At 41.0% G+C, this 50,622-nt stretch overlaps 8 protein-coding genes across 10 annotated transcripts; 3 read left to right on the top strand and 5 right to left on the bottom strand.

Annotated features, from left to right (window-relative positions):
- Positions 1–2,752: 2,752 nt before the first annotated feature.
- Positions 2,753–7,621, bottom strand: LOC127784837 (uncharacterized). 3 transcript variants are annotated; one of them, XM_052312231.1, is made up of 9 exons: positions 7,015–7,617; positions 6,725–6,931; positions 6,413–6,628; positions 4,778–4,844; positions 4,542–4,688; positions 4,313–4,408; positions 3,577–3,770; positions 3,351–3,487; positions 2,753–3,123 (listed from the first exon to the last, which is right to left on the bottom strand). In XM_052312231.1, the coding sequence occupies exons 1-9, from the start codon at positions 7,570–7,572 to the stop codon at positions 2,883–2,885; spliced, it is 1,863 nt and encodes a 620-aa protein (XP_052168191.1). In that variant the 5' UTR covers positions 7,573–7,617; the 3' UTR covers positions 2,753–2,882. The 3 variants fall into 3 exon arrangements, with proteins under 3 accessions (XP_052168191.1, XP_052168192.1, XP_052168193.1); XM_052312232.1 differs by having other exon boundaries at positions 3,577–3,762; positions 4,317–4,408; positions 7,015–7,616; XM_052312233.1 differs by lacking the exons at positions 2,753–3,123; positions 3,351–3,487 and having other exon boundaries at positions 3,610–3,762; positions 7,015–7,621.
- A 5,275-nt stretch (positions 7,622–12,896) lies between these two features.
- On the top strand, positions 12,897–15,876 carry LOC127785120 (uncharacterized). The gene is made up of 7 exons (XM_052312543.1): positions 12,897–13,072; positions 13,149–13,272; positions 13,457–13,542; positions 13,632–13,710; positions 13,794–13,903; positions 14,952–15,016; positions 15,586–15,876. The coding sequence occupies exons 1-7, from the start codon at positions 12,968–12,970 to the stop codon at positions 15,677–15,679; spliced, it is 663 nt and encodes a 220-aa protein (XP_052168503.1). The 5' UTR covers positions 12,897–12,967; the 3' UTR covers positions 15,680–15,876.
- A 144-nt stretch (positions 15,877–16,020) lies between these two features.
- On the bottom strand, positions 16,021–21,459 carry LOC127785119 (type I inositol polyphosphate 5-phosphatase 2). Its single transcript, XM_052312542.1, is given in 11 exon segments — positions 16,021–16,354; positions 16,578–16,726; positions 17,206–17,314; positions 17,907–18,091; positions 18,196–18,909; positions 18,911–18,977; positions 19,184–19,288; positions 19,373–19,457; positions 20,398–20,478; positions 20,571–20,670; positions 20,779–21,459. Coding segments are annotated over 11 exon segments (1,869 nt in total). The 5' UTR covers positions 20,878–21,459; the 3' UTR covers positions 16,021–16,179.
- Positions 21,460–25,033: 3,574 nt separating this feature from the next.
- LOC127783861 (50S ribosomal protein L2, chloroplastic) lies at positions 25,034–26,545 on the top strand (the record flags this gene model as incomplete). The annotated part of the gene is made up of 2 exons (XM_052311007.1): positions 25,034–25,442; positions 26,094–26,545. Coding segments are annotated over 2 exons (852 nt in total), but the record flags the coding sequence as incomplete, so codon positions are not given.
- Positions 26,546–38,706: 12,161 nt separating this feature from the next.
- Positions 38,707–40,979, bottom strand: LOC127783860 (pentatricopeptide repeat-containing protein At5g66520-like). The gene has a single exon (XM_052311006.1). The coding sequence runs from the start codon at positions 40,977–40,979 to the stop codon at positions 39,258–39,260; it is 1,722 nt and encodes a 573-aa protein (XP_052166966.1). The 3' UTR covers positions 38,707–39,257.
- Positions 40,691–46,576, top strand: LOC127784100 (phragmoplastin DRP1E-like). Its single transcript, XM_052311290.1, has 16 exons — positions 40,691–41,342; positions 41,439–41,659; positions 41,812–41,875; positions 41,953–42,060; positions 42,324–42,425; positions 42,900–42,950; positions 43,082–43,143; positions 43,358–43,448; positions 43,695–43,759; positions 43,942–44,136; positions 44,224–44,343; positions 44,465–44,535; positions 45,053–45,278; positions 45,562–45,612; positions 45,693–46,094; positions 46,183–46,576. Exons 2-16 carry the CDS (start codon positions 41,513–41,515, stop codon positions 46,309–46,311), a joined length of 1,884 nt encoding a protein of 627 aa, XP_052167250.1. The 5' UTR covers positions 40,691–41,342; positions 41,439–41,512; the 3' UTR covers positions 46,312–46,576.
- A 1,876-nt stretch (positions 46,577–48,452) lies between these two features.
- LOC127784103 (pollen-specific protein C13-like) lies at positions 48,453–49,160 on the bottom strand. Its single transcript, XM_052311293.1, has one exon. It carries the CDS (start codon positions 49,104–49,106, stop codon positions 48,603–48,605), a length of 504 nt encoding a protein of 167 aa, XP_052167253.1. The 5' UTR covers positions 49,107–49,160; the 3' UTR covers positions 48,453–48,602.
- Positions 49,161–49,364: 204 nt separating this feature from the next.
- LOC127784102 (basic blue protein-like) lies at positions 49,365–50,282 on the bottom strand. Its single transcript, XM_052311292.1, has 2 exons — positions 49,995–50,282; positions 49,365–49,907 (listed from the first exon to the last, which is right to left on the bottom strand). Exons 1-2 carry the CDS (start codon positions 50,164–50,166, stop codon positions 49,561–49,563), a joined length of 519 nt encoding a protein of 172 aa, XP_052167252.1. The 5' UTR covers positions 50,167–50,282; the 3' UTR covers positions 49,365–49,560.
- Positions 50,283–50,622: the final 340 nt, after the last annotated feature.

The raw sequence follows: 50,622 nt of genomic DNA, 5'->3' as shown, positions 1-50,622 counted from the left end.
CCTAAACCCTAAACCCTAAACCCTAAACCCCAAACCCCAAACCCCAAACCCGAAACCCCAAACCCCAAACCCTAAACCCATAAACCCTTAACCCTTAACCCATAAACCCTAAACCCTTAACCCATAAACCCTAAACCCTAAATTCGCTAAGGTCTTAAATTCGCCAAGGTTTAGGGTTTAGGTTTTAGGGTTTAGGACCTTGGCGAATTTAAGACCTTAGTAACTTTGCCTTCCGGGCGTTGAATCGAGCTACTTTTTTTTACGGTTGTAGAATCACGGGCCTCATCCTCGAGAGACTGGATTCGGAGAGGTGGACCACCAGAGCTTTTTCTAGAAACCACTTACCATAGGCCACGAAGCAGCGGTTGTTCCGTCCGAATGTCGAAGATCTGAGGGTCCACAATTGGTTTTCAACGAGGTGGTTAGGATAGGAACGGCACATAGGATGATAGGGTGGATAGCTTAGACGTCTTCGGTGTCAAGCACGTCGACTAACCGCGCCGTTAAGGTAGGATGGCGGGCGCGACACCATGGACTGCCGATGGAGATTTCTTGGCGAATTTAAGACCTTGATAACTTTGCCTTCCGGGCATGGAATCGAGCTAGGTTTTTTTACGGCTGCAGAATCACGGGCCTCACCCTAGGGAGACTTGATTGGGAAAGGTGGACCCCCAGAGATTTTTCTAGAAACCACTTACCATAGGTCACGAAGCAGCGGTTGTTTCGGCGGAATGTCGAAGATCTGAGGTTCCACAACTGGTTTTCATTGAGGTGGTTAGGATAGGAACGACACATAGGACGTTAGGGTGGATAGCTTAGACGACGTCGGTGTCAAGCACGTCGACTAACCACGCCGTTAAGGTAGGCTGGCGGGCGTGACACCGTGGACTGCCGATGGAGATTTCTTGGCGAATTTAAGACCTTGATAACTTTGCCTTCCGGGCATGGAATCGAGCTAGGTTTTTTTTTACGGCTGCAGAATCACGGGCCTCACCCTCGAGAGACTGGATTCGGAGAGGTGGACCCCAGAGCTTTTTCTAGAAACCACTTACCATAGGCCACGAAGCAGCGGTTGTTCCGGCGGAATGTCGAAGATCTGAGGGTCCACAACTGGTTTTCAACGAGGTGGTTAGGATAGAAACTGCACATAGAATGTTAGGGTGGATAGCTTAGACGACGTCGGTGTCAAGCACGGCAACTAACCGTGCCATTAGGGTAGGCTGGCGGGGCGACACCGTGGACTGTCGATGGAGATTTTTGGGTGAATTTAAGACCTTGATAATTTTGCCTTCCGGGCATGGAATCGAGCTAGGGTTTTTTTTACGGCTGCAGAATCACGGGCCTCACCCTAGAGAGACTGGATTGGAAAAGGTGGACGCCCAGATATTTTTCTAGAAACCACTTACCATAGGCCATGAAGCAGTGGTTGTTTCGGCGGAATGTCGAAGATCTGAGGGTCCACAACTGGTTTTCAACGAGGTGGTTAGGATAGGAACGGCACATAGGATGATAGGGTGGATAGCTTAGACGACTTCGGTGTCAAGCACGTCGACTAACCGCGCCGTTAAGGTAGGCTGGCGGGTGCGACACCATGGACTGCCGATGGAGATTTCTTGGCGAATTTAAGACCTTGATAACTTTGCCTATCCTAACCACCTCGTTGAAAACCAATTGTGGACCCTCAGATCTTCGACATTTCGCCAAAACAACCGCTGCTTCGTGGCCTATGGTAAGTGGTTTCTAGAAAAATATCTAGGGGTCCGTCTCTCCCAATCAAGTCTCTCTAGAGTGAGGCCCATGATTCTGCAGCCGTAAAAAAAAATCTAGCTCGATTCCATGCCCGAAAGGCAAAGTTATCAAGGTCTTTAATTCGCCCAGAAATCTCCATCGGTAGTACACGGTGTCGCGCCCGCCAGCCTACCTTAACGGCGCGGTTAGGCGACGTGTTTGACACCGACATCGTCTAAGCTATCCACCCTAACGTCTTATGTGCCGTTCCTATCCTAACCACCTCGTTGAAAACCAGTTGTGGACCCTCAGATCTTCGACATTTCGCCGAAACAGCCGCTGCTTCGTGGCCTATGGTAAGTGATTTCTAGAAAAATCTCTGGGGGCCCCCTCTCCCAATCCAGCCTCTCTTGGATGAGGCCCGTGATTCTGCAGCCATAAAAAAAACCTAGCTCGATTCCATGTCCGGAAGGCAAAGTTATGATCTTAAATTCTCCCAGAAATCTCGATCGGCAGTCCACAGTGTCACGCCCGCCAGCTTATATAGAAGGGCGAATGCAAACACCACAATGTTCCTCTTGTGAGGTGATCGGTTCAATTGATTGATTTGTTAGGAGATAATGTTGTATACCTTGAAGAAGAGAAGTCGGCAAAAGAAACAAACCCAGCATTGAAAATCCAATTAGAAGAGATTGAGTGGTTGAAGAAAAACAGAAAACGCTAATGGCTTCCTCACTTAATAAGCCTCAATCAGCGTCAAGTTAATTATACAGCCTAAAATTTCTCCTTGAATAGATAGTATCTTATGCTAATTATACAATAATATATTATTGTATTTCAGTATGGAAGATTGATATTTTTTTGCTTGGGTGAAGTTATTGGGAATGTGAATTATGGTATGAATTAATGTCTCCACATATTTTGTGTCCATATGTCTGTAATCTTGTTCGTCCAATGTCAAATCATTCGGTGCTCAAAGACGCTTGGCCTCGAGGGCTACAGGAGGCGGGGCCAGTAACGGAAATTTTAGCACGACGATAAATAGGGTATTGCAAATTTGGCTGTACACACATTAAGGTATTACAATGGATCTCTTCATCTTTTGATAGGTAGAAACTAAATATTGTGATGCGCAAGAGTCACAGTTGGTACCGCTAGATCGAGGGGTTGACGACAGCAGCCTCCTCAACATCAACCTCAGGCCATGTGGTTACCTCAGAAAATGAGAATTGGTTGGTGGCGCCAAAGAAAGATGCAACTCGCAACAGGCAGCATTGGGAAAGCATGCTCTCTGCATCAACCGACTCTGGCAAAGGAGGTGTGCAAGTTGGGAGGAAGTCCACCTTATGGTACGTAGGTTTGAAGATCGAATGCGCAGCTCTGCAGAATATAAACCTGCAAAAACAACCGAAATGAGCTTTAAAATGCTACACGTTGGCATATCAAGTATGCATATCAGGGAACAGCTTACATTACGCAGAATATAAGGAATATTAGCTCAACACAGTATGAGGGGAACAGCTTATAAAGTGAACATACGCTCATTATTGAGAAATTAGTAGATAAGAATCATGTTAAAGTTGATGTCCATACAGAACTCATGCAAAAGGTTGGAAGGTGACCTGAGAAGAAGCCGCCTCAAGAGTGGATCGCCTAAAACTTCAACCCAAACAGGATGAAGTGAAGATGATGCAACCAAAGTAGTGGCCCATTCATTTAAGGACAATGATAGTAACTCTTCAGCTTTGTTATAGGTATCCTAAAAAAAGTTTATGTCAAAGCTCAATATAAAAAAAACTTCTCTTGCTCTGAGAGAGAAAATTGTTAACAAAAACTAAAAGCAAGTACCCTATCAATGTCGACCCCATTATTGCCAATCAGATGGCAGAAAGCTTGCAATGGAGCTGTGAGAAACATAGTAAATTGACTGCCAATCTGCCGTACAGAATCCCCACTGAATCCTGCCGAGGAAGATCGGCAACTTGGAGAAAGTAACATGGCCGTTGTCTCCCCTTTTTCAAACCCATGAATTGACTGCAATGCTTAATTTGAAAAAATTAGAGGGGATCAACGTACTGACAGCACTAACAATAAATGGCATGATGCCAACCAGCAGCCTACAGTAAAAATATGATGTATTCCATCGTAATCTAAGAGGTGCATAGTCAAAAGTAAAATGAGGAATGCCAATAGAATGGCACTTGGATAAGTATAATGCATGATTTTACACAGAAGTAAACTGAGAAAAGCTTCAACCTAAAAAATTACAAAAACTATAAGCCTGTCTATGTGCAGATCCAAGCACATGTGCTTTCTCTCAAAAAGCATTACAGGACTCAGTAAAACTGTTCATCACTCATGGATAACCCACTAAAGAAATATTCTTCAGTCTTCAGTCCCGCACTAGCCAGAATAAATTAATATAAGTGACCCATAACAAATACTCCCTCCGTCTCAAAATATTTCTATCCATATTCGTTGTACTAGATTATGTCTAATCATGTACTAGGTTGTTATATTTTAGGACGGAGGTAGTATTGAATAATGATGGTTGCTTGGGATAAAAAAATAAGATTAAACAAACCTGCCTTGAATGAATAGCTGGCATTGCTGTCGATCACCAAAAAGAGTGGTCTTCTTGTAAATGGAATCAGATCACAAGGGTATATACAGTTTGAACCTAGATGTTTTGAACATGTGTCAGAAATAACATACTTCTTTCTAGGAAAGTTGAGTCCATGTAAGGGCAACTTCAAGGATGCCATAAACCTAACCAAGAAGATAATCTAATTAAGCCAGCATTGTGAATATACCTTCACCTTCACGGCAGCCTAGCCATAGACGAGGTCCATTGTCTTCATTTACATTGATGGTACTAGTATTAGATATATCAAACTTATTCAAGCTGCTCACAACCATCTCATTTGTATCAGGGCAAAATCCAGAAGATCCCACCTCGCCTGAAAGATAAGAGAGTGTTGATCGGAATGTGCTCCCAACAGACGATATATTACAAATAACATTTTAGTTAAATGCCTACAGCACCTACCTGCAGCTGAAAGGTATATTAACATCATACCATTTGACGGGAGCTCCTCACATTTGGTGGCAAGGACCTAGATTACAAACATAACATATAACAATTGACTGATCATGCTTTGACCAACAATAATTTCCTGGTTGTATAACTATTTTGCATCAAAGTGGTATAGGAAGATTTATAATCAAAAGTACTACAATATTCTACAATTAGAGCTATTTATTTTATATTGCCTAAAGATAAACACAAAATCAAGTCAAAATCAACAACTATTCATGAATGGAGAGGTAGCATACGATACAAGATAATATATGATTAACAAAAACATATAGCCCTCTATTATCCATGTTAAATAAAAAGGAATTATAATATACAAGGGAGTTGTGTAAAGCAGTCCAAAAATTTCAATAATCCCTATTAAATATAGGTGGACAGGATGTAGTCAATCTAGAAAGTTTTTTATTTTTATTTCATTTTTTTGTTAACTAATATAGAACCATGGTATGAAAGAAATTCCAAACAAGAAACAATACACTGAACAGATGTTATGGCTTGGAGGTGGCCCCAAGCTGCGTAACGCATACCCATGCTCGACTGGAGGACCTTGCTTGCCCAGAGCCGTCATGTCATAGAGAGAGAGAGAGAGGATAGAGTTTACAGATTAATCTCAGCTTGCTTTATTCCGTGGATTGCTTGGTCTTATAAGGCTTGCAACGATGTAACTAATTGTTAAACAAAAGGGATAACAAACATGATCTATGTGATGAATAAGAAAACCAAATGCAAGAAACAGATGAATCTTGGCTCTCCTCACCTAGCCACTTCACGCAAAACACAAAGCAGAAATCAAATAGTCGCATCCCTCTCCCTTCCAAGTATAGACAAGTGGTATGCCTATTGCTACCAGTGTGGTATGGAAGTCAAGTATATACAAGTGATACCTACTGCCAGCCAGTGGGTGTGGAAGTCAATGTCCATGTGATGGGTCAGACAGGATTCTGTTGTTACCATGTAGGTCCAAGTCATCATGTCCACAAGAAGCATGGTTCCTTGTTGTTATGCAATAACAATAGTTAGTGGTGTGGTTCTCCGAAATGGTTACCAAAAGAGTAGTTTTGTCGTCAAAAGTTTACTGGTCCATTAATACCAATATTATTGGTGTAGACATTAGACAATCAGATGTATGCCACCAAGCAGATTCATTGTGCATTTGAACCTCATGTCATGAACTCGGGAGGAATCAAGAAGATCATTGGCATGCTTTCTTGTCAGAATAATTAAATCAATTAGTTAATACTAGTAATATAGTTTTTTTCTCATGGAATTTCCTACGTTGTCAATTGTTATACTAGCCCATTACTGAAACATCCAACAAGTTAAACTAGCTCATCTTAAGGTGAACTAAATGCAGCAGAAATGTGTCAATTGCCAATATTATTTTTCAGGGGAGTAGTAACATGCAAGCACCAAAAACTTCTTCATATGGTAACTGTCTACCATAGTGATTTCCCTTTTTTTTCAATCTCTGATGATTATACTAGTAGATAACTATGGTGTATGAAATACATTTTAAGATTGCATGCGTTCACTAAATCATAGGATAAGACAGTAAGTCAAGCATCAAATGAGGAAGAAGAGACTTACTGTTAGGAAATGAGTCACCGAGGGACGATAGAGAATTGTTTTAAGTGGGTTTGGAGGCAGCGCAGCATCTCTCAGATCTTTTAAGAGATTGGGATGATTTTGTCCACTTTCATCGCGGGTACTGTAACCATTGGTTAGTGCAAAAGAACCGCATGGTTCCCATTCGAGGCATTGAAGCATTCTGAAAACATCTATGGTGAGGTCTGTAAATTTGATCTGAGTGGAACAAACATAGCGGGGCAACTCCTCATTATTTTTGTTGTGTTAAAAACAGAAAAAAGAGAAGGTGAGACAGAGGAAGCATTACCCTACCTCGTTTTGATAGTAGCTGCATAGCATGGCATCACTTAAGACCAGACCTCGCTTCTTGACAGTAGGTGGGACGGTAGGAAGAGTATCAGGGGGAGGATCAAATGCGTAGCTGTACCTGAGTGGTCTCATGTTGATAAAGGGGGAGTCAGCTCTGAGAAACCTCGCGATTTCTTGGACGACGTGCTTCCACTCCTTGTAGTCGGCTTCCTGCAAGCAAGCAAGATGAGAAGGCCGAGCAAGATTTGATGTGGGATCAAAGAAGCAGTGGAATCGAATCGAATCATAGATACTTGGAGGGTCTTCTTGGAGTCGTCGAGGAGCGTGCGGATGTGGGTGGTGAGGCGAGGGACAGTGTCGGCGCGCCTGGCGAGTAGAAGCGCAACGAGGAGGAACCTGGCGAGGAAGCGGAGGTGCTTGGTGGGGGCAAAGAGATGGTCGGCGGCGTCGGCGAGGAAGTAGCCGCGGTCGAGGACGGCGTGGTAGAAGACGAAGGCCTCGGAGAGGAGGGCGGTGTCCGAGGTGCGCTGGTACTGGGAGTAGTAGAGGTGAGCGATGCGGGCGGCGATCTCACCGACCTGCCATCGGCGGAGCCCGGCGTCGAGGAGGCGGTGACGGTGCTCCTGCTGCATGCGCCACAGCTGGGTGTAGATGCGGAAGGCCTTGCCGTATTCATCGGGCTCCCGGCGGCCGAAGAGGGGGAGGTCGCGCACGCGGGCGAAGCGCCGGTCTGCCTTGTCCAGCAGCGACCAGAACTGCTCGGCCGTCCCGCCACCGCCGCCGCCGCCGCCACCTGCTTGGGCTTGGGATTGGGGTTGGGGAGCTACAACTTGGTGCGGCGACGACGCCATGGCGAATCCAATGGGTCCTCCCCCCTCTTCCTTTTTGGTCTCCTCTCCTCTTGTGCCTTTCTCAACCGTCCAGACCCAAGCCCATAGTTCATTTCAGCCCTGTCCACGGCCCACTAAGGCACTGTTTAGATTCCAACTTTTTTCTTCAAACTTCCAACTTTTCCGTCGCATCGAACTTTCCTACACACAAACTTCCAACTTTTTCGTCACATTGTTCCAATTTCTTCAAACTTCCGACTTTTCCATCACATCGAACTTTCCTACACACAAACTTCCAACTTTTCTGTCACATCGTTCCAATTTCTTCAAACTTCCAATTTTAGTGTGGAACTAAACACAGCCTAAGTGTAGTTAATGTTAATTCTCTCTTCTCTCATAAAATCATATCACCTCAATTGTTTTTAGATTCATCTTTTTGGATGATCCATCAAGGGTGGAAATTGCATCTCTTCCCCCAAAGACACACCATACAACCCAATCATTTATAACCTTTAGATAATTGATAAAGGTACAAAAATATATATACGCATAAACACATAAAAAATCGTATAGTAGGTAATAAAGAAAATTTTACAACTCATTCTCTTATATTATCATACAATTCTCCCGCAGCAACGCACGGAGTATCGATCTAGTTTTTCTCTGTACTAGTACAAATAGTACGTTTATTAAAGTCCTCCTCCCCACCTTAGAGCATCTCCTATAGACTAAGTCCCTAAACAGATTTTTGGGTTGAAGGGAGAAAAATCGAGGTCCAGCATGGCACTTAGAGCATCACCCAGAGATTACGTATAATCTCCCTCCAAAAATTAGTTTTTGGTTTTCCTAACTGAAAATAGGTAGCTAAAAAACTGATCTCTCAAAGAGAAAACCTAAATTTTATCCCCAAAATTAAAAGTGGGCCTCTACTAAACTATCAACACATTCTCCCATGTTCCTCTCTCTCGTGCGCATGTGGAAGGAGTGGCACTACCTCCTAGCGCGAGATTGGGAATGGATGAGGGTGTCGGTTTTTACCTTTTCCCGTATATCAACATAGCATATTTTTCAGGGAAGGGACTCCAAAAAACATGCAAGGGAGTAGAGGATCTGTGAGAGTGTTTTTTCCACTAAAATCCCTTAAATTAGTTTTAGGATAAAATAGAAGTACGTTGGTAATGCTCTTATTAAAGAGCGCAAAATAGGAACGAACCCAAATCCCTTTCCCTAGCCCCCAATCATGGGTCTCTACACTAGCCCCCATCTATTTTTTTGGCACGGGTGAAAAATCTCTAGCATGCACTTCTCCTGTCGTTTTCACGCCCTCACACACCGCCACTGCCCTTCTCCTTTGTCGCACTGTCGGACATCGTCTGACCATCTTACCGTTCATGTTTGTAGAATATGTTGTTTTTAAGTTATATAATGCTTGTGAACTAGCATATGTGTGTGATGTGGAAATTGAATTTTATTATGCATTTTGCAATGTTGAAAAAATTGAATTTAAATTTAAACCGTGATCTTCAAAATTGTAAATTTGAATATGTTGAATTCTACGTGTTTGAAATATTTATATTTGAATTACTCCGGCGTTAAACTAGGTATAAATATAGTGTGTATACTAAAATAATAAAGAGAAAGATAATTGGGGCCTAAGAAATAGGAGTTATTGCTAAAATTTAAGTCATTTTTTGGGATCCTCGGAAAATGGAAGCAGCCCCAATTAGGTCTAGGGGCTTTGCAATAGGAGATTCTCTTACCAAACCACCCTATCTCTCCCACGCTATCGTCCCTTCCCAAATTAACCGACCAATAAAACCATTAAACAAAAACTAAACCGTACAAAACCATTCTATCATATTATTTTTTTACAGTAAAGAGGGAGCTTCACATGTTCTTTCTAATCCCATTACAACGCAAAGACATTAACGGCGAGTTGTCTTGGATTATTATTAATGTCATGTAGAGTAAAACAAGATGAGTTATTAATGCATGAATAATTTAATATTAGTTATTACAAACTTAAAAATGGGTCTGTTTGATTTTTTTTAACAAAAATTTTATATAAAAAGTATTTAAAAAACACACCATTTAATAGTTTAGAAAGTATGCTCACAGTAAACACGGGAATAGCAAAATTCAAGCTCACTTTCAAACTCGCGTAATGGCAATGGCATAGAAACGGATGTAAAATTCCACCAAATGGCAAATACGGAATAGAAAATTTTTAATGACATATAAGAAAACATGTGGACTTTGAGTGATAAATAAGGAATAAATTTGCTCGAAGGGATATGGAGGTATATCGACGTAGGGTTTAGAAGCATCGGGAGATCGGCAGGTAGGAGGGACGTAGTTGGCGGCATGTGTCATGGGGGCTAACCCACAGGAGTGAGAACCCCTCCCCGTGAGAATGGAGATTCGTCCAGCGGGTTTGTCAGCACCTGGACGGTGGTCGTGCCGAGATGGCATGAAGGAAGTCGCGAGGATGGAGGCGAGTGAGTACGCAAGAGAGCCCGCGGCGGGAGGATGAAGATGTTTATACAGGTTCAGGCCACCGCGAGGTGTAATACCCTACTCCTGTGTTCTGGCTTTCACTAACTCCCCTAGGTCGGCGACCGGATGGAAGTCCAGCTGACGAAGTACGAGACCGACTCTTTTCCCTAAGGGAGGAGTTACAAGTAATATAAGGCCTTGAGAAATTAACCGACCAAAGACCCCTTTAACGGGGGCTAGTCCCCTCCTTTTATAGCACAAGGAGGGGCTCACAATATTACCTAACTACCCTTGAATATGTCACATCGAATATCTTGTCTTATGCCATCTGACTCCTCGGTCGTGCTCCTCAAGAAACCCTTCAAGTCCTCAGTCAGAAGTGGTTGGACTATCCTCCACCTCACACACCACGTGGTGTGAGGTGGGCCTGGTGAGGCCCGGGCTCTATTTTGCCGGACACGGTACCCCCTCCCTTGCCTGGCGTAGGGAAGGTGTCTTCGGGCAGGCGCGACGCATGTCTCGGGCAACACTGGCCCTAGTTTTTTGGGGTGCAAGTCACGTCGAAGTTTCTCCGTCGTAAGACGGAGAGATATCTTCCATAAGCTTGGCCTCGAATGGGGTGCAGCGCCTTACAGCTATCCGTAAGACTTTACGCCTCCTGTCCAAACTTGGGGTCACATCCCTAACATCTTTGAAGGCGGTAGTTAGGATATTTCTAGCGTACCTTACTGAGGAAGGTATAACCGGACGAATATCTCTGTGTTACTTCCTTGGTAAGCCTCAGAACCCTTTTCTTCGAAGAGAAGGAGGAGGAGATCTTACCGAGGTCTTCGGCAGCCCGGGCCCCGCCATGTGAGGCCTACGGCTGCCTAGGCCACGTAACTTAACGAGAAGGTGTCCTTGTTAGACCGAGACCGAGAGAGGTGACGAGAAAGGAAGAGAGAGACAGAGAATGTTGACTCCTGCGGACGGGCAGAGCTCGTTCTTGGGCCCACAGAGAGCCCGGGACCTAAGCCCTTTACTATCCGAGCCATCATCTCGGCTCCTCCGCTGGACGCATACTTGGGGGCCAAGGCAGCCCCCGAGCGTTCGTGAGGCGGTCCCAGGCTCCTAAGGCCAGGCACTGCGACCGCATCTCGCCATTCCCATTTCTCTTTGGAATTTCTTTAGTACTTGGGGTTTGTTTGGCACAGCTCCAGCTCCAGCTCCACCCCTCCTGGAGCTGGAGCTCAGCCAAACAATTTCAGCTGCACCAAAACTGGGAGTGGAGCTGGTTGGAGCTCTCTCACAAAATGAACTAGAGTTGTGGAGCTGGGTTTAGGCAGCTCCACAACTCCACTCCAGACCTAACTCCTGGAGCTAAATTTAGGAGTTGGAGCTGTACTAAACAGGCCCTTGGTTAATTGTTTTGACGGGGAAATGGGGACCCCCATTCCCATTTCGTCGACAGTGTGGTCCATGGTATACTAGCTGGTCTCGGCCACCTAGGCCTCCGCCGCCACTACCTCTGATGCTGATTCTCCTGCCTCAACTAACACCGTCACGTTGCGCTGCTCATACATGCCAAGGTGAGTGCCCTGCAAATGCAATTCCAAATCAATGCATCTAGCCATGTAGGTGGCCATCAAGGAATATATGTATATGCATATGTACCTTGAGGGCATCGAGGTCGACCTGGACGCAGAGTGACACTACGCAGAGCTCGTCGATGACGAGATGGTCGTCGGAGGATGAACTCCTTGGAAGGATGGGGAGGAGGAAGGGTACAAAGTAGGTCCCCACGACAAGCAAGGCTGGGGCGGCGGTGGAGGTGGCGCTAGCCAAGGGGGAACCGGAGGAGGTGAGGAGAGGGTGATTGGGGAAACCGCGCTTCAGGCTGCCGTCTCCTCCCCCTCCATTGCTGCATTAATTTTTGCCACACTTTGGCTCCTCGGTCCTCACAAATATGCTCACAAATATGATGTGACAGTAATATGAATATGGACACATGTATGTCCAGATTCGTAGTACTCAGTATTAGGTTGGTTTATATGGGACGGAGAGAGTACATCGCAGAGCTATATAGAAATTATTGCCATGTCAAAAATACATCATCAACTATGGCAACAAAATAAATAAGCCATTAATAACAATATGTTAACTAGTAATATGTTCGTGCTAAATGCTACGGTGAAATTCTTTTTGTCTTTAATAACCTTTAAATTTTCTTAGGAAAAAGAATTTTTCTATGATACGTGCAATTGAGTTTTATTTCAATTCATATCATACATCAAATATGTTTCACGCAAAGTACAATAATATGATCCTGCGTGGGTATCACCGGCACACATACATCACCACACATGCAACACCATACTCACCCCACGGATGTTTCACCTAACACACGCTAGAACCAGCCATACATTCCTAATCTCACTAAATTCCTATTGAAAACTTAATTGCATAGACGTAATATTTGTGGACTTTTTTTTTCTTTAATGACTTCAAACTAGGAATTTTGCAAGAAAACACACAATTTAAATTGATATGTTTTTTCTATGTCCATCCAAGTAGGAAGCTATTTTCCACCCTGATTTATGTAGAAATTTATAGTGAAAAGATATATAATACTTCCTTGGTTTTATATTATAAGTTTAGATTTTTTTTTTCATAGCTAAACTTTTTTTATTTTGACCCGTTTATAAAGAAAATTTTAGCATCTATAATGTCAAATTAGTTTCATTAAATATGATAATGATAATGTGTCTATTTTGTATTAAAAATATTATTATATATTTTTTATAAATTTGAAAAAAAATAATTAAGAAAAAGTTAAAACGAGTTACTATAATATATATATAAGAGAGAGAGAGAGAGAGGAGATCGGCCGGAACCGGAAGGGAGAGGGGAGTAGACAGACGGGGACAGATCAGAGTCAGGCATGGCCATGGCTGCCGCCGGCGACGAGGCGGAGATGGTCGAGGTGACGCTGCGCGCCGTCGGCCCGTCCCGTCCCACCACCCTTCGCCTCCCTCCGTTTATCTCGGTAACAAACCACCCGACCCACCCCTAATTCAGAAATCCTTCCTCCTTACTGCTCCCCGGCCCCTCCCCGCCCCTAGGTTGCCGATCTGCGCCGCCACATCGCTCACGACCGACATCTCCCACAAGACCGCCTCCGCCTGGTCCTGCGAGGAAGGAATCTCCCGTGCCAAGACGACGCCCATGTCAACCTCCGCCACGGGGGTATAGTATACTAGTATTCTTTTTCTTTCTCTTCACATACATCTTATGTGGAAGACAGGGCTATTCTAGGATGGATGGTTAATTCGTTGTCTCTTCAAGACCCTACTTTTTTTCTTCTTCTTCTGCACTTGATACATCTTGTGGAATACAGTTAAATACTTCCTTCCTTCTGCAATTTCTATAGATAGTCTTATAGTGGCCGTGGCACCTAAGCCACCTGCTAATCATCTCCGTGACGGTGATGGTGACGATGATGAAGAGGAAGAGCTGGTATATTTCTATCATAGTATGTCATATAGCTTTTATATTTTGAGGATGTTTATGTTTTCCTCATAAGAATTATCTCTCCCATCCTGTAGAAGTTCAAAATACCAGAAACAACCACCTGGTGGAAGAGAAAAATTTTTATATTTCTTCGAGACAAATTGAGATTACCTGGTAATTTAGCTTTAGATTATGCACCTCTATTTTCTGATTACATGATAGCGTTGATTAATGTGGTGTGCATTTTGCTTCTCCAGATATCTTGTTGATGGTGCTATTTTCTCTGGGTATCAAAGCATGGGTTCTTATCGCTATGTGGTTCCTTTTTGCACCTATTGCTCAAATGTACGACGTTGGACCTTTATTTGTAAGTAACTTTGGGAATACAACTTCTCCAGCAATGTCCATATGAACCCACTGTTCTCTTGTCTCCACTACTCATTTTTCTCATAGAGATATGTGTGAAAAAAATGGTGTGGTTTAAAGAATTATCAAATTAATAATGTCCGATCAGCATAACTACTGTCTCATCATGTTCTCTCTTACTCTACCTAAACGAGTCCTTGACATTTTGAATTCGAATGTACCACACGCTGATACTCATCTAGTAACTTATACCACAACACTCATCTACTTGGGTTTTTCTATGACATATTCTGAGACTCGTGTATTTAGAAGGAATAACAGACTGTTTTGCATTACTACTTGCATCATGATAGCATTATTATATTGCACATCATTTTTTACCTATTTGGGTGACTAGGGTGGTGGAGAGCATCAGCTCAGAGCCTAAGAGAACTGTATTGTACTGAGGACATGTCCTTGCCCTACAAAAGGCAATGGCCTATGGCCAACTTGTCCATCCTATGAAGAAAGTGAGTGGATGGAGATAGTCGGTACAGAGAGAAGCTTTGGACAGGACAGAGTAGAACCATTTACACTTTGCATGCACTTCTTTTTTTCCTGTGATTATGTCCAATCAAGGGGAAATGAATTGAGAAGGAAACATTGCACACAACTCAAAACAAAATGAGCAGTGTGCTCATCATGACACTGAGGTACATATTGGAACTCAAAGCATACACAGAAATGGTAACTGAAGAATTGGACATATCAGTTTCTAGCTAGCTACAGCCAGGGGAATACTTTGGGCCTCGCAGGGAGCCCAGGAATCAGTAGTCTCTAGATCACTCCATGTGGTTTTATCTTACATGTATAAGTCTTCAATTTATACAACCATACAAATCTTGTATCCCTATCCCATTCTTCATTTCTTTGGTCTAGTTTATAGGTTTTTCTGGAATTGTGATGCTAATGCTAGTTTGTCTGTAGAAATTTTGATGACCAAACTAATTTTAGCTAATTGAATTTATTGCTAGATTCAGTTTACTGATAAACGCCACTATATTATCCAGATACTTGGTACAGGCTTCTTGGTCATTCTTTGTAATCTTGGAAGACGACAGCAAGGTGATGTCAGGTACGTTATCTCATCTCTTCAATCTACATTGCTTGTGTTGTCTAGAGTGAAAACTTGGTTTTGTTCCAAACAAACAAACATTGTTAACATTGTGTTCTTCTATGCCATAGTACAACTTATCTTTATTCTCTTGCTACTTTACGTCATATGAAATGGTAAGATAATTACCAACTGATTGCTTGTCTTTGATTTCAATGGTTGGTGAATGTTTCCCATCTAGAATATGCTCTGTTCTATAAGATGTATGTCTTGATTCCCTGTGTCATACAATACATAGTCCATTGTGTCGTAGGATGCTTAGTTTTACAGCACAAGTGCTCTGAGGGTGTTAGAAGTGTAGTGATTATGTAACTGATGTAATAGTTTCACGTAACTCTGTATATCATAATGTCATTTGTCAAACTTTTTTGGCTTCTAAGGGGAAGAATAACAATAATTCAATTATTATATATACTGGGATGTCATGTTGATTAACAAACTGGTGTTTATCTAGTAAGAACCTGGAGAGCAAAATTGGCATGGAAACGAAGTTGCTCACTTTTTGCTAAATTTGTTATACTTACACGCAGTGCATACTCCATATTTAATGAAGACTTCCGGGAGCTACCAGGAACGCTTAACGCGGAGCGCATCGATAGAGACATTCGGGCAGGCCAATTTTGAGCCCGAAATCTGATTTACTGGGACGATGGGCTTAATGGGATTTGTACAGAAGGATAGTGACTCTTCTTTGGTTCTGATCCTTTGTACCTGGAAAGACTTTTGAAAGAGGCCCTTAGCAGTGTGAATTTACATGTGTACTTCACAGATGGCCAGCATTAAGGTTGAATGGTTGAGATGCAATATGAGTGAGGTTTGAAAGGAGGGATGCACACATACATTTACTAATAGATCAGATAAATCAAACCGAGTCAATAGAAGCGCACGTATGTATGTCATGTAGGAGTATAGGTGAGATTTCAATCTACATCAGGAATTCATGAAGTAAATGTATATTACCCATCATGCGTTAACATAAATATCAGATATTCAGATCCCGCTGTATGTACATTTGCCTTGCATGATAAATCTGCAGCAATCAAGTGTGGCTCAGCACTATAGCCTGAAATTCAGGGAATCGCCATATAATATCTAGAGTACGTACTACCACTATCTTAAGCTTCTTAAGAGCAAATAGTATTTGTGAAATTCAGAAGCCGTTGGAGTTTTCTCTGATTGAACACCTCGACTTCAACGATGAAGGTGGAGCTGACAGGTCGATGATCTGAGAGGTTCAAACCTGAGCTCCAATATGATAGTTGCTTGATACCCTTTCCCAGCCATAGTATGCGATCACACCTGATTCAGTTAGGAAGTACGTACCAAATGAGGATCTTAAAAGAAAAAGAAAGCCGGAGACAAATGACAGAATTGACTATAGAAGTTCAGAAACAAAGCATATCACTGTCTGATCAGTACAACTGACGGTATATATTTAGGTCTACAAGGAAACATGAATGAACAATTTAATGACAGAAACATGCACTTATGTGGTTAAAAAGAGTATGTTCAGAGATTTCACCATGCTGGAGATCTTTTATTCCCCACTTCGTTAGGTTTGTCCCCAACATATTTGCTTGAATCTGTTTCATACTTGTAAGTAGGCGGAAAGTTGATCAACCCCTCCTTCCAACCAGCAAAAGTATTCCCATTGGTCAACTCCTTTGTTAGCTAAAATATGTGCCAAAAAGAATTTATAATTAATTTTCAGAAAACAGGAAAAGAAACATCCCCAGTTTTAGGGTCACATAATACTCCATCCGTTTCATATTATAAGTCGTTTGATCTTTTTCCTAGTTAAACTTTGTTAAGTTTGATCAAAATTATAGAAAAATTTAACATCTAAAATATAAAATTAGTTTCATTAAATCTAACATTGAATATATTTTGATTATATGTTTGTTTTGTGTTGAAAATAATAGTACATTTTTTATAAATTTGGTCAAACTTAAAAAAGTTTGACTAGAAAATAGTCAAACGACTTATAATATGAAACGGAGGGAGTAGTGTCTAATGACGAAGCAGTAGAAATCATTATCAAACCTGATCAGACATGACTTATAATATGAAACGGAGGGAGTAGTGTCTAATCACAAAGCAGTAGGAGGGAGTAGTGTCTAATCACGAAGCAGTAGAAATCATTGTCAAACCTGATCAGACTTCAAGAGATCATCCCATCTCTTCATAGATACTAAATCTCGAATTTCAGCATCCGGCATGTCAATACGATAATTAAGATCTCCAAACCAAAATATTTGACTGCTCGAAAATTGAAATTCTGATCAACCATCAAAACTGAAAGCATATCCATCACAGTAGATGTAAAGTGCAATGCAACATTGTCAAACCGTTTTCCTAGTGTCTTGATGGGTAACAGCCTTCAACAGGAATTGGGAATAAACTGTACTGTTTGCAGAACTTAAATGTAGCATTAAGAAAAGCATAATAGGTGACACACTCATTTTGGAAGCGGTGTTGATGGTCTGCCTGAACTAGTTACGCAAAATTGCAGCCATATGCTTTACAAAGATTGCCCTACATGTAGTTACATTTTTTATGACAGAAGAAAAAGGGAAAAAACAAAATTTAGATTCCTAGATTCTAGGAGAGAAAAAACAAAGCATGTTATGCCTCTAAGCAAAGGAACTATAATTATTCCTTTTATTGAATCAGTGTTGTTTCCATATAAATTTCTTTGTTGGTTGGGATAACCAGCACTGAAGACATAAATTTAGTACAAAGGGGACAATGGATTGGATGTTCAAATTTTCACCCTTGCATGCAACATAGCAATGCATGCTCAATCAGTTTGCTAAAAGGTAAATGTAAAGAGTGAAGTGTATATACATACTCATGTGAAGGAATCTTTTGTGGCTGACCAGCAGCAAACAAGGAAGAAAATCTTGTTCTTTGTAAAATCTCATCCACATCAGAGTTCCTTTTCTGTTGATCCCCACATTTATGGCCAGACGCAAGATGTGAGCAGACAAAGCACATCCGAGTTTGGAAAAGAGACATGCTAATGGAAATCAATCCCTGCACTAAGCAAAATTGAGATGGCCAAATAAAGTTAAACATCTTGATTCAACAGTTACACCAACATACTGTAGAGATCGACAATCAACAGAGGGAAGGATGACCTTGTTTCCCATGTAGCCCAGAAGTCCAACCCCAACTGAAGCTACCTCCAAGTTGTTAACGTGTTGCCTCAGCTTACGGGAAACCCATACAGAAACATATATACCAACCATCTGTTTACTAACAACGCGCACGTAATTTCCAGGAGGCTTTAAGGATTCTCCTTTTGCAAAAGTTGCCCTTTCATCAGGACCAACAACAGAAGTTGTGTCATCTGATGTCCAATCAGACATATAATCAACCGAACTAAGAACATCTACCTTCTCTTGCTGTTCTGACCATGACATGCCAAGATTCCCAGAGCTACGATATGATCGTCTTATCCCATCTTGCAATGCTACACCATGTAGATCAAATCCTTGAGCGTTCTCCAAATAGTCGGTGTTAAATAGCCCCATGCTCATTACTCTCCTCAACCCTCTATTTGATACCGATATTTTTGCTGGAATGTCTAGTGGGCATTCTGGCCAGTCCAATGAACTAGTTCCATCCAACCAGTCACAGCTGCACTTACTTATACTTGTTTGCTTATCTCTACACTGTTGCTGAGGAGATAAATTTTCTGTTATTTTATCATATTCACGTTTTGTATCATCATGTCCATCGTCAGAAGGAATAGGTACTCGCAATGGTGATAGTGGAGCACTGTAGCTTTTACAATTCGCCTTGGGTCGTTGAGACTTATTGAGAGCACGGCTGATAATACCCTCCCATTTTAGGTACTGTTCTACTATCTTCTGCTCCCAAGACATTCCCAACGCTTAATGGGACCACTTCCTGGAAACTGAAACAAGTGAAAGACTTTAAATAGGATCACAGTAATTAGCCATACATGCTTGTCTAGTTTGGCCAAACAAGCACAAGCTCCATCTCAGGATTCTAACGATATGCCAATTAGATGTCAGCAGTCAAGTATACAAGAAAAGATTGAATGTTGTGATCAATTTATCCAAATCATAAAGTACGATTACATAGTTTCAAGGTACGCACCCTAAAATATACATGTCAGCTGGCTCTTGGGAACAAATCCACTGATCTAGGTCAAGATCTTCACTAGGGGCTCTTCCAGCAACGTTCCATGTTCCTATCATCACCCTGGTGGTAACCACTATTATAAAATCGCCAGATGCATGACATGGAATGCACTGAGGATTAAAGATGAACTCATATAAACCAAACCTCATATCTTTGTTACTTATGTAGTTAACACGCAAACTTTCTGATTTCCTTCTCTGTAGTCTTCGCAGAGGCATTATTTTATCCCCTAACAAAAGGGGTTGGCAACTTGAAATCAAGCAGATAAAAAAGTCTCACGAATTTCAACTGCAGAAGTATTTATTCACTACACAATAAACATAAACTTGCACTGACAATAGAAAAATCTACCAACTGTACCCTGAATGGTCGGTAGTTGAATACTTCTGGTCCTAAAGGCTAAACCATAGTTAAAAAGAAAGTTATCAAGAAATGTGCATAAACTAATATATGCACGTGATAATAGTTCTATTGTTTGCTATACTGTCAAGTGTCAATTAGACAAATAGTTAAGGGGATGCCATCTGGGGTTGCCACTTGCCAGTATACAAGATGCCACACAATACTCATGTTCTATTATTTAGTAATCTATATGAAATATTCAAAAACTATTTCTATGACCATAGTAATGGTCAATGTATTCAATATCAAGATGTGGAAGCAAGTGACTAACTGCACAGTGGTTGTTCTCTTTGTCCTGTTTTCAATATTTGCAACCAATTTTTTTAAAGAGAAAGTTGACCACAAGAAATACTATGGTGTGTGTGTTAACCATATGAAAAATAAATTGATGGATTTCTGATTAGAAGTCCTACCACCATGTTATAATTTTCTAGTATAATACTATGTCATGGTCAAGATTCCGTCGATATTGTGAGAACTCAAAAAAAAAATACCAGCCAATTATTCATTCCAAATTTTATTTATGGAAACTCTGTGACTTGAAAGGAAATTATCTTCCACATCTAAAAGGAGTAATAGATGGTTGTTCTGCTATGATTAGGAGCAGTGATCATGATTTATTCAAAGTGATTAGTGAGAAAATAAAATTTGTAATCCACAAGCACTGGGTTTCAACTGATGATAATGAATACAACTTTAGCACCAAAATGCATGACTTAGCATGATTATGAAAAAGTCAAAGAGGCGAGGATACAATTTCACAATACCTGATGATCTGTTAATGGTGTGGTTGTTTTCATGTATCTCAAAGAAGTTGTCGCTAGCATCCTCTGCGCAGTCACTGAAATCTGAGAGAAGACTTGTAAATTTTGATTCCAAACAGACATCAGGAGTTCAAACAAAGAAATATAAAAATCAATGCTCCTGCAATTTACCATACCCTCATCTCCTCCATCTGTATCAAACTCATCTTCACTGAAATCATTTAATTTTGGCTTAATGTTTAGCCATTTCTTCATCACAATTAAAGGCCAAAATGACTGTATTGTACATCAGTCAGATTAGATAACTCATGGTATAAAGAATAATGGCAAAAAGCTAACACAATATATACAAAATATGCACATGAGGTTCTGATTTCTGCAAACCTTCTCCGACTGCTTTCCTCTTTGGGATCCCATGATCTGCAACGCTATGAGGCAGGCAATGAACACAGCTCCAAATATATCTCCAGTTCTTAACTTCATCAGAAGGCAAACTTATATAGTTATATGTTCCAACTACCCAACCAAAGGAAGAGAGATAAATGAAGGAAAGATGCAGGTAGTTAAGGTGGAAGTCAAAAACATAACAATCAAAATTCAAAAAGGTCATTTCCACTGCATTGCAGAAATCAGAGAAACTAACAGAGGGACAAAGTTTATAGTAAGTTCACCATTACCTGTTGTCCATCTCCATCAAAGTACAGAATAATTTTGAAGCATTAAAATCCATACCGGATACTTCTATTGCTGATCATGTGGTAATGGAGAATATGAAAGTAGACATCAATTTTTATTAAAAACAACAAGTCCTTTTCCAGAAGAAGATGCAAAAAAATAACTGGTGGACAAGATCAAATGCTTGTCCTGCACTTGCATGAATTATAACCAAGTGCACACGGTCTAACAAGACATTACCTAAGTGATAAGGACCAGCACTCGCACTGGCACACTGTTGGAAAGAGATGGAAGTGTGCACATATGGATGGATCATGCTGGATTAGAATGTAAAATACAAGCCATTACTCGTTATTACGGGCACTTATTCATGAAAAGGTTTTATTTACGTAGAGAAGGTTTTATTTACGTAGAGACAAAGAATTTGTCGATATGGCACTGTGTGTGGTCCTTGGGTTCATCCACTTTACTTTGTGAGATAAAAGATGACAAAATTTGGTTGGTAAGCAATCAATAGGAGATCTCAAGTAACTGTTCAGAGCAGCAAGAGTAGCAAAATGGGGAAGGATGCCTGATAGATATGTGGCTGAGAAAGAGCTGAACCAGATTGAAATAATAATTATGCAATGGAGATGAAGATGATGGAACACATAGAAGCAAAAGGTTTTTGAAATGGGAAGTTGTATCTTCAACTTGCCAGTAAGATGTATTATTCTCAAGCATTTGGAGGAAACGGACACATCAAAAGTGGCAAGTATACCTCTAACATTTTTCTTAAAACAATTATGTTTTCACATTCCTGACTGTGACTTGCAATTACTGTTTTCCATAAGGTTGGGTAGAAAACTGTCAAACGTAAGCATATGCATTCCTGAAAACAAGATAGCACCCATAGCAGACAAAAGTATGATGATCAAGATTAATAATTTTAAAAGTAGTGAATTTATCATAAAAATGATTGGTGGTTTTATTTTGTTATTATACATGAAAGATTAAATATGAAGATGAAATGTGAAATGGATTCTGTTTGGCTAAAAGGATCTAAACAAGGAAGAGCACTTGCCATTCGTTGGTTATTAGAAGCATCCCAAAAGCGTCCGGGTCGAAATATGGCTTTCAAATTAAGTTCCGAATTAGTAGATGCTGCCAAAGGGGGTGGGGGTGCCATACGCAAAAAGGAAGCGACTCATAGAATGGCAGGGTCTTCTTAATAGAAGGGACATTTGGCGATAAGCTTGTGCCTGTTTGGAGAGATCATCATAAATTATTAAAGTATGCCGGTACATAAAATACTCAGCCAGGGCCGTATAAGGAGCGAGGTATTGTAATGTAGCAGGGGAATCCGCCATTTCAGCTACTACAATAGTGTATTCCATGGCCCCCTCTTTTTCTTCTTGTTCCCAATTCACTACTAAGCAAGTTCGAACGAATTGCATATATATTATCTCTCATATCAGATGTGAGTCACCGCCTAAACTACACTGACTTATCGAGGTTCAAACTGTCTCGCGGGTAAAGCAATAAACTCTCTCTTCGAGCTCAGTCACAATTCATTCAATCTGTGGCAGTAGTCGTAGATAGCGTAGCCCGGGATGTTAGCCATCTACCTATAGTGTGAGAGTACTTTTCTTCGAAACTCTATAAGTGTAAGAAAAGAGTGCATGTACTTTTAGTGGACTTGACTTTTTCTATAGTGTGAGAGTACTTTCTGTTCAATCCAGTCGCTCCAGATCTGCCCGAGACATGCGCCTAAGGAGAAATTGTGGTACGTAGGTTATGTGTCTGTCTTATGTCGTCCTAGTGATTTATCATCGGAATAGCTCAGTTCGAGAGAGGGGGTGGAATTTTAAATTCGAATTGGAAGGTTTGACAGCCAAGGAGCGGCAAATAAGTAAATATCTTCGACATAGCTGAAGAGAAAAGGAATAATAATATCTTTCTTATTTCTTTCCCATGACGACTAGGAACGGGCAAATCAAGAATTTCACTTCGAATTCCGGACCTCAACATCCTGCTGCTCATGGTGTTTCACGATCAGTATTGAAAATGAAAGCTGAAGAAGTTATCGAAACTCGGAACCACATGTTCAATCTTTTTTTAGCGGTTTCCCCAGAGATCTTTATCATTAACGCAACCTTCATTTTGCTCATTCATGGAGTTGTATTTAGTACCTCTAAGAAAGATGATTATCCACCGTTAGTTAGTAATGTGGGTTGGCTTGGATTACTTAGTGTTGCGCGCCTAGGAGGGCAGCGCGCTTGGGGTGCGGAGGAGCTATTATCGCCCAGCTCCCTAACCTAATGCGGCCGGACCGCAGGGAACCTTAGCATGGGGGGACGTCCTAATCCTTTTGCCGCCGCAAGGCTGGCTAATCGTACGCAGCAGGAGCAAGGGAACTCCCCTGGTTCAGGAAGGCACATGAGTCCGAACGCTATTATGAATGTGCGACCGACACTACACTACGTAGGTACCTGTGCATGCAGGTGAGGCGTCGGTCGGTCCTAAAAACGGCGGCAGCTAGCGAGGAGTTAACGACCGGACGTGCTGCAACCTAGGGATCACCAGGCAGCTCTTTCGCTCTATAGGGATATCGGGGGGGCATAGCACAATTCTTCTTGGAGGAGGGTTGGTTTGCCCAGGTGACTGATCCTGCCATAATATACTCCCGCCAATTCTATTGCACCGGCAACCGAAGTCGAACATACATACGACGATCTTCATGCGTGAAGGGACGGGAGGAAAGAAAGGGCGGTAGATGATAATGCGAAAGGGCGCCGCGTCTGGGCGGGCGGGCTGAATGGATAAGCGAAAGATGCCATGGAGTGGGGAATATCCCGAGTCTAAAGTTAGACAACTAAATGCACTTCAAGGTGCAGCCGAGGAACTGGGGGACCTTCTCGAGTACAGGATAGGCAATTGAGAGATAGAGTTAGCCTATTCGTTAGGGGGAATCAATGCTCCGGACCGAATAGTTACCTCCTTTTCTTTCTCTGGCGCATATTAGCTTAGCAGCGCTCAAAAGGCCCTGGTTGGTTCCTCTCTTAGGCCACACTTTCCTTACCTTACTCCCGCAACACTCCCACTCCAAGCTACGCCTGCTGAGCAAGATTCATTAGATCCTTGTTATCAATGTCAACTAGGTATCATAAGTAAACGGATCCCGGTTGTTCAATCCTTTGATAACCAAGGTCATTCTTTGCTAAAGAGAAATGATCACTATGAGTCAGACTCAATAGAATTGGATCCATTCCAAATAGCGAGAATTAGGATTCTGGATCCCTCTCAATCTCTCTTTCAATTCGAGGATCCAGAGAGGTGTTTTCATAGTCATCTCCGAATATTTGCCATCTCCGAATATTTTCGATTTCATTTTTCTATGATATGTCTTTCTATATGAAAATTGGTTATTTACGATGTACGATGATCCCTGTTAAGCATCCATGGCTGAATGGTTAAAGCGCCCAACTCATAATTGGTAAATTTGCGGGTTCAATTCCTGCTGGATGCACGCGAACCGGAACGTTCCATAAGTCTATTGGAACTGGCTCTCTATCCATGGAATCTCATCCATCATCCATACATAACGAATTGGTATGGTATATTCATACCATAACATAAGAACAATAAGAACTCGAATTCTTATCGATACTGGAACTCAGAGCATAGGAGGGAAAGTCGATTTATGGATGGAATCAAATACGCAGTATTTACAGAAAAAAGTCTTCGTTTATTGGGAAAGAATCAATATACTTTTAATGTCGAATCGGGATTCACTAAGACAGAAATAAAGCATTGGGTCGAACTCTTCTTTGGTGTTAAGGTAGTAGCTGTGAATAGCCATCGACTACCCGGAAAGGGTAGAAGAATGGGCCCTATTCTAGGACATACAATGCATTACAGACGTATGATCATTACCCTTCAACCGGGTTATTCTATTCCACTTCTAGATAGAGAAAAAAACTAAAGGAGAATACTTAATAATACGGCGAAACATTTATACAAAACACCTATCCCGAGCACACGCAAGGGAACCATAGATAGGCAAGTGAAATCCAATCCACGAAATAATTTGATCCATGGACGGCACCGTTGTGGTAAAGGTCGTAATTCCAGAGGAATCATTACCGCAAGGCATAGAGGGGGAGGTCATAAGCGCCTATACCGTAAAATCGATTTTCGACGGAATCAAAAAGACATATCTGGTAGAATCGTAACCATAGAATACGACCCTAATCGAAATGCGTACATTTGTCTCATACACTATGGGGATGGTGAGAAGGGATATATTTTACATCCCAGAGGGGCTATAATTGGAGATACTATTGTTTCTGGTACAAAAGTTCCTATATCAATGGGAAATGCCCTACCTTTGAGTGCGGTTTGAACTATTGATTTACGTAATTGGAAGTAACCAATTAGGTTTACGACGAAACCTAGAAATCGATCACTGATCCAATTTGACTACCTCTACGGGATAGACCTCAACAGAAAACTGTTGAGTAACGGCAGCAAGTGATTGAGTTCAGTAGTTCCTCATAGAAAATTATTGACTCTAGAGATATGGTAATATGGAGAAGACAAAATTGTTTGAAGCACGCACAGAACCGGAAGCGCCCCTTGTTTCAAAGAGAGGAGGACGGGTTATTCACATTTAATTTGATGGTCAGAGGCGAATTGAAAGCTAAGCAGTGGTAATTAAGACCCCCGGGGGAAAATAGGGATGTCTCCTACGTTACCCATAATATGTAGAAGTATCGACGTAATTTCATAGAGTCATTCGATCTGAATGCTACATGAAGAACATAAGCCAGATGACGGAACGCGGAGACCTAGGATGTAGAAGATCATAACATGAGCGATTCGGCAGATTTGGATTCCTTTCCTATATATCCACTCATGTGGTACTTCATCATACGATTCATATAAGATCCATCTGTCTAGAGATCGTCATATACATCTAGAAAGCCGTATGCTTTGGAAGAAGCTTGTACAGTTTGGGAAGGGGTTTTTTGAGAGAAAAGAAGAATCTACTTCAACCGATATGCCCTTAGGCACGGCCATACATAACATAGAAATCACACGTGGAAGGGGTGGGCAATTAGCTAGAGCAGCAGGTGCTGTAGCGAAACTGATTGCAAAAGAAGGTAAATCGGCCACTTTAAGATTACCATCTGGGGAGGTCCGTTTGGTATCCCAAAACTGCTTAGCAACAGTCGGACAAGTGGGTAATGTTGGGGTGAACCAAAAAAGTTTGGGTAGAGCCGGGTCTAAGTGTTGGCTAGGTAAACGCCCCGTAGTAAGAGGGGTAGTTATGAACCCTGTGGACCACCCCCATGGGGGCGGTGAAGGGAAAGCCCCCATTGGTAGAAAAAAACCCACAACCCCTTGGGGTTATCCTGCGCTTGGAAGAAGAACTAGGAAAAGGAAAAAATATAGTGATAGTTTTATTCTTCGTCGCCGTAAGTAAATACGTAACAAGAGCCTTATTTTCCCTAAAATCCCTGAAAAAAAGAAGAAATTCTACCTCTTTCTATAAGATTTAATGAAAATTGAGAAATCTTTTAATAAAATTGCTATGCTTAGTGTGTGACTCGTTAGTTTTTTTTTAGGGTTCAAAAAGGGGATTAAAAAAAATAGAATGAACCCTACTATGTAATTATAGAAAATGAACTAATAACCAACCTATTGCTTCGTATTGTCGAGATCCTAACTAAGAAACAGTCACTATATGAATAAATACATCTATCATAAATGAGTAAATCTATCATATACGTGTAGCAACTGCAATTTTTTCTTTAAAAAAAATAGGATTCTAAGTTGTGAAGCAAAACTAAAGGGGATGTAGATAAAAGGAAGGATGATAGAAAGAAGGAAGAGAAATAAGAAAGATATAGGATTCCAATATGTATGGTCTATGAATTACATCATAAAAAGCAATGTGATAAAGCATCAATATAATAAAAATAACAGAGAATTCGAAATCGTAATTTGATTGAAACAAGAAATACAAATTTCAAGGAATAACAAAGAGCGTCCCGAGTTAATAAAACTGAGAAATTGACTCGGAAAGAAATTTTTTGGAAGCTCCATTGCGAGATTCAAACCTAACCATTAAAGGAGAAGCAGTGGGAACGACAGAACCTATGACTGGATAGGATTTTCTTGAAAAGAATCCCAATACTTCATTGGGTGGGATGGCGGAACAAACCAAAAAAATTGTCTTATTTGATAAGGTTATGAATTAACAAATAAGACAGGAAAGAGTAAATATTCGCCCGCGAAATTTTTATTGAATTAGAATACTTTACCGCGATTCAATAAGAGTAAAATAAAAAAAGGAGATTAAAAAAAAATAGAATTACATTAAATATAGAATATAGATAAATAAACATACACATCTAGATATATTCTAGATCCTCTTTCTTGACTATATATTTTAGTATTTTAATAAATTCAATATTAAAAACCCTAACCTTTCCTATTAATGTGTATCTATCCGTAATATTTTAGAATATTGTGGAATTAGAGAAATTTGCACACTTTCTCATTTGATTCGCGAGGAGCTGGATGAGAAGAAACTCTCATGTCCAGTTTTGCAGTAGAGATGGAACTAAGAGAGAACCATCGACTATAACCCCAAAAGAACCAGATTTCGTAAACAACATAGAGGAAGAATGAAGGGAAAATCCTACCGAGGCAATTGTATTTGTTTTGGTAGATATGCTCTTCAAGCACTTGAACCCACTTGGATTACGGCGAGGCAGATAGAAGCAGGACGAAGAGCAATGACACGATATGCACGTCGTGGTGGAAAAATCTGGGTACGTATATTTCCCGACAAACCGGTTACAATAAGACCGACCGAAACACGTATGGGTTCGGGAAAGGGATCCCCCGAATATTGGGTAGCCGTTGTTAAACCAGGTCGAATACTTTATGAAATGGGCGGAGTATCCGAAACTGTAGCTAGAGCAGCTATTTCCATAGCTGCCAGCAAAATGCCCATACGAAGTCAATTTCTTCGGTTAGAAATATAACCCCCCAAAAAAAGTAGTATTGAAAATAAAAAACCAGGTTCTTCTTTCTGGAAAGACAATATTTCTTTCATCCTTTTGCATTGAAATAACAAATTGAAATCAAAATAATATGATTCAACCTCAGACCCTTTTAAATGTAGCAGATAACAGTGGAGCTCGAAAATTGATGTGTATTCGAGTCATAGGAGCTGCTAGTAATCAGCGATATGCTCGTATTGGTGATGTTATTGTTGCTGTAATCAAAGACGCAGTGCCCCAAATGCCTCTAGAAAGATCCGAAGTAATTCGAGCTGTAATTGTACGTACATGTAAAGAGTTCAAATGCGAAGACGGTATAATAATACGCTATGACGACAATGCAGCGGTTATCATTGATCAAAAAGGAAATCCAAAAGGAACTCGCGTTTTTGGCGCGATCGCCGAGGAATTGAGAGAATTGAATTTTACTAAAATAGTTTCATTAGCTCCTGAAGTATTATAAATACTAGTAGACAAGATATAGATCAAATAAAAAATTAGTAGATTGTGTTTCACGTATATGCTTTAGAATCCAAAACGAAAAGAAAAAAGAGAACATGTTGATTATAGAAAAATTAGGAGGAACCTAGAATTAGAGTCTTATGGGCAAGGACACTATTGCTGATTTACTAACCTCTATAAGAAACGCGGACATGAATAAAAAAGGAACTGTTCGGGTAGTATCTACAAATATTACCGAAAACATTGTTAAAATACTTCTACGAGAGGGTTTTATTGAAAGTGTTCGGAAACATCAGGAAAGTAACAGATATTTCTTGGTTTCAACTTTGCGACATCAAAAGAGAAAGACTAGAAAGGGAATATATAGAACTAGAACCTTTTTAAAGCGTATCAGCCGACCTGGCTTACGAATTTATGCCAACTATCAAGGAATTCCTAAGGTTTTGGGCGGAATGGGAATTGCTATTCTTTCTACTTCTCGAGGTATAATGACAGATCGAGAAGCTCGACTAAACAGAATTGGGGGAGAAGTCTTATGTTATATATGGTAATCGCCCCGCCTATAGCAGTAATCGCCCCACCTATAGTTATAGTACCCAAATTCTATCTTGAACTTCCTATTTTTCAAACAAAAATACAACGTTTTTTTATTTGAAAATAAAAAAAGAAAAATAGGAGAAAAAAAATATGACAGAAAAGAAAAATAGGAGAGAAAAAAAAACCCCGAGAGAAGCAAAAATTACTTTCGAGGGTTTAGTTATGGAAGCCCTACCCAACGGAATGTTCCGCGTTCGCCTAGAGAATGACACCATCATCCTGGGCTATATTTCAGGAAAGATCCGGTCTAGTTCTATACGAATACTGATGGGGGATAGGGTCAAAATTGAAGTAAGTCGTTATGATTCAAGCAAGGGGCGTATAATTTATAGACTTCCCCATAAGGATTCGAAGCGTACCGAAGACTCGAAGGATACCGAAGATTTGAAGGATACCAAAGATTCAAAGGGTTAGGTTTTTCTTTTTTTTTCTAGGGTAAAAAATTCAAAGTTCTAAAATTCAAACAAAGAGACTTATTTTTTCCAAAAGAGTAAATTCATAGTTTAAGAAAGGAATACGGAAATATGAAAATAAGAGCTTCTGTTCGTAAAATTTGTACAAAATGTCGACTGATTCGTAGGCGTGGACGAATTAGAGTCATTTGTTCCAATCCGAAGCATAAACAAAGACAGGGGTAATCTTTCGAAAAAAGAACTTGACTTTCTAAAAAGTAAAAAAAAAGTACCCGCGAAAATGTCCAAATTCCAAATAAAAAAATTCAAGTAAAGGATATATTTTACCCTGAAACGGATATCTTTGTATCTTTTTTTCTTTTTGTTATTTCTAACTCATATTTATGAGATAATAAAATATGACAAAAGCTATACCAAAAATTGGTTCACGTAGGAAAGTACGTATTGGTTTGCGTAGGAATGCGCGTTTTAGTTTACGGAAGAGTGCACGTAGAATAACAAAAGGAGTTATTCATGTTCAAGCTAGTTTCAACAATACTATTATAACTGTTACAGATCCGCAAGGTCGGGTGGTTTTCTGGTCCTCCGCGGGTACTTGTGGATTCAAAAGCTCAAGAAAAGCATCACCCTATGCTGGTCAAAGAACAGCTGTAGATGCTATTCGTACAGTGGGTTTGCAACGAGCAGAAGTTATGGTAAAGGGTGCTGGTAGTGGAAGAGATGCCGCATTACGAGCCATTGCTAAAAGTGGTGTACGATTAAGTTGTATACGCGATGTAACACCTATGCCGCATAATGGGTGTCGACCTCCTAAAAAAAGACGTCTGTAAAAGAATTAAACCCCTTTCAAGAGAAATAAACGATTCAATGATCAAATAATAATACTAGTCTATATGGTTCGAGAGGAGGTAGCAGGATCCACTCAAACACTACAGTGGAAGTGTGTTGAATCAAGAGTAGATAGTAAGCGTCTTTATTATGGTCGTTTCATTCTGTCCCCGCTTAGAAAAGGTCAAGCGGATACCGTTGGTATTGCCTTGCGAAGAGCTTTACTTGGAGAAACAGAAGGAACATGTATCACACATGCAAAATTTGGGAGCGTGCCGCACGAATATTCTACAATAGCAGGTATTGAAGAATCGGTACAAGAAATTTTACTAAATTTGAAAGAAATTGTATTGAGAAGTAATCTCTATGGAGTTAGAACCGCATCAATTTGCGTCAAAGGTCCTAGATACATAACTGCCCAAGATATTATCTTACCGCCTTCCGTAGAAATCGTTGATACGGCACAACCTATAGCTAACTTGACAGAACCCACGGATTTCCGTATTGAGTTACGGATCAAGAGAGATCGCGGATATCACACGGAAGTCAGAAAGAACACTCAAGATGGAAGTTATCCTATAGATGCTGTATCCATGCCTGTTCGAAATGTGAATTATAGTATTTTTGCTTGTGGGAATGGAAATGCAAAATATGAGATACTTTTTCTAGAAATATGGACCAATGGAAGTTTAACCCCTAAGGAAGCGCTTTATGAGGCTTCTCGTAATTTGATTGATTTATTTCTTCCTTTTCTTCACACGGAGGAAGAGGGTACTCGTTTCCAAGAAAATAAAAACAGGTTTACTTCCCCCCTTTTAAGCTTTCAAAAAAGATTAACTAATCTAAAGAAAAACAAAAAAAGAATTCCATTGAATTGTATTTTTATTGATCAATTAGAACTGCCTTCTAGAACGTATAATTGTCTCAAAAGGGCCAATATCCATACACTATTGGACCTTTTGAGTAAGACGGAAGAAGATCTGATGAGAATTGACAGTTTTCGTATGCAAGATGGAAAACAGATATGGGACACTCTAGAGAAGCATCTCCCAATGGATTTACCTAAGAATAAGTTCTAGTTTTAAATCCATTGCAATTTTTTCCTCTTCTTCTTTTTCGAGTTAGAATAAAAAGAAAAAAGAAAACAATTTTGCATCTTTGGGACAATCTATATTTTCGCGAAATGGATCATAATAAAATAGATTATAGGTATCTAGGGAAGATTCACTTGGAAGTAACTATTTCCTAGATACCTATGCACGGTACTTCACGATTGAATGAATCAAACTGAAAAATCCCTAAAAAAGACCTAAAGTTAAGGATTTTTCAATGGGTAATGTTGCTCCAATACCTAACCAAAGAGCTACTGCAGTACCGATTAAAAAAACGGTTGTAGCTACTGGGCGACGAAATGGATTTTGGAATTTATTGACATTCTCTAGAAAAGGTACTGTCAATAAGCCCGTCGGCACAGAAACCATTAAGAGAACGCCCAATAACTTATTAGGTACTGTACGGAGTATTTGAACACGGGAAAGAAGTACCACTCGGGTAATATTTCCAGAGGAGTTGCAAACGGATCCGCCGGTTCACCAATCATTGACGGCTCGAGAACCGCTAAACCTACATTACATGCAATAGTACCTAGAATTACTACTGGAAAAATATATAAAAGATCGTTGGGCCACGCGGGTTCCCCGTAATAATTATGTCCCATCCCTTTAGCTAATTTTGCTCTTAATACAGGATCGTTTAAGTCAGGTTTCTTTGTTATTGGGATAGGTGAATTCTTTAAGATCCAGCCCCCAAAGGAACCGGACATGAGAATTTTTCATCATCCGGCTCGAGCAAGAATGAAAGAAATAAAACCGTAGAAGATCCATAATAGAATAAGGTATATAATGGCTCAATGGCTCTAAGTAAGAAAAGCTTTATCAGATTCTATTTTCCGAAGTTGCACCTACAACTATTCATTGAAAAGAATCCTACTCTTATGGGTAAATGCTCAATATCCAAGTGGGCTTACAAATTTGATCATGATCAATTGCTTTGTGGATTGTCTCGCGTCTCTTGATTAGTTGGTATTTATCCCCCCCAATATTGCAAGTTTCTTACGTCCAAACAAAGTATTTACTTGTTACTAATAAAAAATCAAAAAGTTTAGCCTACGTTCTTCCTTAGATCCCTTCTTTTACTCCGATAGTATTGCAGATCGCAATCGATGCAAAGAAAATGAATGCATTTCCATACTATAATAAAAAGTAAGTGTAATAAATAGAGAATTGGATCATGTCACATGACTTATTCCATTTCTACTCTATGGGATCTTACGGAGCCTCTTCATGGATGACATGGTTGAGGTATGATCATAGAAAATATTCTCCTCAAGTGAACCAGCCTATCCTTACTAGACAGGGGACTTACGTGTTGATTGGATATGGAGACACCTTTGGTCGTGAATTCTAATGTGGCAGATCCAACTCTCTATCTGCATGGCCAAATCAATAATTCAAGTCGCACACTCCCATAATCCGCCTTCTTTTCTTTCGTAAAATTAACTTCAACTATTTGTATTATTTGTATCACAATAGTTCGGAGTTGAAGAGAAGTATCTAAATGACATGTCTTATTTTAGAATAACCCATGTTTGTAGCAATGAAATACCACAACCTACCCGATATGATATATGAGAATTAGAACTCTCTATGAGATGCCTTCCTTATAAAGGGCCCGAAATACCTTGCTTACGTATCATTAGAAAGTGCATTAACATAAATACGGCAGTAAGCAGAGGAAGTACAAAGGTATGTAAACTATAAAAACGAGTCAAAGTGGATTGACCCACACTAGCACTTCCACGTAATAACTCCACTAAAGGTGATCCTATTACCGGAATCGCGTCAGGCACACCTGTCACAATTTTGACTGCCCAATAACCAATTTGATCCCAAGGTAAAGAATAACCAGTTACACCAAACGATGCAGTTAATACAGCTAAAACCACACCAGTGACCCAAGTTAATTCGCGGGGTTTTTTAAACCCACCTGTGAGATACACACGAAATACGTGCAGGATCATCATTAGAACCATCATACTTGCTGACCATCGATGAACTGATCGGATTAACCAACCAAAGTTGGCCTCGGTCATTATGTATTGAACCGAGGAAAAAGCCTCTGTAACGGTTGGTGTCACGCCCGGAAATTCACTAGTAATTTCCGAACTAATTTGTGCATAAAATCCTCGTCCAGAAATGAATAATTTATTAAATAATTTATAAATCCTGAAACGAAAATCAGGGTGTGACAGTTGGGCGATAGTAAAAAGTCATAGCAAAACCGGTAGCAACTTGTACTAGAAAACAAGTAAGTGTAATTCCCCCTAAACAATAAAATATGTTGACATGAGGAGGAACATATTTACTAGTTATATCATCTGCAATTGCCTGAATCTCAAGACGTTCCTCAAACCAATCATATACTTTATTGAGATAGGTAACTAACCCGAACCCCCCTCCGAGAACCGTATATGAGAATTTCATCTCGTACGGCTCAAACAGAAACACACAAATTTTCAACGGATATTAGAAAAAAGGTTCAAAACTTCATCAGCCACTGGGTTGGGTCGATTTGCCTTGAAGATATGAAATAAGAAAAATCCAGAATTTCTTCTTTGTGATGATAATGCCAAAAAATCTCAAGTTGGCTCGTCTATCTTTCTTTCCCAAATGTTGATCATTAGAGGCCTCTTGATTTTTCTCTTCCCTATTTTGGATTTCTTTTTTTTGTGCGTAATGCAGATTTACTCTTGTTTTACTAGATAAATAAATAAAGCAAAAATTGGAGTAGTTTTCTGGTAGAAATTATCTTGTTGCGATCCTATGAATCAGTTCAATTAAAACCTTAGATTCATACTAGAGCCACGATGATTGAGTCTCAAGCTAAACAAAAGGCAAGGGTTCTTCGAATAAGAACCGCTTGATGATCATTTATTGAATCGGTGTAATGACTCGACAAAATCGAGAGAAAAAAAGTTGTTTTTTGGGCAAACAAAATTGGAAGGAAGAAATTTTCTTTTTTTATTTTTATTAAGAACTACTTGAATTTTTTTCAGTCTGGTTGCGAGGTCTGAATAGTTAATATGAATCATAGTTTCATTTTTTTTTCTTGATCCACTCTATCTATTTCGTGTTCCAGATACTAGAATAAATAATATCCGACGAATTAGAATCATCTTGATAGAGATAACAGGTGCTTTCTATGTATTATCAATAGGAGCAAATTCTAACAAGTCACACACTCATATTCCAGAGATACCGAAACCAAAAAATTCCACGGTCGAACTACCAGAATGTCTAGAAATGTAGAGCTTAAAGTAGAAAGGCTCTTTTGGATGGAAAAACTATGACTTCGTAGTTTTCGTTAGTAGAAACCTAATTCATTAAAATTCCGTCCAGTAAAACGGAAGAATTATAAATTTCTAAAATAATAGATAGGAATACCGCGAATAAAGCCATTGCGACCCCCATAAAAGGAGTAGTCCCCCAACCCGGAGCTACTTTCCCATATTCTGAATTCAAGGGTTTCAATAAATTACCTACGCGAGTTTGTCTTGGTCCAGGTCTAGAACTATCTTCAACGGTTTGTGTAGCCATAAATTCCATTTAATGATTTGTGTTGACTTTGTATACTATTCCGTTGTAGTTGTAAATACACGATCTTTTCGTAGATCCATTGTAATCTTGAAATTCTATAAAAATGGAAACAGCAACTTTAGTCGCCATCTCCATATCTGGTTTACTTGTAAGCTTTACTGGGTATGCCTTATATACCGCGTTTGGGCAACCCTCTCAACAATTAAGAGATCCATTCGAAGAACACGGGGACTAATTGAAGTAAGAAGTCTCCCCATCTGGGAGACTTCTTACTTCAATTAAATTATTTCACTTTTTTAGTCGGAACCTTAGGTGGTTCTCGGAAGAAGATAGTGAAAAAAATTATCCCTAAAGTCGAAACTAAAAGGAACGTATAAACCAATGCTTCCATAGATTCGATCGTGGTTTATTTACAATTATAACTTCCACACCTATTCATTTGTCATTTGGCATCATTTCCCGTATAAAAAAGGAAAAAGAGTCAAAGAAGGGATGGGAGATGTTTCCCATGTCAAATCAAAAAAGAGAGGTGAAAGATACCAAAGCAATGCGGCCTCAGACTGGCTGTCTCCTCGTAGTTGGATCTCCGACTTTTTGGAATGTTCCAAATTCCACTTGAGCATCCAAGTCTGGATCAATACCAGCAAAAACATCTCGGAACAAGGTTCTAGCCCCATGCCAAATGTGTCCGAAAAAGAAGAGCAAAGCAAAGGTAGCATGACCAAAAGTGAACCAACCCCTTGGACTGCTGCGAAAAACACCATCTGATTTCAAAGTAGCCCGATCTAATTCAAAAATTTCCCCTAATTGGGAACGCCTCGCATATTTTTTTACAGTAGCAGGATCAGAATAACTTACTCCATTAAGTTCGCCACCATAGAACTCCACCGTTACGCCTACTTGTTCAACACTATATTTGGATTCTGCTCTTCTAAAAGGAACGTCCGCTCTCACAATTCCCTCTTCATCTACCAAAACAACCGGAAATGTTTCAAAAAAAGTAGGCATACGGCGTACAAAAAGTTCGCGCCCTTCTTTATCTCTAAAGATAGGATGTCCTAACCATCCAACAGCTATTCCATCCCCATTGTCCATTGAGCCTGCTCTGAATAATCCCCCCTTTGCCGGATTATTACCAATATAATCATAAAAGGCTAATTTTTCGGGAATTTTAGACCAAGCTTCTGATAAACTGAGATTTTCGGCTAACCCATCACTAACTCTTCGATATATTTCTTGCTGAAAGTATCCCTGATCCCACTGATAACGAGTAGGCCCAAACAATTCAATTGGGGTAGTTGCTGACCCATACCACATAGTTCCGGCAACTACGAAAGCTGCAAAAAAAACAGCAGCGATACTACTGGAAAGTACAGTTTCAATATTGCCCATACGTAATCCTTTGTATAGACGTTGAGGTGGACGGACACTAAGATGGAATAGGCCCGCTAATATGCCCAATGTACCCGCAGCAATATGATGAGAAGCTATTCCCCCCGGAACAAAAGGATCAAAACCTTCTGCACCCCACGCCGGATTTACAGCTTGTACTTTTCCAGTTAGTCCATAAGGATCAGACACCCATATCCCAGGACCATACAAACCCGTTACATGAAATGCGCCAAAGCCAAAGCAAGCCACCCCTGCAAGAAATAAATGAATTCCAAAGATCTTGGGCAAATCCAAAGAAGGTTTTCCCGTCCGCTCATCACAGAATATTTCGAGGTCCCAATATACCCAATGCCAGATAGCTGCCAAGAAACACAAGCCAGAAAACACAATATGCGCCCCTGCCACGCCTTCATAACTCCAAATACCCGGATTCGTTACAGTTCCTCCTGAAATACTCCAACCACCCCACGAATTGGTTATTCCTAAACGAGTCATGAAAGGAATGACGAACATACCTTGTCTCCACATTGGATCCAGAACAGGATCAGAGGGATCAAAAACCGCTAATTCGTATAAAGCCATCGAGCCAGCCCAACCAGAAACTAGAGCTGTGTGCATTATATGCACCGAAAGCAATCGACCCGGATCATTCAATACGACAGTATGAACACGATACCAAGGCAAACCCATGGAAATACCCCTTTAGCAAAGAAAAATAGACACGATGTCACTTTATTTTATCGCATTGGCAAAGACTATCCATATCCTATGTACCTAACCCTTCTAGGGGATTCTGTGTCAGAAAGCGTGAATATTTATTTTTGCATTAAAGAAGAAAAGAAACTAATAGAAGTCGAAGACGCGGAATGGTAGTGAATAGAGAGAAAGATTCTTCTGGTTTTCTTGTTCCTGAAAATATTCTATCTATCTCCTAGACGCCGTAGAGAATTGAGAATTTTCATGTCTTTCAATTCTCGTACTCGTAATTGGAAAGTTACGGAAGGAGATCCATCATTTTGCATTTTCTAACTGGCTTTCGTGCTTTGGTGAGTCGTCCGAGATCCTTTCGATGACCTATGTTGTGTTGAAGGGATATCTATATGATCCGATCGATTGCATAAGACCCGCGGTAGCAATAGAACGGGGAAAGTATACAGAAAAGACAGTTCTTTTCAATTTCGATTATCTATATATTAGTTCGTTTCTATTTCTAGATATCTATTTCTATATATTAGTATTAGTTAGTAGTACTATTCTATTAGTTAGCGATCCCGGCTCTGTGAGTTCTTTCTTCCGTGATGAACTGTCGGCACCAGTCCTCCATTTTTTCTCTGTGGACCGAGGAGAAAGGGGGCTCAGCAGGAAGAGGATTGTACCATGAGAGAAGCACAGAGGTCAACCCTCTTCAAATATGGAACATGGATTCTGGCAATGCAACGTAGTTGGGTCCTCATATCGATCCGAATGAATCAGTCTTTCTACAGAGGTCAATCTTTGCCTATTAGGCAAGAGGATAGCAAGTTCGAAATTCTGTCTCGGTAGGACATGGATTTCTATTACTATGAAATTCATAAATGAAAATGAAGTAGTTAATGGGAGGGCTACCATTATCCTTTTTCTTGTATGTGTTCCTAAGAGAAGGAATTTGTCCATTTCATGTTTCGAGGTCTCAAAAAAGGGCGTGGAAACAGATAGAAACTCTTGAATGGAAATTGAAAAGAAATGTAGCCCCAGTTCCTTCGGAAATGGTAAGATCTTTGGCGCAAGAAGAAGGGGCGACCCATATCATCTTGACTTGGTTCTGCTTCCCCTCTTTTTTTAAGAATACCGAGTCGGGTTCTTCTCCTACCAGTATCGAATAGAACATGCTGAACAAGATCTTCTTCATGGAAACCTGCTCGATTTAGATCGGGAAAATCGTACAGATTTTATGAAACCATGTGCTATGGCTCGAATCCATAGTCAATCCTATTTTCGATAGGACCGGTTGACAATTGAATCCAATTTTTCCCATTATTTGACTATCCATAATAGTGTGGAAAGAAAGCCCGGAGGAAGGGTGGCCTTGAGTTTCTCGCCCCTTTGCCTTAGGATTCGTTAATTCTCTTTCTCGAGGGGACGGGGAAGGGATATAACTCAGCGGTTTCCATTGTGCAAGCAAGATTGGTGGGATTAGCTTACTACATGGATGACCAACTATCCTTTAGAAAAGATAACTTACTATATGCAGGGGTTAAGTTTCTCACTGTATCACACAAGCAAGCTGAGAGAACATTATATCAAGATACGTTCTCCATTACAGCACTCCAAGATCAGAACGAATCAATTTCCCAAAAAAAAAAGATATTAAAGTGTGCATACTGCTGTACTTTCTATGACCAACCTAAATAATTTATATATTTCAATAAATATTTATCGCTTAAATAAGTGGAAATCAAGCACTTCATGGGAAAATTCGTACTAAAATACTAAGGACAGTTGCAAAGAAGTGTGCTGGCCAAAATACGATAGGTGAAAACTGAAAAGTTTGCAGCAGTGGGACCAGATTCTAATCCCATTTCTTGGTTTCTTCTTTGATCTGTATCATCATCAATCAGTTCTCCCTGGCACAATACCTTGTCAATCAGCTAAAAACTGCACATGTGAAGCTGACACATTCCATGCATCCCACTGGCTAAGGATCTTATAATCAAGAATAGGAAAATGCTACTTCTGTAATTCCAACCACACTTGCATACAGCTAGTTGATCTTAACATAAGAAACTGGAGACATTGTTGTCACTGTGCTACCAGTAGTCCAGGCAAGAACAAGAACCACTTTTGAAGTGGTGGAAACGGTTACGATCTCTAACAACTATCACTCGATCATAGACCTCGGAAACTACCTTCATGACAGAGTGACAATCCTCGCAGATTCTCAAGTTTTTCACTATTCGGATAACAGCCCCTCTCCTCGTGTTTATCAGTCCAAAGGCAACTGCCAGCTTCTCACTGTGCTGCGAGATACAAACTTCTTTGTCCTCCTCATCAATGTCAAAGGTAACTAGTTTAGTGGCAGGCTTGTGCCCTTTGAGGCTCAAGGTTTTGCCTATCTCATCAAGCATTGCATATATCTGATCAGACTGAGGATGAGAATGATCCCCAGACAAGAACTCGTAAACAACACCATCAAGTTCGACAACACTCGATCCTGGAGGCTTGTGTATCCTGTGTTGTTTCATCGAGCTCCTGACCTCTTGTACAAGGTCCCATTTCCCAGCAGCCGCATATACATTTGATAAGAACACCCAGGCCCCGGCATGCTGGGGATCCAACCTGAGAATTTCCATCGCAACCATCTGCCCCATCTCAAAATTCCTGTGACATCTACAAGCCACCAAGAGAGCACCCCATAGGGCAACATCAGCCTTGAACGGGACGGCCCTAATAAGAGCCAATGCCTCCTCTAGCAGGCCTGCTCGGCCAAGCAGATCGACGGTGCAACCATAGTGCTCTATGGTGGGTTGCAGATGATAGTCGAGAGGCATACGGCGCAGGATCCTCTTGCCCTCGTCCACCATGCCAGCATGCGTACATGCGCTGAGAACGGCGGTGAGGGTGACGGAATCTGGCTGTATGTTGTGGTCCTTCATGTGTGTGAACAAATGGAGTGCATCGGTGGAGAAGCCGTTGAGGGCGAGGCCAGCGATCATGACGGTCCAGGTGTGGACGTCCTTGTGGCGAGTGGGAGTGGAGTGGAAGAGGGAGCATGCGGTTTGGACGTCGCCGCACCTCATGTACATGTTGAGGAGCGCGGTGGCAAGATTTGTTGTGATGGGGAAGCGACAGGTGGTTGCGAGGTAGGCGTGCGCCCAGCGGGCGGTGTGGAGCGCCCCGAGGTGGGCGCATGCGGATAGGAGGGCGAGCAGGGTGACGTGGTCGGCAGTGCGCATCGTGCGGAAGAGGCGGAGCACCTGGACGTAGTGGGCGCGGGAGAGGTAGGCGTGGAGGAGCGAGTTCCAGAGGGGGAGGTCCCTGTGGTTAGGGGGGCTGAGGTCGAACACCTGGCGTGCAGCGGGCAAGTCCCCCGCGGCGGCGTACAAGGAGAGGAGGGATGCCCTGATGAAGCGGTCGGGAGACTCGAGGCCGCGGCGGAAGAGGGAGGCGTGGAGGGCAACCCCCGCAGCAGCTGCAGCTGCAGCTGAGGAGGAATCGGAATCGGCAAGGCGCGCGCAGGCGGCGAGGAGTGGTGGGTAGGTGTAGTTGTTGGGGTGGGAGCGGGAGTGGGAGAGCATGGAGCGGTAGAGCGAGATGGCGAGGTGGGGGCGGGGCCCGCGGGCGAGGGCGCGAATGGCGGAGTTGTAGGAGAAGGTGGTGGGGTGGGCGCGGAGGATGGAGAGTGCGTAGGGGAGGGAGGCGAGGGAGGCGGCGGCAGCGAGGGGGGCCGCCGCGGAGGGGTCGGCGAAGAGGGCGCCGGAGCGGAGGAGGTGGGCGTGGAGGGCCTTTGGACACGTGGCGGTGGCGGGCATGGTAATGGTGGTCGTCTTCCTCTTCCTCCTCGCCGGCGGCCGGACCGGAGCGCGGCTGTCACTGTCACTCTCAGGCCCTGTTTGGCTAATTGATATGGAAATGATTTCCCACCCACTAAAAACATCTTTAAATCTTCACTATTTATTCTCCCTCCTTCATTTAATTCTAACCCTTTATTTATTTTCTAATCTCAATCCCACCCCTCATTTAACATTATCCAAGGGGAAGAGACGAGAAGAGCGGCTCTCTCTCTCTCGTGGGCCTCTCGGCCCAAGACTCAAGGGACAGACGGAGAAAGAGGGAGCTGGGCAAGTGGGCCCCGGAGGGCAGTGACCAGACCACAGGCGGCGTGGAATTCAAAGGTGAGTCGTCTCGTCGTAAGCCATTGCGCGTGGTTTCTTTCTTCTTCCTTAAACCTGAATCAATCTTTCTTTCTTTCTTTCTTTCTTGTCTACTAGTCTTCTACTGGAGTAGGTTCTACGAGACACAAATTAGACAGGAGAGATCGAGTTTGAAGGCAGGAAGGCAGGCGATGGCGAGCATGGAGGGTCTGATCGGCCTGATGAACCGCATCCAGCGAGCCTGCACCGCCCTCGGAGACCACGGAGGTGGAGGAGAAGGAGCCAACCTCCCTACCCTCTGGGAGTCTCTCCCCACCATCGCCGTCGTCGGAGGCCAGGTCATTTGCTTCCTTCCTTCCTTGCTTCAATTAAATGGATTTTTTCTTTTCTCTTTAACCTTATTATTATACTCCTATGATTAATGATGCATGGATTGGATGCTGATTTCTAGACTTTGTAATTCATTTCATTTTGGCTTGTGCACAAACAGAGTTCGGGCAAGTCCTCCGTGCTAGAGAGCATTGTTGGCAGAGATTTCCTTCCCCGTGGTTCTGGTAATTATAATAACCTCATTCACCCCAGTTTCCCTTTCAACACTATCTTACCTCCCCTCATCTATCATCTAATCTAGGAATCGTGACACGGAGGCCATTAGTTCTTCAGCTGCATCAGATCGACAAAGGGGCCCACGATTATGCAGAGTTCTTACACTTGCCCAAAACAAGGTTTTCAGATTTTGGTGCGAACTTGAAATCAATCCTTCCCCGTTAATTTCTTTATACAGCTTTGCAATATTGTAATGTAAACCTCGCATCTCTGTATCCTGCTGTTTCTTGCAAATAATGCTTTAGTTCAAGTGTCTGTCCTATTGCACTGTTCTGTTTCCACTGCTTTATTTCTGATTTAAAATAGCACTGCCAAACTTATATATCAACATCTTTCTAAAACAGAAGGAAAACTTATACTTAACAGCACCACTTATTTTTCTCTACTGTGGTGTAGCTCTTGTTCGTCAAGAAATTGCAGATGAGACAGATAGAGTGACTGGGAAAACTAAACAAATATCCCCTGTGCCAATACATCTCAGCATCTACTCACCCAACGGTAACCTCTTCCTGTTGCAAATGTGCAACCTATGTTGTAATCCCCTCCCAGAAATGTATCTCCATCTTGCAAATTGAATTGAACTATTCTCTGGACCACCCGAGCCCTGCGATTGTGTTTCACTGGTGGAACTCTGTTAACCCTGTAACATAAACTTTTTGAAATGTATGGGATCTTCACGAAGAAAGAAAGTTTTAGGTGGGCCAGTTTGTGGCCTTTCATATAATCTTCAAAAGATACTCTATGAGTATATCTGGACATTAAGATGCTTTGAATGATATACCATGCATGCAATAGTTTTGTGATTATCCAAGTTTGTAGCTTTCTACAGTTTATCCAGATTCTCTCATACTATATAGGATTTTGAATCATTGTCAAAGACTCCTCAATTTAGACTAGGATTTTAATGTCTGCTTCACATATTTCTCTCATACTATTGATTGGCTAATAGTAGTTTACTCCCATATGTTGCAGTCGTGAACTTAACATTGATTGATCTTCCTGGATTGACAAAAGTCGCTGTAGGTATGCACTATTATGTCCTTTTTTAATCAAAGATTTAATTCTCTCTCTTTTGATACTGTGTTTAGTTTATCGTGCATCCCCCCCCCCCCCCCCCCCACCTTCCTCTAACTTGTTCAACTTCTAATTCACAGAGGGACAACCTGAAAGTGTTGTTCATGATATAGAGAATATGGTTCGGTCGTATGTTGAGAAGGTAATCAACAAACGAAGTAGCATTTTTTTTAATACCATGTCTTCAGCATTCTTGTACTAGTAGCAAATTGATGACATTAACTTGGCTGCTGTTTTGGTTGTTTAATTATTCACACCCAAATAACTTTAGGTGTTATATTGTTTAATTAATTTCTGGTGTTCAAATTTGAGAACTTATACAAGGCTAATAGGTTACTTTGTATGATATTTTGCAGCCCAATTGTATCATTTTGGCTATATCTCCAGCAAACCAGGACATTGCCACTTCTGATGCCATTAAGCTTTCGAAGGAGGTTGACCCATCAGGTACTAAAATTCAGTGCACATAGAGGGCAAGAGATAGTGACTCTTTTACTTTTATTTTCTGCGGAGAACTCATACAAATAAAGTAAAGTATGTTGCTGTAAACTTTGATGGTTTGTTATAGCTCTACAGCTAAGATTGTTATCTTCTACAGAATGCTGCAGAATAGTTTGCTTTTATCATGATCCTATCTGACTGGATTTACCATCCATTTTTATTTTCTGGATGACAATTTTTCTCTTTTACAAGGTGAGAGGACATTCGGTGTGTTGACAAAGTTGGACTTGATGGACAAGGGAACAAACGCTCTTGATGTAAGATTGAACTTGCCTGCCCTGACAAACAGTAGTCTGTCTGCACATTGTCAGTTTCAGAATATCTACATGCAGCCTTTTTTTGTTCTTAATGTTCATATCATACCTCTGACCTGTCATTTATCTGTAAATTTAACCTTGTTCTATCTGGACTACCTCGACTATTTTCATTTCCCCCAAAGGTTCTTGAGGGAAGAGCCTATCGTCTTCAGTATCCGTGGGTTGGAATTGTCAACCGCTCACAAGCAGATATTAACAGGAAAGTTGATATGATTGTTGCAAGAGAAAAGGAAAGAGAGTATTTTGAAAATAGTCCTGATTATGCACACCTAGCCAGTAAGATGGGTTCTGTGTATCTAGCTAAGCTTCTTTCTCAGGTACCTCAAACTTGAAATTTCTCGTTTCTTTGAGTTGGTATATGAGCAAGGCTTAGGACTTGCATAATTGCTTTATAACATTTTCAGCATCTTGAAGCCGTTATTAAAGCACGCATTCCTAGCATCACATCATTAATCAACAAAACTATAGATGAACTTGAATCGGAGCTGGATACCATTGGGAAAGAAGTGGCTGCTGATCCAGGGGTCAGTCATTCATATATATTTTGTACTAAAAGTAGTTTTTGCCGGGTCTGTACTAAAAGTAGTTACAGGAGTATTTGTCTTGTTCAATTTTATATTCACCGCTTCCATAATGTTGTGCCAGGCTCAACTGTACACTATATTGGAGCTCTGTCGTGCTTTTGACCGTGTTTTCAAGGAACATCTGGACGGAGGGTGGGTAATTAATTATCTGTCATCATCTTAATGGCTTCTTGTATCTCTCTTCTAATTATGTAAAGCGCTTTAGGTTCAGTTCTAGGTTTTCATTTTAGAAATACTTATCGTTATCATAATATTTTGACTTGTTGCATAAATGTTGCTTATGAACCATAGGTAGTTGCATGGCGTATCAACATCATTCGTCTCAGGATAATACATGCTGAAAGTGCACCTGTTTATGTTGAGTTCCCGGGACTTATATTGTATCTTCCATGTGAACATGAAAAGAATTTACAGAACATGCCTATCTTTTCAGAAGATGGAAGTGCATACTTCATAATGTGTAAACGGATTTAGTCAAAAAAAATAATGTGTAAACAGAATTTATAAAGTGTTCATAAGTTTTATACGACACCAATATACCTAGATTTTTTTTAATTAGTTGTCATTTAATATGATGAGATCTTGTCCAATTACAATATTATAACGTTCATTTTACTCCTTTAACTGTTTGGGTGCCTAACTGTTGCAGGAGATCAGGTGGTGATAAAATTTATGGCGTGTTTGATCATAAGCTCCCTGCCGCTTTTAGGAAGCTGCCTTTTGATCGTTATCTATCCGTGCAAAATGTGAAGAAGGTGGTATCAGAAGCAGATGGCTATCAGCCTCATCTTATTGCTCCTGAACAAGGTTACCGTCGTCTTGTTGAAGCCGGCCTTGCGTATTTCAAGGGACCAGCTGAAGCTACAGTCGATGCGGTAGCTGACTTTCTATATATACATCTGTGCTGATTGATTTGTTGTCCGTTAGTTTCTTTAATCAGTGGCCACCAGGCCAGTAGAGTAGGCACTTTGTGCTGTACGCTTTACTTCCTGGAGTATATATATGCTAGTAGTTATATTTGATATGTGCCAATTAATAATACTCTGATGTTGGTGTTAGGTGCGCATTTGATGAGGTGTCCTAGCTTCCAAACCTTTGGAAGGAATAATGCTATATATCCCAATGTGTCTGATCTGCCAAATATATTATTTTTTTCAGGTCCATGTTGTTTTAAGGGACTTGGTGAGGAAATCCATAGGAGAGACAGAGGTTAGGAAGCATGAATATATCCATATTTCTTTGTGTTTTTGGAAAATGGTACTTTATATATGTTTTCTCACTAATTGCAGCCACTGAGAAGATTCCCTACCCTGCAAGCTGCGATTGCAACTGCTGCTAATGAAGCTCTGGAAAGGTTTCGGGAGGATGGACGTAGCACTGCACTTCGGCTTGTTGACATGGAGGCATATTTGACAGTGGAATTCTTCCGGAAACTCCCGCAAGATCCAGATAGTGGCAGCAAGGTTGGGAATAATACCAATGAATCCAATGGCTCAGGCTCAGGCTCAGTGACAGTGGACCGCTACGGCGACGGGCACTACAGGAATATCGCGTCCAATGTGTCCCAGTACATAAAGATGGTGGGAGACCAACTATTACACAAGATCCCAAAGGCGGTGGTGCACTGTCAGGTCCGAGAAGCCAAGAGGTCTCTGCTTAACCATTTCTACGTGCACATCGGGAAGAAAGAGGTACTAATTAACTAGTAGTAGTATTAATCTCCTTGTCATCTAGGGTGAATGCATGGAATGGAAGTAATGAGTTTTGTGGTTGGAGCAGGCGAGCCAGTTTGGGCATTTACTGGATGAAGACCCAGCGATGCTTGAGCGTAGGCAGCAATGCTGGAAGAGGTTGGAGCTGTACAAATCGGCTAGGGATGAAATCGACTCTGTCGCATGGACCAGGTAGACACAAACATATACATGGTGGCTAGTATCTTTTGTCGCAGCTGCGTGTAGTTTGGTTTGGGCAGATCTAACTTCCATTTGTCAGGCAGGCACTATTTTCCCTTGGTATATAGTATATACTATACTATCTTAGGAATTGATGGACGTTATATATCTGTATATTTTGTCCGTAGATCATCCTTCGTACATGTGCACCCCGACCCGTGCCATGCTGGTTTCAACAGTTTTTCTTTTGTTATTCTTTCTAGTGGTTGGCTTCTCTCTGCTGTCACGGTATTACATATGTTGTATTACTCCCTCCGTTTCACAATGTAAGTCATTCTAGCATTTCCCACATTCATATTGATATATCATTAATATCAATATGAATGTGGGAAATGCTAGAATAACTTACATTGTGAAACGGTGGAATTATATGGTAAGCCATAAATGCCTCATGTTGTGATGCATGCCAAACAGAGTAGGGGATGAATTTACCGATGCATGCTAACTGTCCTGGTAATCTATGTACTCTTAATAAGTTTTGGATACGTCACGATTTAACTATATTTTTTATTATAATATATAGGAAACAAGTAAATATCAAATTTTAATACAGTACTTTTTACGACTAATTTATAATCATGCTCTAGTGTTTTCAAACTAAATATTTTAAACGTATTGGTACTTAAAGTTTAAATTGCTTGACCTCAAGTTTGTCCAAAATATCAAGAATTATAGAAATGGGGGAAGTGTCTAGATTACTCGGCAAAACGATCGAGATTTTTGGGTAAATCAAACGCACCTATATATAAGTTTACTAATTAGCAAGAGCTGGTATTATAAGTCCCTAAGCACTTTCCAAACATGTCATATAGGCTCATATGATAAGAAAGAGATAAGAGAAGAAAGAGGACGAGGCACCCTACATACTACTCACGTGTAATTTACTTTAATATTTACATACTACTGTATTTGAGTCCTTGTAATTTTTATATTTACATTTAAGTCCCTATAATCTTGCAATAAGGTACTTGAGATTGTTTTTGTTAAAAAAAATAATAAAAGGGAGATAACAAAGGCAGAAAGGTGCATAAAAAGAAAAAGAAAATCCGCACAAAAAAAAGAAAGAAAAACAACAACAACAACAAAAGTATGTTTCTCCTAAGTGACAAAAAAAAACCTGTAGATCCGAACGGAAAAAAATCCTATTCTTATAAAAGGCAAAAATAAAATGGTGAAAAAACCCGCTAGATCTGATCCCTTTAAAAAGGGGGGAAAAGAAAAAAATGCGATTCCTTTAAAAGCGAAAAAAATAAAAAAACATCTAAAAAAGTTCGTCCGATTCCTAAGAAAGTGGTGAAAAAAAGGTTCATAAAAAATAAGAAGCTGGTTCGTATAAAATAAAAAATGCACGCGAGAAAAAAAAATGGAAAGGGCGAAACAATGTTCGATTTCTAATCAGTATATATGTCTTCTCTATCTCTAATCTAATCTAATCTAACTATTTTAAAATAGAAAATGCACGAGAAAATAAAAACTGTTCAAAAAACGTGTGAGAAAAAAGCGCAAAAAACACGCTAAAAAGGTTTTCCATCTTCCATAAAACAAATAAAAAACGCGCGAGAAAAAATATTTCCATCATCGGTAAAAAAGTTATAAAAAACATGCGAGGAAAAAACTGTCAGAAAAAACGCGCCATTTCTAAAAAAATGGTTTGAAAAAACAACGCAAGAAAAAACACCGTCTATTAAAAAACAAATCGCTCTGAAAAAAATGTCAGAAAAAACACTAAATTGATGGACGGTTGAGTCGGATAGGATCCATTGATTTTTTGTCATCTACTACATGGCTTTTATTTCATCATATATTATTCTCCTGTATTGGAAAAAAAAGGCAAAAAAGAACATTTGAAAAAAAAAAGCAAAAAAAACACGCGAGAAAATAATTGTTAGAAAAAACAGGCAAAAAACACACGAGAAAATAAAAGCAAAAAAAGGGGAGAAAAATATGGTTTTCGTCGTCAGTAAAAATAGCAAAAAAAAACATGTTAGAAAAAAAATTGTTAGAAAGAAATGCGGCATTTCTGACAAATGGTTTAAGAAAACCGCGCAAGAAAAAAAAACACCGTTTATAAAAACAAATCGCTCATTAAAATACAAAAATTGTCATTAATATGATTATACATGAAAAAGTATATTATGATTAGAATATTTTCACCCATTATAATGTACGGGTATTTTTTCAGTATAATATAAATATAAAAGCAAGAAGAGGAAATAATAATAATAAATGGAGCAGTGTAGGAGGTAGCTAGTAGCTTGGTGCGGTGCCGAGCGCGTAGCTCTTGAGAAGGTCACCGCAGATGGGGAGTGGGCGGGTCTTGAGGAAGCCGAGAGGATTGGCGCGGCGGACCATGGTGGCGAGGCCGGCGTCCTGAACGAGGGTGACCGGCGCGCGGTCGCGACCCACCTCCGTCTCGTGGCATTCGGGGTCCGGGCTGCTGAGCAGCGCCACCGCACACACCTCCTCGGCGCCGCGGTTGTCCACCAGCTCGATGCGGTAGTGCCCCGCCGCGTCCGTCGTCCCCTCCGCCGATCTCTCCACCGCCCCGCTCGCGCTCATGAAGTGCCGGCACTCCAGCCGCACCCGCGCGCCCTGGATCGCCGTCGTCGCGTTCGTCTGGAACCCCGCGCGGCACGTGTCGCAGTACACGTCGCCCTCCACGAAGAAATCCGGGTCACGGCTCCCCTGCACCGCCATCGCCATCGCCGTCACCACCACCATCACCATCACCACACCGCCGGCCATAACCATACATCAATCAATCAATCTCGATAAATTAATAACCGATCCTGCTTATATATATATAGCAGCTATATATATATCGAATAGTTGAAGCGATCGATCGGCTGGGAATGGAACGACGGCCCAATTAATCAGGTGATCCATACATTAATTTGCATTGCATGTTATATATGACTCTATTGTTAGTTAAGTTGCTTGCGTTGTTGACCAATCGAAAGTACTCCTAATGAACTTCCCCTACAATTAATTAAATAATAATAATGCATGAGAGATAATCAACATAGTACTAGACATATATATAATCAAATGCCTCCTCTAAAGACTAAAATACTAATCATATAAGTACAATCAATCCGGATGGATGAGGATACAAGCAAAAAGCTAGCTGGGACTGGTAGTATACATGGCTCTCTCAGGATCGGAAAAGAAAACAAATAAGCTAGCAGCTAGGAGTATTAATTAATTAAGCCATGATGAGGAGGGCGGCGAGTAGGACGGCAGCTGCGGCGGTGGCCTTGAGGGAGGTGGCGGCTGAGGAGGGCGGCGAAGGGGGAGTAGTGGTGGCCACAGGCGCCGGGGCGGAGGAGGAATCTGCCTGCACGACGTCGATCTGGATCTTCATGTTGCCGGTGCCGGTGGTGGTGCAGTGGCCGGGGAAGCCACAGATGAAGTAGCGGGTGCCGGTGGAGGTGAGGGGGATGACGTCGTTGCCGGTGGTGTGGGTGGCGATGGAGGTGGAGGTGGAGCACGAGTCGTAACCCGCCTTGTTCACCTCCACCACGTCGTGCCGCTGAGCAGAGTACTTGAACACTGCAACCATCCCCATCCATTACCATATATATGTATTCACCGGCAGCCCAGCCAATCGATATATACGATACGATTCTGATTGCATACCTATCTGGTCGCCTGGATGGAACCTCTTTTGGGCGACCCAGTTTGTGTAGTTGGTGGTGAGATCCCATGCGCCGCCCGGCTCGCCCACGTTGTAGGTCGCCGCCGACGCCATGCCCACCAGCATCGCCGCCATGCCCACCAGCACCACCGCTACTCCTCCTATACTACCCATATATACTCTACCTGGAAGGGGCAAGCTAATTAAAGCAGAGGAGCTAGTTAAGCTAACTACTCTGAATCAATTGCTGTATGCTTTAATTTGTCTGTGATCGATGATCGATGAAACAGGCAGCTTTTACTGGAGTATATATATAAGCCTCCTTTGCAAGGTCGGTTGGTCAGCAGGTAATACTAGTCCACGGTTGGTAGGTACTCCTACTAATTATTATTGTCTTTTTTTCTTATTTTTCATTTTTGCTCCTTCTTTTTCTTCATAAAAAAATAAATACATTATATTATTTGTGATGGCACGTCTATCCGTTCACACTGCTCATAGCTCTAGTCCTTAAGTACGACTCACTCAATCCATCAGACCATTTCTAAATATATACGCATGCTTGATTAAGTAAGTATGAATTATTATATATTTAGAAAATAGATTTATTTTTTTTAAAAAATCTATAAATAT

Source organism: Oryza glaberrima, chromosome 9 (genome assembly GCF_000147395.1).
Source record: "Oryza glaberrima chromosome 9, OglaRS2, whole genome shotgun sequence".
In the NCBI taxonomy this organism is placed as follows: domain Eukaryota; kingdom Viridiplantae; phylum Streptophyta; class Magnoliopsida; order Poales; family Poaceae; genus Oryza; species Oryza glaberrima.
The sequence above is the reverse complement of the archived record's forward strand: the minus strand, read 5'-3'. Positions and strand labels throughout refer to the sequence as shown.

Bases quoted from the DNA above. Each gene is read 5' to 3' on its own strand.
- LOC127784837 (XM_052312231.1), bottom strand. From the start codon at position 7,572: ATGGCGTCGTCGCCGCACCAAGTTGTAGCTCCCCAACCCCAATCCCAA. The intron at 3,488-3,576 runs GTACTTGCTTTT...AACTTTTTTTAG, and splicing joins ATGGGGTCGACATTGATAGG to GATACCTATAACAAAGCTGA. The intron at 3,124-3,350 runs GTCACCTTCCAA...TTGTTTTTGCAG, and splicing joins TTGAGGCGGCTTCTTCTCAG to GTTTATATTCTGCAGAGCTG.
- LOC127785120 (XM_052312543.1), top strand. From the start codon at position 12,968: ATGGCCATGGCTGCCGCCGGCGACGAGGCGGAGATGGTCGAGGTGACG. The intron at 13,273-13,456 runs GTATAGTATACT...CAATTTCTATAG, and splicing joins TGTCAACCTCCGCCACGGGG to ATAGTCTTATAGTGGCCGTG. The intron at 15,017-15,585 runs GTACGTTATCTC...ACTTACACGCAG, and splicing joins CGACAGCAAGGTGATGTCAG to TGCATACTCCATATTTAATG.
- LOC127783860 (XM_052311006.1), bottom strand. From the start codon at position 40,979: ATGCCCGCCACCGCCACGTGTCCAAAGGCCCTCCACGCCCACCTCCTC.
- LOC127784100 (XM_052311290.1), top strand. From the start codon at position 41,513: ATGGCGAGCATGGAGGGTCTGATCGGCCTGATGAACCGCATCCAGCGA. The intron at 44,344-44,464 runs GTCAGTCATTCA...ATGTTGTGCCAG, and splicing joins AAGTGGCTGCTGATCCAGGG to GCTCAACTGTACACTATATT. The intron at 46,095-46,182 runs GTACTAATTAAC...TGGTTGGAGCAG, and splicing joins TGCACATCGGGAAGAAAGAG to GCGAGCCAGTTTGGGCATTT.
- LOC127784103 (XM_052311293.1), bottom strand. From the start codon at position 49,106: ATGGTTATGGCCGGCGGTGTGGTGATGGTGATGGTGGTGGTGACGGCG.
- LOC127784102 (XM_052311292.1), bottom strand. From the start codon at position 50,166: ATGGGTAGTATAGGAGGAGTAGCGGTGGTGCTGGTGGGCATGGCGGCG. The intron at 49,908-49,994 runs GTATGCAATCAG...GGATGGTTGCAG, and splicing joins CCATCCAGGCGACCAGATAG to TGTTCAAGTACTCTGCTCAG.